Below are 72,089 nucleotides of genomic sequence, written 5' to 3'. Positions count from 1 at the left end.
AAAAAAAATCTTAATTAGTAATAATCTTTCTTTAAAAAATAAATGCAAATGTAAAAATATTTTTTATTTAAAATATGTAGGAAAAAATATATACGCCCACCCCCCTACCTCTCGAATATAAACATCATGTATTTTAATGGGTAGGGCTGACCATTTCCATCATCTTTTGCAATAAAACAAAATATAATCTAAAAATAGATATATTAGGCTACAAAAATAACCCTTAAGATATCTTTAAAATATTTGTAAGTGACCCTGCCCCCCTTATTATTTACAAAAATTATAAATTTTCTAATTTTCAGACTGCCGGGACCAACCATAGGGGTACTCATAAAAAAAAAAAATTACATTTTTTTAATACACGTATTAAAAGGAACCAGAAAAATTATGGTACTTTTTTTAATGACTTTGGTGTTTTATGCCCCACCCTAATATATATATTATATTAAAATTTATAACAGTATATATATTATATCAAAATTTACGATAATATATATATTATATTAAAATTTACAATAAGTACGTACGCAGTAAAACCACCCTTGTGGTATTACTGCGTACGTACTTTATGGATGTCCCCTAATATGAGTACTTTAAATTAATTACTTTAAATTTAATTTAATTTTAAGCCAGTTTTTGTTGAAAACATTCTACTTTATTTTACGCAGAAAAAAAAAATATTAACTTGTTATTTTTTCAATTTTTTCATCTCAAACCTTTTAATAATAAAAATACAAATTTTTTGAGTTTAAATTACAAAAAGATATTTAGTAATGTAAAAATGTTAAAAAACCTGCAAACTGCTTGCTCAAATCCGTGGCTCAACGGCACCTCTGGGCAAGTTTAAAAACATAGATAAGGAATGAGGCGTGCGCTTATTTTCAAATATTCTTCCGCGGTGCTCTTGGATAAGATCGTAAGGACTTCTTGGGGTACCTTAAATAAATTAAAAAAAAAATTTAAGATTTTTGAGTAATATGAGCAGGCTCATGCTCATAATACATAAAAATGAAATGTTTTTAAGCTCGTCATTCATAGTAGAAAAAGTCTACAAATATCTTATTAGAATGTAATGAGAAACATCATTACGAGAAACATAGTTTTCTTATGGTTTGATAAATAACTTTCAAACAACTTTATTAATTTATTACTTCTTTCATAGTATTTTAAGTTCATAAAGTTAGATGGTATGATCTACTTTATCAATATACTTTATACTAAATGTGTTTTGGGAATTTTCATAAGAGTTTGAGAATTCACGTACGAATTGAATGATTGCATATTCCGTAGAATTGTGTTTTTTGAAGCCAATTGGTCAATATAATATGATATTATAACGTAAATAGATATTCACTCTATTATACATTATTTCTACCAAAATTTTCAAAAATATTGGAATTTAATTTTTATTATTCATCTTTCTTAAAAAAAATTTTAAACAAATCAAAAGCAAGCAAGTCGATTAGTTTCGGGCGCAGATAGGTACGAATGTTCTGAGTTGTTACTCAAGAAAATAAACGCTCTAAACGTATTTGAACTGAATATCTACCATAACTTGTTATTTATGTTTAAACTTCAAAATGAAATAATTCTAAAATAATTTTATAAAAATTTTGCTCTAATCTTAATATAATTGCTAGAGTCAACGTTAAACGTTCAACGTCGTTTCGCTTTCGTTTTTAAAGTAGTTTTAATTAGTTACTAGGTTTTTCTGAATTTGAAAAAGAAGGTCAGGGCCGTGCACAGGATTTGGGGGCCCCGAGCATCCTTCAGTTTAAAGGTCCACCCCCTTTACTCCAAAAAAAAAAAAGGCCTGCTTAAATTTTTTTATTATATTACTGGAATATAAGTATAATTAAATAGTCCAGCTGTTGTTTCTTACAATATTATTTTTCTTGTCTTTTGTTTAGCAAACTTTTCAATCACATCATGGAAATCAATATTTTTTGCTAATAGACACTCGATACTCAAAATGGCGAGGTCACTTGTTCGTTCTTGTCCCATAGTTAAGCGCAAAAAATTCTTGATGAGCTTCAATTTACTGAATGAACGCTCACTTGAAGCCACTGTCACTGGAATTGAAGCAAAAATACGCAATGCAATTACTATATTTCTAAAGAGTTCTCCAAGCTTCATTTCAGAAATTTTGTTTAATAAGTCAAATGGGGCAAGAGGTTCCTTTCCAAAATTTGCAGTATGAATTTGTTTTATGTGAAGCAATTCTTCAGTCAGTTCATTTTCGGTCACATCACAAGAATATTTTTGCGGAAAATGTGAGCAAGCACTCTTGATTTCTGCTTCAGACAGTTTTTGATACTTCCACAAAAAAGAGAATATAGAAAGGATTTCTTGAATTGCTGTGAAACGTGCAGTAAGTCCACCAATTACAGAATCAAAAATGTGATAAAAAATCGTTCTCCGAAATGTTGCCTCCTCTCCTGATTCTGCTTCTGTTAATTCCGTAATTTGTTCATCACCTTTAATTTGCTCCCCAAAAAAACTTTTGCGTTTCACTTTTCTGTGGATTGGAAATTCAGAACTGATTTTTGCAACATCTGCAACTAACTTGGCTTCTTCTAAAATTGTAGGCCATTCCTCCCGAACAGATTTGAGTTGACTAATCAATGCTTCAATATTTTCCACCTCAATATCAATAGTTGCTTTTCTTGCCTGAATGACCTGGTTGCGGCGGTCAATCAATGTGAGAACTTTCAGCCAAATTCCAGACATGAGGACGCATTTGAAGGAGCTCATATATTTTAGGGCGCCTCTGATCTAAGTTTTTGCTTTAGGCGTGAGATTCAAGCTCTTAACTTCTTTCAAAGATTCAATGATTTGGCTCAAGTGATTATAGAAAGGGCGAATGCTGTCAAGTCTCTCAGTCCATCGTGTTCCTGATTGTCCATGCAAAGACACACCGTGAAGTCTCTTTTGCAATATTTCCCAGCGTTGCGGACTAGCAGAAAAGATCGTATATACGGTTTGAACAGTTCCAAAGAAAGTCTCAGCATCTGTACAGCTTGAGGCAGCATTCTGTCCACACAAATTCAATGAATGACAACCACAGGGTGAGAATACAGACAATGGGTTCTTCTTTTGTAGGATTGCTTGAACACCCTTATATTTTCCTGACATGTTGACTCCATTGTCATAGCCTTGGCCACGGCAGTCTTCAAAACAAATTTTTAATGTTTCCAAAGTTTCCAGAATTAATTCCGCAATATCAGATCCAGTCTTCTTGGCACAATCTGCAAAGATCAAAAACCGCTCTTCAATTTAAAATTTTCCAGGTTCTTTTTCATGTACATATCGAATGACAAACGAACTTTGTTCAGTATGGCTCACATCAGGAGTGGCATCAACCATAATTGAAAAATACTTTGCAGACTTGCACTCTTCTATAATTTGCCTGCGAACCTCAGCTGCACAAAGGCCAATGAATTCATTTTGAGAACGATTTGACAAGTAATGCGCCTGAAGACGTTGACCCTTGTCCTGTGATTGTTTAACTTTTATCACATGTTCCTTAAGAATTGGGTCATAATGTGAAATCAGTTCCAGCAATCCTAAGAAATTTCCATTATGAGAATCTCCAATTAGGTCAGATTTTCCACGAATAGCCAATCCACGTTCACCAAGAAACAGAATCACATCCAAGATTCGTTCCAAGATTTTTCTCCAGGTGTCAGCTTCATTGAGAATTTGGCGATTCATCAAATGTTCAATTGACTGATCAGTTTTCATTCGAGCTTTCAATTCACGCCACTGAATGTAGCATTGTTTATGGATTTTCGAATGCTCATGTTCAGGAATTCGACTGAGGAGATTCTTCCACTTCTTTTCATATCCCCATCCTCCAATCATTGCAAGGGATGAAGTCATGTGTGGAAGTTGATTTCTAGGTAAAAATAATCGGCATGGAAAACAAAACAATGCTGTCTTTGCTGGGCTAAATACAAGCCAATCCCGCGAGAAGGATTCCCCATTCGGCATTCTGCTTTTCAAAACTGACATTGGAAATATGTGATTTCCATTATCTTTTGGCATATCCAGTGGGAAAGGAATGTGACCAGCCATGACAAACTTTTCCAGCTGAGAAGGGGAGAAATTTTCTGTTTCAAATTCATCAATGTCAAATGGCTGCAACAAAGCTGGGTTATCACTGCTAGTGGTCCTTGTAGAAGTATTATCACTACCACTAATTTGACAGTCTTCAAAAGTGGCTAATTTCTCTATACTGCCAGCACTATTACCAGAAACAGAAGATTGGATACTACCGTCATATTTTTGCTTCGTTGAGTTAGTGTAAAGGGCATCTGATGTTTTAGGAGTAGTTGTAATTCCAACATCAAATAATATTTGCCTTCCTTTTTGTAGAGCCGCTTTTTTTACTTTACTGATTTTTAACTTTGATGCACCAGATGGATACGTGCGTTTCATTTTTATTTTTTTAAATACTTTCGTCTAATAGATATATATACATATATACATATATATATATATATATATATATATATATATATATATATATATATATATATATATATATATATATATATATATATATATATATGTATATATATTTATATATATATAAGAACATATATTTGTATATACAAACATATGTATATATATACATAATATATTATGTATATATATACATTATATATAAATGTATATATATACATATGTTTGTATATATATATATATATATATATATATATATATATATATATATATATATATATATATATATATATATATATATATATATATATATATATATACACGATTAGATAATTAATACAAAATTTATATATATAATTAATCACAAAAATGAAAAAATTAAATTTATTTTTATTAATCTATAAATTAAATTGTACAATCAAGCAAATCGCCTGTAAAAAAACTAATCCAAATACGCCATTTTTAAAATAAGATTTAAACACATTATAACTTTTCCCGCTAAATTCAAGATAAGCATGTAGATAAGATTTAAACAAAAGCTCTTCCGCAGGGATCTTCTATAAATTACGCAACGCTAAATTTATTTTTAAAAAAATTATTTGATCTCAAGCTCATTTTTGAGGCAATTTTCATTAAACTTAATGAGCTATTTTTATTTTTTATGTAAGTTAAAGCTCTTGATGGGGAAAAAGAGAAGGAAAAAAAAACCTGGAATGTTATTGCCGCTGTTGAGGGCCCCATAGGATCCGGGGCCCGAAGCAATTTGCTCGGGTGACTCACGCTCTGCACGCCCCTGAAGAAGGTACTCAAAATGCACGCGTTCATTGGAGAAAGTTCTATCAAGCAAGTTAAAACTTTTAACCATTTGGAATTTAATTATTATTTATTAGTTTAGAAATACTTAATGAAGAATCATATTAAGATAAATAATTTTCGTTAAGATTTTGTTATAATTAAAGTAAGTATAGAAAATAGTTTAGCAATTTATTTATAATTTTATTATTATTATTATTATAATCATATTAGCAGTTTTGTTTTTATTGAGCTTATATTTTATTTTTTAGAAGGAAAATAGGGGTATGGATAAGGCCTAATGAGTTTTAATGCAACAAAAAAAATATACTAATGCTTATTTCATATAACTGGTTATTACTACTTTGAAATTTCTGCAATGTTAATAACTATTTTTGTTCTTTTTTATAAAATTCAGAAAAATAAACTAAAACTTTGTGCCAACAGACATGAAATGTCACATGTTATTGTATGTGAAGGTTAAATTTTGTTATGAGGATTACAGTTCTTATGAAAAAAAAAAAAAATTAAGGTTAAGAGTATTGTTTGTATATATATATATATATATATATATATATATATATATATATATATATATATATATATATATATATATATATATATATATATATATATATATATATATATATATATATATATATATATATATATATATATATATATATATATATATATATATGTATATATATTGTTTACTTTAAATCTTTTTAAATTTTTGTTTGCACATGTTTATTGTTTAAATATATGCTTTTTTGATAAGTATGTGTGTGTGGTAATATGTGCTTTATAGCTGTTTTATCGATGTGTTTCTATATTAATGTGTTTTTTTATTGTTTATATTATTTTGTTTCCATGTTTTCAAAGTGCTGTGACTTAATAAACGTGTAGAGCAAGGTTTGTCAACCTTGCCATCCAAGTGATGTACTTATAGCAGAGGGTTACACGGCAGTGTTTAGTGTCAAACTGTTACTGCTTTAGGTCTTGGTGTTTTCGAGCCTTTATTATTAATTTTTCTGAAAATACATAATAATGTGTTTTAATTACATTTTGCGTAATATTGTTACATATGTTCTGTTATATATGAATGTTATGTTACTTATGTTATGTTATATGCATATTATATTTTAACTTATGGTGTGCGATATTGTTGTGTATTGTTGTTATGATGTTGGTTTTTTGTTATCTTTTGTGTTGATAGACATTTAGCTTACCCTCACGTTGGTGCCTATTATTAAAAATAATAAATAGGTAATTTCATTATTAAATCTCACTGTTTTTAATCATTCACTAAACAAATTATTTTGCCATATATACAATTTGTTTTATCTCAATTTGATTTTTTGTCTTTAGCGCTGTTTATTACATGATTTTGCTGAAAATATTTTGGAACCATGATATACCAGCATAAATTATTTTCTAAAAGCTAACATGAAATAATAATATTTAAAAACTACTACTCTGGTAAATCACAACAGCTTTTATCTATACCCAGTGGACACAGGGCGTAAAAAAGATGTCTTTTAAACGTTTTTTAAACGTTTCGGACGTCTTTTGAACGTTCAAAAGACGTCTTATTTAGGTCCTGTGCCCACTGGGTAAGGTTCTTTTATTTTTATTTTTTGCATGTAATGTTATTATGTTACTGATTCGTATCATGTTACGTAGTTATTTTTTAAGTATATGTTTATTTTTAGTCGCTGAATTACTAAGAAGTAAGTTTTGTTCCATTTTGTAAATTTTTGTAAACTAATTCAATCCAGAAAGATTAAATATTTATTTTATTACTGAAGTAATTAAAGTAGATTTAAGTAAGAATCGACTTAAACATTCGTTTGCTTTTTTGTTTAAATGACAACAACATTATTAGAGAAAGTAAGTTAAAAAGCAATTTTACTTTTTAAAAAGGTAAAAAAATACTTTTTAATATATCTGTTTTCTTTGAAATAGGTTTAAAATTTCAGGTTTTTAAAATCTTTTAAAATATTATAATCTTAAATATTTTTTAATTACTTAAAAAATATATCTAAGTTAAATTACTCTGAGTTGTAGAAAATAATTATAGTTTATTGATACGGTTGTAGACTGTTAGAACAGATTAAATAGATCAAAGATCTATTTAATCTACTTAATAACCTACTACCAAAGTGAAAACTTACTATCAATTGTTTGTTTGATTTTCTGTTTAGTTGACAACAATGAAGAGAGAGGTAGTAAGTTGAAAAGGGTTTTTATTTTTTATAAAGTAACTAAAATGTTTTTTAAAATATTGTTGTTGACTTAAAATAAAACAGTAGGTTTTTATAATTTTATAAAATAAGCCTAAGAACTTAGGTCCTACTTAAAATTATATTGTCAATAATAAAGAGAAAAATTTTAAATTCTCAGTAAGACAGATTTTTATCGTTTTATATCAAGTAAGTTTAATTAAGATTTATTTTCTTTAGTTGATCAAGAGAGAGCTAATAAAGGTGTTAGTTACATTAGTTAAGTGAATTTATTTTTAAAAAATTAAGTAGATATTTTAACGTCCATACATTTAAGTGCTTTTATTGTTTAGACACAGAATTGAAGAGTGAAATAAGTCAGTGTTTTTGCAATTAGATATTTGTTAATAGGAATTTGTTTATTTGTACGGTAACTGTAATTTTAAAACATTTTCAAGTACTTTAGATTTATTTTCGACATTGTCGACAGTGTCATGATAATTCAATTAAAATCTTAATTGATTTATAGAAATAAAAAGAATTGGCTGCATTTTTAAACATTTCTTGTAAAACATTTTCGTGCAATAGGAATTAGTCTTTTTATTTTAAAAAAGAGATTAAAAAGCAAGGTCCTGGAATGTCACCATTTGAAATTAATTATAGATCTGTTGTTGCCATAAGAGAGATAAGAAGTCATTTTGGTTTAGAAAAATTTTGTGGTCCAATGAACATACCTGCTACAATGAACATAAATGCATTTAATGGTATTCAAGATAAAATTTATCATATATCAAAGAGTAGCTGATGTGATGTAGCAAATGAATTTTGATAATTTAAAATCAATATACAATAAAATGATTTTGATATTAATGCAGTAGCTGATGTTGTTGTTTCCTGTGATAGAACTTGGCAAAAAAGGGGTCCTTCCGTACTTAATTGTGTTGTCTCTTTTTTTACTAGGGACTAAAGAAATGGTATTGACTATCGAGTTCTTTTAAAAAATGCAATGTGTATGCATCATTAGAATCAAGAAAAAATAGCAATGTAGATCTTGATATAAATATAAAGCGTTGTCCTAAAAAAATATTTGTTGGTGGTACCACTTTAGAAATAAGTATTGCATCAGCAGTAATTTCAAACAATTATGGTATTTCTGCTATATTAGACAAATTTTAGTTGTTACACCAGGTGCATTTGCTACTCAGTACTGTACTAAGACATACCAAGAAAGAATAAAGTTGATGTAAAAGAAGTCGCTCGACTCCATTAAACAAAGGCAAAAGTAGTTTCGTGCAATATGGTTTTACTGATATAGTAAATGAGTGATATATGTATTTTTACATATGTAATTTAAAAGTATATTTTACTTTTATATATGTATTAAGATCTTATGAAGCAGGAGTGTTTTAGATTTTTGTTTTTTGTTATTTTTTAATTAAGTTTATGTTATCATAATTATTGTATTTTGTAACGTAGTTATTGTATATTGTATTTTAAAATTATTCTTTTATTATTAATCAAATAATTTTATTTTGGTTAAATTTTTTTCAACTATAAAGTTTTCACACTATCCTTTTTTTCTATATTTTCAATAATGCTCAAGACATTGTTTTGCAATAATTTTCTGACTTTTCTCAATAATTTTCTCAAAATATAAGTTTTTGCACGCTGCGATAAATATTTTGTGATTGGATTGTCTGTTTATGTTGAAATTTTCAGGAGTTGTTTATGATATATTTGTACATTCACCTTACCAAAATAATTCATGTTAGTTAACTGGTTTCGAAAAAAAAGTCTAGGTTCTTTTCGGGGCTATTTTTTAGAACATAAACCGGTTTTCTTACCAAAGCTTGAATAATTTGTTAAATTATTTGATTTTGGCAGGATAAGCGTAATCACCTGATATTAAAAAGCTGTGAAAATTTCATGTTCATACCACTTTTAGTTAACAGGCTGTTTATCGCAGTGCGTAGTCCATATTTAGGGTCCACGGACCCAAAATCTAGACCCCAAAAAAAAAATTATTTTCTTTACTGTATTTAAATATGAAATACTATACTTTATAATATAATTTTCTTTACTGTATTTTAAATATGAAATACTATATAAAAATCATAAAAATTGAATGCATTTTAAAAAATTTGATTTTATTAGTATAGGACCACCTTAATAGTTTACGCATTCTGAATGAAATAAATTATTTTTTCAAGACGGCCGAGTAAGTCCCGAGTATTTCAAAAAATGATACTAAATACCGAAAGCAGTTTTTTGAATAGGGCTAAAAGTTATGATTATTTTTGCAAAAACGACTTTGGTAGAAAAACTAACACCACCATAGTTTATCTGAATCTAACGTGACATTATTGTTAAACATACTCATTTAGGTGTGGTTTTGAAAATAATAACTTTAATTTTCATTAAAAAAATGGTTTATCATGGATAATTTTCTCAAATAATGTCTGATTATAAATTTCAAGTTACATTCATTGAAAACAAACTCCAATACATGGTTTTATGAAAAAATCAAATCCACAGACTTATCTATAACCGAGCCCTAAGGTACTTTATGTTGAAAACTACATCTTTTCTAAATAAAACTACGCTTAACGATTTGATATAGTTGCATAACTTTTACCAGATTATTATAGTGGTTAAAATAATCTTTCCATACATACCAAATACGTCATACTTTTTGATGAAAAAACTTACGTATTACATATTACATATAAAACTTTTTTTTCATACTTTGATTATTTATTTTTTTATTTCTTTTTAAACTTTTTAGATTCAATCTTTTGTATAAAATTAGAACTGGTAAATTTATATTTTTCTCTATTTCACGAAGGGGCTTGATGATAAGACACTTTGTCTTCTACTTGCCCCAGTCAGATTGTATTTATATATATTTATTAGATCTTAAGGATAACATTGTAAAATATGTGCAAATTGACGAAAAAAACTAACTAATGACGCTTTGAGAACTTTAATAAGAAAATATTTTAGTTTTTAATGTAAGGTTTATATGAGTTATTTGGGTTGTTTATTTTTTCAATAAATGGAAACTTGGCATCGTAGATAGTGCTGAAATGTGCTGAAAAAATTGTTGTAAATAGATTAATTGTTTTTATTAAAGTTTGTCTGCTTCCATCAAAGCAGTAATAATTACCGCCAAAAGTGGCTAGCCAATGATTAGTAACTTTTAACATGTCGGAGATATATCAACTTGCCATTTATAGCGGCTAACACTAATGGTTCAATAAATAACCGACAAGCAAAACTCCAATCAGCCGCTATAAATGCCTATATATGTCCACTGCAAATCCACTAAAACAATGTTTACTAGGTATTGATAAGAATAGCTGTTTAATTTTTACTCTTGTTGGATTATTTATTAAAGGAGCAGCTTCTAATTTAAATATTCATAGTCATGAATTTTTAAATTAGAAGAAATTTTTGACTTTATAACTATCATTATAGGACAAAGCTCAAATATTCAAATTTCTTAATTAGATGTATAACTTCGCAAAAATTCCGTTAAAAATAGTGAAGCAATTTTTTAAGCTTGTAAGTTGGTAATCGTCATTAATAAGAAAAAAACAATGATAGAATACAATTGAATGTATATCACTGGAAAAAACAAATTAAAATAATAACGATCATTTTTTACATTAACAAGCAAATTTATTAATTTATTTAAATGATTTTGAAAGAATTTTATGCAGCCGTGGCGCCGTGGTTAGAGTTCTGGTTCAGAACCAAGAGGTCAGAGGTTCGACGCCGGTTCTAGCCCAATAAGCGACATTGCTAAGGAAGGAGGCGTGAATAATTATGTAATAGTTAAAAAACATGCTTAAAAACAACATGCGTATAAAAACATTCAAAATAAAACTCTTTAGTTTTTCTTTATGTACTAATGCCATTTTTTTATTATTATTATACTTTTTCCTAGTTAAATACTCTTCCGTGGGGTTTTGTCATAAAACCTTAAGGACTTCTGGGAGCACTTTAACAACCAAAAAATAATAATAATAATAAAAATAGCATTAGCACATAAAGAAAAACTAAAGAGTTTTATTTTGAATGTTTTTATACGCATGTTGTTTTTACACATGTTTTATTACTTTTACAACTATAACTTCTAAAAGTATTCTGGAGAAATTTTTAGTTATTGTTATAAAAATTATATATTTAATTATGGAAAAAGGCAAATGGTATAAAATGATGAAGTATTATTTTTATCATCAATGTTTATTATAAAAATTTCTTAACTATTTATTTTTATATTATTTAAATAATTATTTTTAGTTAATTTATTTATAATTTCTCAATTATCTAAAAACAAAAAATAATTTCAGAAGACTATTTGGAACTTTCATTTATGTAAAAAAAAATGTTATAAAGAAGACATTTTAAAAAAATTTCATTTTTCTGACACATAAATAGTATAAAAATAGTATTGCATATTATTTCTAAACATTTAAATAAAACAAGTTTATTGAACTGTTCAGAGGCGGCGGAGCCGTATTTGTTATACAGCTGACCATTTCTAGTGTACAGCTGACCATATGATTAAAGACGCGATGTTAAATAGTTTTCTAAAAAAAAAATTTTAAAAGCTATGAAGAATGCATATTTTCAGTTAAGGTCTCATGTTCTAAATTGTGCATATTCAATTTAGTAAACATCATTTGTGAGTTGTTGATTTTAAAGTGCACCATTAACATTTTAAGATTATTTTGCAAAGATATTTTTAGATTGTATGGATCTGCAGCCGTATTCACGTCTCTCCGTTAAGCTTAGCGGAGCTTTTGTCTAAAATTTCATTACAATATTTCTAAGTAAAGAAACGACAAAAATTTCTATAAATTCGTTTAAATAAAACTAATACCAAAATAAAACATTTATGTTTAAAAAATTATACATTTAAAGAATTTTTTTATTAATGTAGTTAATAATAAGTTTTTGACTAACGCTCCGTTAAGTTTAATGGAGAGATGAGAATACGGCCCCTGTCCGCAACATTAAAACTTTAAAAATGTGCTCACATTTTTCAACAATTTATAAAATATTATAGAATGGAATTATCAAACCACCACTATTTTTAAGTTATAAACTTTTCCGCTGTGAATTGCAAAATATAGAGTACAGGTAATCTATGGACAAAGCCTAAAATAAAAACTATTTGCATAGACATGTCAGACATGTAATTTTACTATAAAGTCTTCTAAATATAAACCCTGTTATATACCCAAGTATAGCTTTCTTATAAGCAAAAGAAGAGACTGATGAGAGGCAACCATCAAAGTTTTTATTATAGTTCGAATCATTACTAGATATTTTATTTTATTCAATAAGAAGAGATATTCTTTTACTGAATTTTAGATACTGATATATAAAAATATATTTTATTAAAAAGATTAACCCAGAAGATCTTTGATCAAAAGTAAGAAAGTTGCTATTTTGATCCTATTTTGACCCTTATTTTAAGAGTTTCTTATTAAAATTCTTTTTAAAGCAAATTTTAACTGAGGTGCAACTGGATTGTTATTGAAACTATTTTTTCCACGAATACTAGCAAATAAAAATTCAATGTGATCTTGTGACATTACTATAAAGACAAAATCAAGTATACTACTACATGTAAAAATCATTATATTTAATAGAGGAAACTAATTAAACTTAATCGTTTTTTAAAAAACCACAAAAGTGCAAATTAATTGACCGGAATGTTTTTAAAAACATTCAAAATGAAATCACAAAATTTGATTTCTATTTTAATACATAAATAGAATTCCATTTATGTATTATAATAGAAATCAAATTTTGTGATTTCATTCTAAATGTTTTTAAAAACATTCCAGTCTATTAATTTGCGCTTTTGTGGTTTTTTAATAATCAGATTATCTGGCCCAGATTTACTATCCGACTAATCGGTTCTGAATCTGGATGTACATCTAATAATAATTATTCAGAAAATATTATTTGCTAATTTTATTATTATTTGGATATAATGATATGTAATGGTTATAATGGATGAAAACTGAAAAACAAGACTGAATTTCAAGAAACACATCCCTTTTAAGGTAAAAACTAAAACAAAAAGGGAAAATGTTTTAGAGAGTATTTTTATTCTAATTTTTTTTTTTTTTTTTACATATATTATTTGTTTAATTTTTATATTTCCAATGAAACCATCGCAGATTTCGAATTTTTCGTTGATTTAGTTAAATAAAAAAAAGCCTCTCATGTTAAAACTTGTTTACAATGTATCGGTAAAAAATATTTTTTATTTTCCCCCTGGCAATGCTTTGTTTATTCCATTGTTATGCGCTTCAGAAACAAGTTAAACCATAAAAAAGCTAACTTTTTTAAGAGCAAAGTTGTAGTCTGCAACGACTTCTTGTTAATTAGTTTAGTATGATGATTTTATTGATGTAGGGGAGAGGATGGGGGGGGGGGTGGGGGTGGGAGTTGATATGGGGGCAAATTGATAAAAAAGCTAATAAAACAGCTATTTCATTAAGTGCGCGAATAAGATTTGGTACGGGAAATAGCTTTTTAGTTCCCTAACGTCTAAAGATTTCCGTTCATTTCAAAATTGATCATGCTGGGAAGCATTTTGTAAATCGAGCAACTACGTTTCGTAAGAGATTTTACAAAAAAGGTAAGTACATTTAGCTCATCAACCCTTCCATAAGTGTAAGAAAACATTGCTAAATGATTTTGTATATGTCATTTGTTTGTTTGTTGCTTCTGTTAAAATTTAACTCGAATTTAATGCAACGCGGTCTAACGGGGTACGTTGATACAGACCACTTGGGGCAAATTGATACACTGTATTATCTTACCCTTTTGGTAAAGCATTCGAATATGGCCAAAAATATTTTTATTTATGTATTTGCATTAATACAATTAAATTGCTTGGTGTTTACTAATGTTTTTTTTCTCTCGCAGAGATAGTAAATAGGTAAATAGGCCTAATAAAACATTGCTAGGCCTACGGCCTAATTATTATTAATACCACTATTTAAAACTTTTGCAATCCAATCTTTTGGATATCAATCCAACTAAGTTTTTCCATTCTTATATTTCACGTTTCTAAAAAAACGCGCCCAAATTTCAAAATCAACCAATGAAAATTATAACAGATATTAAGTTGCCGTACACGTTTGTGAACACTTTAAAAGTTCGTAGTGTGATTATATTGGTATTAAAACAAGAAAGCTTGCATATCATTATGCTAAGAGTCTACCAAAAATAATACCTTGTTCCTGGCATGCTATTCAATCTGCAGGAGTAGACTGGTTTAAAGGGCTCATGAAAAGACATGAAAATGTCCAGTCTATCAGAACGCGCGAGGCCACTTCTTTAAGTAGAATGACAAGTTTTAACAGGACAAATGTTTATTTGTTTTACAACAATTTAGAGAGTCTGTACACTCGTTTCCATTTCGAACCACACAACACTTGGAATGTGGATAAGACTGGAATAACCACAGTTCAGAAACCATCAAAAACAGTAGCTCCAAAAGGCGTCAAACAAATGGGAGCTGTAACAAGTGCAGAAAGGGGTAAATTAGTAACCTTGTGCTGTGGAGTCAATGCCTTGGGACACGCATGTCTTCCAATGTTCATATTTCCTTGGGTCAGGTATAGTGAACGAATGGTAGATGGAGGTCCCCCCCGGCTCTGTTGGAGCATGTCATATTTCTGGCTGGATGACAAGGGAGAATTTTTTTCTATTTTTGAAATATTTTGTAAAACATTGTAAACCAACAGTTAAACAAGCTGTCCTGCTGCTGTTGGACAATCATGAATCTCATGTATCTCTTGAATCTATTCAATATGCCAAGGAAATTGCACAGACTGCAGCCTTTGAATCGTTCAGTGTTTTTTTCACTAAAGAGACATTATAATGTTTAGTTCGATGCATGGCTAAATAGCCATCCCGGGCGGCCAATGCAGCCTCTTGACATTCCCGCTATATGCTGTAATGCATTCAAGCTTGCCATGTCACTTGCCAACATACAGTCAGGCTTCGAATCTACAAGGATTTTTCCTTTCAATTGTTTTTGGATTGACGCTGTCGTGTTTCTTCCCTCGCCTGTTAGTGATAACCCAGATCCTACAGTTTCTGGAGGTGTCGATTCTGCTTTGAACGTGGAGGAAATTGCTACTGCTGAAAACAATGGTCATCTTCAAGTAGACGTCACTATGAACTTAGCTTCATTTGAATTTCGACCGTCGACGTCAGCTCTTTCAGAAACGTTAGCGATATGTAAGGAAAGTCCAATAGCTTCCACATCTGCTGGAACTATTTTTGTGCGCATAGTCAAGCTATAGCCTCGCCCTATGTGGTACGGCCACTTCCTAAAGCCGGACCATGCAGCCAGAGTAAACGCGGGAGAAAACAGGGCAAAACACATATTTTGACCGATACACCAGAAAAACTAGCTATTGACCTGGCAGAACAAAAGAAAAAGAAAAAAGGAGAACCAAAGTCTAAATCGGTTGCAGCCATATCAAAAAATAAACTGTAAGGACTTCATTTTCGAATTCAAATGAAAACATTGATGATACTTTCTGTCTTGTGTGTGGCCCTATTCAAATAGTAGATCAAGGGAAACTTGGGTTCAGTGTGTAGACTGTAAATTGTGGGCCAATGAAGAATGTACAGATGGTACTCCTGCTTTTATTTGTGAAAATTGTTTAGAGTGATTAAAAACACATATTCTTTTAGTTTGTTTACTTAATCTTTTGTTTTTTTACCTGTTTACCTAATCTTTTGTGTTTGTTTACCTAATCTTTTGAGTTTGATTATTTAATTAGTTTTTTAAAGCTTCATTTTCAAGTCTTATTAAATGTATCAACTTGCCCCATGGTGTGTATCAACTTGCCCCAGCATGGGGTAGGTTGCATTTATTTTAATTATGTTCTAATCAATAAAACTAAAATATGTAACATATACAAGTTATTATTTCCACTCTAAATATAATATTTAGTTTTTAATGTCAGAAAATGTAAAAAGTGTATTAACGTGTCCCCTAATTTGCTTCTTGTTTCAAGCTGCTTTCAAAATTAATTTTTTATGCTATAGCAGCTCTTTTATCTTTTTAAAATAAAAATAATATGGGTGAATCAAAGAGAAAACAATTATCAAACAGAAGATACTATAATAAAAAATCAAATATTCGTGGAAACAGATATACAAAATTTCCTTCTTCAGAAATGAAAACTTTATCCTTTATTGAATTTGTGTGAAGATATTTTAAGTATTGGTTTAAAAATATGTTGTATCAGTGGCGATTAGAAAACTAAGTTTTTTTCATCTGTTACATTTGGTAAAAAAAATTTAATCGAACAACAAGAGCTTAGTAAAAGCAAATGTAGTGGACAAAAACCATTTGGTATTTACACACGTGTCATTGTGGCTTTTCGTGAAATGAGTAAAGGGTTACCATCATTAGAAAAATGTTGTGAAATAATATGAAACCACAACATTTTTCTAATGATTGGAGATAGTAGTTCTAATACCAGTGTTGTTTGTTGCTAATGTAAAAATTAAATAAGCAGAGTCATGGCCTACTGTTATTATACGGCCTGATTTGTTGCATTTTCCGTAAAAAATTAAGAGGCCAGTTTTTTTACGGCGAATGTTTATTTTATCAAGATAGTCAAAGAATACTTGAGATTATCATCATGTAATTACATTATGCTATACAATATTTTTCGCTAACTGATTCCCTGTTTCAGTATATTCCAATAACATATGAAATACTGAAATAGGCTTTCAAATAGCTATGTATCAAAATGTTACTAAAACAAACTTACATATTGCAAAGACTACTTACAACTCTTATGAGGAAATAAAAACAGAGGTTTGTAATTTTATATGTATTAAGGATTTAAGAAAAAATCTTTTATTAGCATTTGCTATCAGTTCTTTGTCTTTTTTCAAACTCTTTTACCTGATCTTTTCTTATAAAGAATAACTGCAATGTTTGATTAGAATAGGAGAAATAATATCTAGAATACTAAAAAGATGACAAATAAAATCAGACAAGGATTGACTTGGACATATAAGTCCACCTCTGGATAATATTTTCAGATATTCATTATTAAAAACATCTTGGTCTGTAGAAACCATTTTTTGACCACAAGATAGACATTTAAATATTTTTTTCAATTTTTTAGCAATGTAGCTTGCTATAGTAACAGCAACTTCCATGCTATCTTCAAAAAGCTGACACTCTAATATCTCTGAAGACAACAATGCAATATCTTGCATAATGTTTTCTAATGTAGAGTATTCAAATGTTTGATAAATATTTTCATCCCAGAAATTAATATCTTCCTTTAGAAGACTTCTTACTGCTAAAATCTTTTCACTGTTGCAGACTTCTAAAAGACTTACAAGAAATCGACCACCGCTCATTTGTCTATACTTACTAAAGTGTAGCTCCAAAGGATCACTTTGTAACCTGGAAGTAAGAACAAATGTATAGCTTTCTTCAAGCAAATCATCAATAAGAGATGCAGTTGCACATAATGTTGTGATAAGAGCATGAGAAGTTTATTTGGTTAAAGTAAAATATTCACATGTTGATCAAATTTCATTCCAATTTGCTATTTCTCTTTGCTATTTATAAAATGTAGGTTTTTTATCTCCTTTTACAGCAGCATTGCCGAGCTGATTGGATGTATTAAACATCCGCTTTGAATTAAGTGTGATAAATATCTTATGAAACAATGATAAAAATTGTGCTGCATCATTTCTTTCAGAAAAATAACTTGGTATCGCAGCTGTAGTTGTTTCATCAAAAATTGCTAATGCAAGGTTAACATCTTGTTTATTGTTTCCAAAATGAGTGACCTGATAATTAATTTTCCTCGCCTTTTTCAAGTTTCCATTTAATAAATGGTCTTTTTCATAAACTTTATGAAATAAATCCCAAGTAATAAAACCAGCTGGAACTTCAACTTTGTCTCTGAAGAAATTAAACGAAAAAGAAGGAAAAACAAATTTTTTTCCATTATACAAGTTATTCCTAACATTTTTTATTAAATGGATTATATCATATAATAGATATGTTTTTAAAACTCCATTATAAGCTGGATGATAAATAAATAGTTTTCCATCTCCAGTATATGATTTATGTAACTCTGAAAATGCATTAACATTGGTAGAATGATTATCTGTAACAATAGCTCTTACTTTAAAACCTGATTGGTGCAATGAGGTAATGCAATCATCAATTTCTTTTTTCAACCATGATCCTGTTGTGCAAACTTCAGGTGATGATCTCACAACATAAGGAATAGCTTTTTGAAGCCCTACAATCATAAAAACAACAACACCTTTATAAAGATTACTTTCTGAATCTTCACCAATATATTTCCCACTTTGATATTGGGCTGATTTCTGCAGATATATTTCATCCACAAGAAGCACACAATCACTTGATACACAATATTTTTGTAACAAAACTGTTATAGCTTTATACGCATTTATATCACCACTTTGGATTTTTTCTAAGTAAACTAAAAGATGGTAAAGGTAGTTGTTCTAACAATAACTTATAAGAATGTGTTGAAGTGTGATGTAAAATTAGCGCATAACGTATAATGGATGCAGAATATGGAGGTCTGCCTTGAGGAGAATAGTATCTAATGTCAAAATTGATTCATATCATTGGCTTTATTTCTAATATAGACAGGAAAACATACTACAGTTTGTTAATTTGCAATTATGACCACTACGAAACCATTTAGGTAAAGAAATATGATAGCCTTTATATGATAACGAAACATGAAGATCTTTATTTACAGTTATTGACTCAAAAACAGCAGGTATGTCTGATTTTTCATCAAAACATAGTTTATAATAAACAACACTATCATGAATTTTTTTAAATGTAAAGCCTGGCGGAGAATGTTGTTCTGTCAAAGAATCAAGATTAATTATTTTATCAACACTTTGAAAATCTTCAAACTCATCTTTTCCTAAATATCTCTAAGTTGGTTCTTTTCGGGGCAACTTTGGAACCCTTAGAGTTGACGATCCACTTATTTCATTGGTTTGAATAGTTGGAACTGGAAGAAGATATAAAGTTCACTTACATTTATTATTGGAATTATCTCCACTAAAATAACATCGCATAAAAAAGCAATTCGACTATATACAGTAATAATAATAGACTGTCTGTGTGTCTATTTCATTATTCCACTCCCTAATGGAATATAATGAAACAGGCAATCAGTCAGAATACATTCACATAATAATCAGTTCAGAATATATTACATATTAAATGACTATAAAACCATAAATCAATGCATGCAAGCAAATATTTATATAGTAATTGTTACAATATTATAATTCAATATTTTATTCAACACCTTTGTATAATATTCACTGGTAAATATATTGTTATCGTTGTTGTTGTTAATAAACCCTTTCATACATAATTTAAAATTTAGAAATAAGCCGTAAAAAAACTGGCCTCTTAATTTTTTACGGAAAATGCAACAAATCAGGCCGTATAATAACAGTAGGCCATGGCAGAGTGCATTTATATTTAAAAACGAGTCATATTCAAATTCAGTCAAATTCAAAAACGAGTCATATTCATATTCAGTCATATTCATATACGAGAAACTTAAAAAAAAAAAGCAGCAAAGAAATTTTAGGTTATGGTAAAAAGTTAGGAGGAGCAGGTCGTTTGACAGAAGTTGTTATCAACACATTGCAAAATTACAAATTAAAATGGTAAAGCAATCAAACAGAACATCGGTAGTTTATATGCAATGAAAAAAAGTGTAGCAGCTGTTCTTTTTCACTATTCTGAAAGTTATGACAATGAAACACGCCTTCAATTTTGTTTGCGCACCAAGGATTCTTGGTACAAATCCCAGGCTGATAAAGTAAATGAAAAAAAAAGCATACAAAGAAAATATTTGTATTGCTGCTGCTGTTCGAGATTTTATAAAACCAATATTTATAGACCTTGGATGTGATATTATTTTAGAAGTGTTTGAACGGTAAAACACAAAACCCTAACGAATCCTTGAATCAATTGATTTGAAAGCACTGTCCCAAAGACATATTTGTTGAAAGAACTGCTCTATGCGTTGGAGTAGCATTAGCTGTCCTATACTTAAATAATGGACTACAATATTGAAGTGACTGGTGCTTACAACAGCTAATCACCAAGGCGCACCTTTGTCGGAGAATTAAAAATTTTTTTTACAAATATTTAACTATAGTACTCGTTGGAGTAGATTGCGCCCAATACTCAAATATTTCGCGAGACTGAAAACCTGCATTCTCAAGTCGTTGTTTGACATCGAGCACGAAACGGAGAAATTGTGTCAAACTCTTTTAACACAATTTCAGTTGTTGTGGCATGTTTTGCGCTAGTGAAATTGTCTGAAGCCAAAATAATGCATCACTGTTGTAAGCCAATACAGCACTATTGTTCATGATAAATAACCTTGGAGACATTTAGCTGGTAAATTGAAAGCTATATTGGTACGACATTTTCTAGCTTGTTTCACTATTCGCAGCAACACTATCAATGATACTAGAATTTGGATTCAGCAGTTTTTTGAGCGCCTTAAAAAACCAGCCATTGTAAATACGATTGAAAGAGCGGTTCAATCACCGAGGAAAAAAAACCATCTCTTGAACCAGTGTTTCATCTGATAGCTATTCTGAAGACTCATTTGTAATTCTCATCAATTCAAACTCATCTGAAGCCCATTTGTAATTGAAAGAAAATCTTTTAATAATAAGATTTAAAATAAAGGAAGATTGAACATTTCGATAAATTTTACAAAATCCATACAAATAGAACTTGTGAAATATATTTGCAAAACTCCTACGAATACTTGAGCCAACAAGTTTTGAATTGAAGCGTGGATTCTTGGCAAACGGCACTATTTTCACGAAATTACAGTCACTTTTTAAAGATGATTCTTAATGCTGATCGGCATATTTTACAAAGGAGAAAAAAGCGAAAAAATTTAAGTCTGCAACTTTTATATAAAATAAGATTATTGAATTATCTTTTTTTAGTTTTACTACTGTATACTACCAGTATTGAAGTTTTTCACTACCACAATGCCGGTATTGGATGCACTACAGGTGATAGTATATAGATATTTCAAAGAAATTTCTAAAGAAACTAAAAACTTTGGAGCGATTAAAAACGACTTATCGTTACATAAAAACTATAAAAATATAATTTGAAGTTACAAAAATTGTTTAAGAAAAATTATAAAGATATAAATTTTCAATTAAGAAAGTCAAATTTTAAGCTCAGGAGGGCAGTCTGGCTGATTGGACCAATGGGCGACTTTAAAAGCAGGATGTTGACTTAGTTCTTCATTTACTCTAGATATGATTGGAAACTGACTCATATCCACTTTAAATCTAAATACAAGAAACAAGATATTTAAAAAACATAATTATCTGATCAAAAAGCCATTCGGAATAAGTCTTATGCTTCTATATTAAAATTACATAAATTTTGTTTTCACTTCATTCCTTGTAATTTTTACTTGCGTAAAAAGCATCATGTATGTCATATATTTTCACGTAAAAAGCATCATATATGTAGAATTAAACAGTTACAGTTATGATTAGGGTATGCAAACCATTTCTAAGACCGCAAGACTTTTTTTCAATATTGATAATACCGATATTATTACCTTTATTTATACAAATATAAATCAATTTTATTTTGTTTTATTCAGCTAATGTCAAATTATTGTGTTAAATTAAAAATATAGGAGCCTAAAATGGATTTAGTATCTATTGAATTAACATCCAAACAATTCTTGATTCAACACTTGCTGATTTCATTATAGATAAAGTTTGATAAAATGTGACCAGTACAACTGATGGACACTTCATCAAGGTGACTTACCACTTGTTCATTTGTGATACAAGTCTACTTGTATCACCAGCTGCTTTAATTTGTCACATCTAACTATGTTACATATGTTTAACACATCATGTCATATTTGAAACATTAAGCATGTATGACACTTGACAGTGTTTTAGTTCAAATAGTTAGAGAATTTAAAATAAATCTAAAAATTAAACAAACTAGTAGTGAAAACGACAAGGTAACCAAAAGATATCAAATAAAACTTCCATTAAAGAATTTTATAAGTCAGTATTCCAGCAAATACTTGTACTATTAATAGTATTGAAATCAATACCATATGTTCTAGGTGTTTAGCTAGTCTATTGATTTAGTTTGTTAAAAACTATTTTGAAAATTTTCTGATAAATTAAACTGCAGCTGATTAAAAAGTGAATTTGAAAAAAAAACAATATATTAAATAAAATAATATAATATATTAAAACAATATATTAAATAAAATATACTAAATAAAATAATATAATAGGTTTATTTCCCTTTTTTTTATTTTGTGGATTTTGATTTTGATAATCCAGTAATTAAATTAAATTAAAAAAAGCCATTACTTCCATCCTTATGATAAAAAGGATGGAAAAAATGGCTTTTTTAAATTTAATTTTATCAGTCCGCGCAATGGGCCCAAAGTTCATTTTAAGGCCGTTTATGACTCTTTTTTCAGTCAAATTGCGGGAATCCTTCCCATGGATCAATTTTGATAAGTTAAATTTTTTTAGGCAATTTTACGCATAAAAATTAAAATCTAATGTTAAGCTTTATTTGTTTGATAATGGGTCAATTGTTCGAATAATGGGTCAATTAAACAACTACATTTTTCGAAAATGCTGGTTCTTTGCATTTTTTGCTCTTCGATAAGGTCTTTTTCAGTGCCTTCGGTGTCAGCACAGTCGGAATGTAATGTTTAAAGCAGCTACAGAATCGTTCAAAAAAAAGTCGTTGTTAAGGTTGTCCCTTTTGAATGTGTCCGTATAAGGTTGTCTTTCTTTAATACTTGATGTTTAGCAATGTTATTATAACTATATTTTCAGTAAATATCTATATCTATATATATGTATATTTTCGAATAGTAAAAAAAAAAAAAAAAACTCCAAAGAAAAGATAAAAAGTACTAGAAACATGTCAGAAATATTTCTTGTAAAGAAAACTAGCGAGACTCGCCCAAGCAATAAGCTTCCAAATGGCAAAGATGTTCTGCAGTATTACTTAAGTTTTAGAAAACTATATCCAAATGCTAAGTAAATAGATTTTATCAGGTGCCAATTCAAGATGAAATCTTTTGAGCTCCAATGCCCTGCAGAGAACACCCACTGCTGTGTAATGTCTAGTTTTGGTTTGGTTCAGCTAGATTCCATGGTTTAATTGGTCGGGCCATGGAATCTAGCTGGACTTCCTCCAATAACAATAATGGACAATATAAGACAAACCTTTCAAAAAAAAGTACTGTATTTTTAACCTTTAATTCAATTTACCATTTGTATTTACTCAATAGAAACATTTATGTTATTTTATTACGTTCTTTACATTGTATATAAAGTATTTATTTAAAATTAAATGTTTAAGGTACTTTATGTTTAAGGTATTTTATTAAAATGGGAATTCACTTAAATTTTCTATTTGCCATGTATAGGGCGAAGATTCAGAGCACAGTGGATTATTACAACATGTTAAAGAAGAGTCGTCACAGGAATGGTCCATCAAATACTAAATTGAGAAAAAATTTTCTTTATGATCTTCTGAACTGCTTTTGAATTAGTAGAAATCCTGAAAAACTGATTGATAAGATCAGGAAAGATAAGAAGAGGACTTAAGGAGCTAAAGAGGAAGATATTGCTTTCACCTTGGATCAGCTGGGAGAACGGAAAGGAATAATCCAAACAAAAGATAAAAGGTTTTCATATGCTGTTGAAAGATCAACAGAAGAAGCATTTGACTACCAGGAAAAGTGCAGGAGACACTGCAAATGATTTTAACATTTTACACAGCTCTGCAAGTAGTCATGATAGTAATTCTGACTCAGATTTTGAAGCATATATATACAAAGAAGAATCTGGCTCATCAATTCTTCTTCCAAAAGATATTCTAAAGAAAACAGCACTTATTACTATAGGAGAAGGACTGTCTGCTAGACAGCACACTGCAACTTTGTCCAGTATCATTGCAAACTCTGAAGGTTCTGTGTCAAATTTTGTTGTGACTAGCGCAACATCAATTAGAGCTGTAGAAGAGGTGTTGACCAAAGAAGGAGAAAAGATTAGAAAACAAAGTTCTACTCTTGTGCAGTCATGAGTATCCCCTATAATTCTACATTTTGATAACAAGATTGTTAAAGAATTCACAGATGGGAAAGAATTGCAATATCACAGACTTGCTGTATTAATTAGGATAAATGGACAGACAGAGCTACTTGGTCTAACTTCAAGTACAGGAGAGGAGCAGAAAACAGCGATCATGAAACTTCATTGAACATCTTTGAACCATGATTCTACTGTACTAAACAGAATGAAGATTGAGGATATTACTGACAACTGGTTGCAGGATCAATTCAAAAAAGCTTTGGAGTTCTCTGAAAACATTATAAAGATGGAAAAGATAAAGAAGGTAAGTACTTTAAATTATAAATTAATTTTAATGTTGTTTAAAATAGTTTAAACAGCTGTCAAATAAATAAAAGTCCATTATCCGATAAATCACAGCTTAGACTTATTTATTTTTATTATTAATTAATTATATTATTAATTATTTATATTATTAATAACTTATTTAAGTGCATAACTCCTGGCGCTTTGCACAATAAACAAATGATTAGTATCAAAAATCAAACTGAAAATGTAAAGAATGAACTTAACTTTTTATGGCTTTTTTAAATATTGCAAAAAGTGAAAACGCAATGTAAACATTCAATTTGATTAATTGCTTATTATAAAAATAAGTATTTATATTTAGAACGGATGCAAGTGTGATTATTTTGAGTTAGCCGATCTCACAGTAATGGTGCTATCTGGAGATATGCAGTACAGACTCCGAAAACCTGGACCTGTAAGTCATGCTCGGTTTTTGATGAAAGGAATATACTTTATGAAGATGTTCCTTCTATTGGATAACATTCCCCAACTCAAGGCCCATGAGAAGAAAGAAATCAAAGATTTGGCCTTCTTCACTGCAGTGTTTTGAATGAATGGTTTCTAAGGGCGGAAATTCCAGCAGTTGCTCCCTCTCAGGTTTTTTTACTGTAATTTTTATTTCCTTATTATTCAAAACGTAACAAAGTTTAAATAAAAATTATTCTTTTTAGTATTTTGCTATCTAAAGATTATTTCTTAGGATACGAAAGCTCTGTGGCAGATGATAAGGTACTCTGATGTCAAACTTGAGCTGCCAAAACCTGTTATTAACTCACTGAAGAGACACATCTGGTAAATTGATCCTACCGTTGTTGTAAAGGCTTTGGCTGATGAAGAGGTCCATGACCGCTGCGAGATTGCCAAGAAGCTAGGACTGAGAATTATATTGTACACAGACAGCAGGTGGATTTTGAATTGCTGTAAAATCTGGATTTTTGTCAGGATAATCCTCTTAGCTTGGTTTGACTGATAAATGAACCATGGGAAGGCAGAGTTACAGTGGTTAAAGACCACAGTTGAGACATGGAGCCTGAATGATTATTATCTGGAGTTTAAACATTTTATCAAAAATCTGGAAGTAGTTAATGATTGCAGCAAGAGAGCTGTGAAACTCGTTCAGGTACAATTTTAAAAAATTATCAAATTTAAACCCATTGTAGAAATTATAAAGGTAATTTCAACAAATATATTTTATTTTTAACTAGGAGCTGATCAACAAATCCCATGAGGAGAAGAAACGACAGGACACTTTCCTTGAACTAAGTCCAATATTTTTATAGTAATATCAATGGTGGTTGAAATTTTAATAAGACTTTTTTTGAAACACCTTAATATATATATATATATATATATATATATATATATATATATATATATATATATATATATATATATATATATATATATATATATATATATATATATTTGCAATAAAGAACACAAACAAACAATTATGAAAAATAAAAGAATCTATTATAAAAAGCATAAAAAAGATAGATAAAAATAAAATAAACCTGGTTGCATTATAAACTTGAGGTACCAAACACAAGTCAACCATGGTTATCTAAAAAAGAAAGTTTATGTTATTTAAAGCTTTAATAATGCACAACATTCTTGCAAGAAACTCTCTAGAAAAAAAACCTTTAAAAAATGATTTTAACGTTTTTTCAAAAATAAAAAACATTCTTATTTAATGAACTAATAAGTATTTTATAACATATTGTATGAAGACTTTTTGCCAATGTGAATCTGAATAGTTAATAGCACTTGATAAATAAGTTATTTTATACTAATTTATTATTGCTCTGTTTTTTTAAGAACATCGAGCAATTTGTAAAACTCATTTTAATTATTCAAATATATATATATATTTATACATCTTCGTTTCCAACAAGGCTGCAAGCAATCACTAATTAAAGTTGGAAGTTACAGGAAGAGAAAAGATATATATATATATATATATATATATATATATATATATATATATATATATATACATATATATATATACATATATATATATATATATATATATATATATACATATATATATATATATATATACATATATATATATATATATATATATATATATATATATAATATATATATATATATATATATATATATATATATATATATATATATATATATCCGTGTGTGTCTATATATAGACACACACACATAAATATATGCAACATAATTTATAACTTTTTTATTTATCATAAAGCTTACATCTAAGCTAGAGCATCAAAATATTCGACTTTTCTACTACTAAGTTTTCAAATAGAGAAATTATGAATTACTTGGTTATTTGAATATATTCGACATAAAAATATAGAAATGTACTAGTTGTTTAAATTTCATTTAAAAATTCATATTTTAGGAAAAGTATAGAATTAAATGTGTTAAAATTCAAACTTGTTCATTTTAATTGCCTTAATTGATCCAGCGACAGAAAACGCATGTCCTTTGGATGTTGATGTTAGTTTGATTGTTAGAAGCGCTTTAAAAAGAATGTCCAATGAAAATGCCTTAATTTCACCATTACCGCTGTATAGCTGTTGCTTAAATCCAAAGTGAATGTAAGCAACAATGTCCTTTTGGATATCCAAATGAAAATCTGCGAATTTTCTTTGCACTAATAAATTAATTTGTTCCAGCATTACATTGGCCGTTAATTTCAGTCAATCCAACAACATAATTAGTAGTTGTATTTGAATCTGACTTTGACAATTTAAATATTTTGTGATAACACAGTTTGTTCACTCATCAACTGTAATAGAAAAGTTTACAATTTCAATTTCAAATTTTTCAAAGTTCTGTATTTTGATTTTGAAAAAGTTGTTGATGTAATTTGTTATTGCTGTTGAACTTTTCAGCATTTCATACTCCTTTAATTAAACATAACAAATTAAGGCTTTTGATTTATATGCAGCTGTAATCGCCATGCCATCTATTGCAACTTCTGTTGATAAAATCTATTCTAAGGAATCTTTTTACATTTTAATGTAACTTTGCATGTTTTTTTGCATCAATTTTAATTTTTTTTTTTTTTTTTTTGACACTAGTACTTTATCATTTGTTATTGCATATTTATTATACAAAACTAGTTAAAGAAATATTATTATAACAAATCCATTTATTTTATCTAGCTAGAGCTTCCTATCACAGTATACTTTTACAGTAAAAAAAAAAAATTTTGAAAGTGCACAGACGAAGTAATAGAAGCAAAACACTTTAATTAGTTTAACATAATAAAAAACTAATTTATTATAAATACCACTAGTCAAAACTCAACATTTTGATGTTTTTTCTTAAATAAAAATACCAAATAGTTTAGTTTTTTTTACTAAGTATGTTTTATAATAACATTATAATTATAACTTTCTAAATAACTGGTTATTTGAGAAAAAATATCTGGACGTGAATAGCAAAATTTTAGTCAAATATAACCGGATAATCTAATCTAAACTCTTGCGACATTTAAAAACAATAAATGCAGTTTACCTCATCACCATAACAATACTTCCCAGAATGCTTTTCTAACAACTTTTCTAAATCTGAAATATCAAACAAATAATAATTTTATTAAAATGCTATTAATATTTAACACTATACCATATACTACGCATACAATAGGGTAAAAAAGTAATTAGTTTTATCTACTGGTTTAATTATTATATAAATTTTATATAAAAAAACTCACAAAAAAAAAAGGTTTCTTTCTAGATAAAATTCATAATTTTATTCAATATGAAAACATTTTTTTAACAAACAAAGCATATGTTTTTATTCTATGTTTTTCTATTTTATATTTTACCATTATAAGACTTAATAAGCCATTATAAAACTAAATAATTTAATGCCTTTTTTATTCTGAAACTTTTAAGATTATATTATCTGACTTTGACAATTTAAATATTTTGTGATAACAGTTTGTTCACTCATCAACTGTAATAGAAAAATTTACAATTTTAATTTCAAATTTTTCAAATTTACTTCCAAGTTCTGTATTTTGATTTTGAAAAAGTTGTTGATGTAATTTGTTATGGTTGTTGAACTTTTCAGCATTTTATACTCCTTTAATTAAACATAACAAATTAAGGCTTTTGATTTATATGTAGCTGTAATCGCCATGCCATCTATTGCAACTTCTGTTATAAAATCTATTCTGAGGAATCTTTTATGTATGATTATTTTACTAATATATCTTTTAGATTTGATAAGCTAACCAATCACAATGAGGAGATTTGAAAAGCTTATAATAACTAATCACTACTAAGCAGAAAAGTCTTTTTTTTGGTGAAACAAGTTTTCAACATTACCATATAAGGATACATTACCATTTGTAAATTTTGACATATTAGTGGATTTTGTTGTACTTTAGGCATAATGACGTTATATAGATAAATAAAATAATTTATAAATTCATTTAATTTTTCATATGACTAAAAAAATAAAAATAAAGAGTTAAACAAGTTTTTTATTTATTTAAAATAACATTTATAGAATGATAGGTACTTTTTTATAGGTTTTGTATTGGGAACAAGTATCATTAATAAAATTTATTAAAATTTTATTAAATCATTAAAACATTAAAAAAAAACTAGTACCTATACTAGATTTTCAAATATTTTAATTCTTAACTTCATTTAACTTTCATTGTAATAACTAGTTCATAATGTATTGCAGATGATATGCCACAAACACATCCACATATTATTTCATTTTCCGCCATAAAGTAAATAATAAAAAAAAGGACTGTGGTTTGATTAGTCATACCACATTATCTATAAGGTAATGTGGTATTACCTATAAGGTAATGTGGAATGACTGTTGTTCTATTTGAATTTAAACTTTGACAAGTTTTCCAATAAAGATATCAACTGCAACCACATGCTTTTGTCATTGATTGAAAGTAAGTACTTGAATTTTGTGCATTTAAAAAAAAGTAGTAAATTTTCTTTTTTTGGTGTATTGTTACATAAAAGTCATCAAAACTGCAGCATGCAGTTTTTGCTTCTCAATTTGTCAGATCACATACAACTAACATCAAACGATCTCTATAGTCTGAGACATCTAGTTTTTTTAATGCAAAAATTTTTGCATTCTGGTGACACTTGCAAACACATACTGAATAAAGACCTGAAGCAATGGGATATAACACTTTGATTTAAGTTTACTAAATTTAACAAAAACTAAACAAGATTTTTTTAAAGACCTCTGAATAAAGTTCTTTTGTATTACCTAATGCATTACCTATTATAAAATGCATTATCATCATAAAAATCCCAGGTGATACATCAAACCAATAGCTTAATCGAGATTATTCCATCAAGATTAATCAAGATTATTCTGTCTTTGCATGATTTTTGAGACTATTTTTATTTTTTTCATTAATATACTTTACTCTTTCGATCTTAGTTCTGTCTTATCATTTTCCAGATTATAAATTTTTTATTTTAGTCAGATAAAATTTTAAATCAATTCATTTTTCGAATAGTTTTTTTGAGGTATGTTTCCTTTCTGGGTTTTACACAATGCTAAAACACAAATTTAAAGAATAATACAAATGATAATACAAATGTCAAGTAAATCCATGGACACACCTAAAGCAAACAATAGACATAACAAAAGCAAATCATGGACACACCAATAAATGATTTTTTGGAGAAACAAATTAGAGACAAAATTTCCTTTTTTTATTATGCTATATTTTACTCAAACATCTAAATGTTTATGTTTAAGTTAGTTTTTTTAAGTCTGAAATTAAAACTGAACTCAAAGTTAAAAGTTTTAAAATTTATTTATGAAATCAGACTTTGAAATTATAGTATCTTTCTTGCAGCCAATGTACTTTCTCCACATTGATTTTCTTGTAGCAAATATACTCTCCATATTTTTTTTTTTTTGATTAAAGTAGCAGAAGAAAGATATCTACTACATACACAATGACTGTTCCAGGAAAATAAATTGTGCAATACTCTTACACCCTTAAACTTTATAACTCCTTTAATTTAATTAAAACAACAAGAACAAGAAGAACAACAAAAAAAAAAACATAATAACTATATATATATATATATATATATATATATATATATATATATATATATATATATATATATATATATATATATATATATATATATATATATATATATATATATATATATATATATTCACCTCCCCAAGGCTGAGAAGGCCACTACAGACAAGGAGGCTAATTAATTGTGGTTATAACCCTCTCTCAACTCTATAAATCTAAGCAGAGAAACAAGTTGAGCGATGTATTACCAGGGACAGAGTGGGGAACCTCTGGCTTATGAAGTGAGGGCTCTACCACTACAACATTATATAGTAAAGGAAATTCAAATGTCATAATAATTTTTACAGTATATTTTATGTAACTTCGACACTAATGCGAATCTTAAGATAAAATTGCTAGTGGGACATTTTTTTTGTCATCATGGATGCTTTAATTCTTTTTACAAAAACTAGTTTTTGTAAAATAAATTAAAGCATCCATGATGACAAAAAGCACACAAAAATTAGTTTTATGTTATAATAGACCAATTTAAACATTCAAGGTATATATACAATATAATATATAATATAGCATGCGCAATATCAACTGAGTTTTAGACATTTTGTTCAGAACACAGTTAAGAAAACTACTCAGCTAAAACAGTTAAAATCATCTAAACGACAAGGAACACTGATCCGGCATGATGTGGTATGAAGTGATCACATAACTAAATTAACCTATCAACTGCCATTTTAATGAAGACAAGATGTTTAAAAGTAAGATGTGATTTTTTTTTTTCTACACTTTTTACTTTCAACCTCTTGTTATTGTTGGAGACTGGGTAAACGCAGTTTTAACTAAACTTAGATAAAGCAAAAGAAGTGTAACTTTTAATATTCATTGTTCCAATCAATCAGACATTATTTCTATCTGTATTAAAAACGTTTAGATTTTTTTTTTTAGTTTTGAAATTTTTCTACTAATACAGGATAGATGAAATGTTAATACAAAACCTTGATAGAAAGATAAAAATATAAAATATCTTTAAACTAGAAACACTTTAGCTTTAAATTTTAATTTAAGATTTTTCTATTTGCTGAATTTTATCCAACATTATTGTTGCTGTTATTATTAATACTACTATTATTATTATTATTATTAAATATATAGGAATTAGAAATTATAAAAAGAAATATATTTTAATAACCATTTATATATTATTAAAAACTGCCACCAGAAATTAAAAAAACAACACAAAAAAAAACACTAGAACAGTTTCAATTGATGTTTTACATTTGTTATTTTTGCTTTGCTTTAATGTTTTTAATAAAATATCAAATTCTGCAGTACTGGAAAAAAAAATTTATAACAGAAAATGTTTTTTATAGTATTTAAAACAATCTCTACCTTTATGGAAATATTCTCTGAACTTTATAAAAGAGTATAACACTATTAAAAGCATAAATAAATTATATATATATATATATATATATATATATATATATATATATATATATATATATATATATATATATATATATATATATATATATATATATATATATATAAGCTAGCATAAAATCACTAATCTAATTTTTTTCATTTTACTGTGTTCCTTCTATAAAGAGTCATCAGAATTGAATAATCAAATTCATAAAACTAAAACTTGAACTACTTAATAAACCTTGTTGATGAATGAAACTTCGTAAACCTTGTCGATGAATGAAACTTCGTAAACCTTGTTGATGAATGAAACTTCGTAAATTATATTACTAGAATTCATAAATAACTACTGTAAATTTTCGCACATTTGTGGAATATGTTGATACTATTAGAAAAAGAATTCTTAAGAAATGTTTACATCTGCTTTTTTTTAAATATATATTTTTAAAGGGGGATTTATTATAATTATTATTTGAGCTCAGTTATTTTTAAAGTTTTTTAGGAGAAACTTATTTTCATGCCTGCATTTAGAAATCAATTCAATTTTTTTGTTTAATAAATTGTCTTGGTTTGCATGTTTTTATTGCATGTAATTAGTTCAAATTTTTTTTTTTTGGCTTAATATGCATTTTTTGAAATATGATTATATACTGGTGCTTTTTTAAAGATGGACCAATTCAATATAAAATCATAAACATTTTCATTTTTCAATTCCTATATGTATTTTGACAGCATGGTGTCTTTTGAATACTTTTCATTTTTATAGGATTTTGATAGCTACTTTGAGCAGTGACCATAATAGTATTTATAGAAACTAGAAAGAGATGCAACTACAAAAAGAAGAGAGACTCAAGCTGCATACAGCAAAAATGTTTCCGCACAAAACATTCTGGAAGTCAGTTATTGGTAGTCCATCATAGGAAATATATATAGGACATAGGAAAAGATTTTTTTTAAATTAGTGGATAAGCACTTCCTGCCTTCTGAAAAATTACATAAAATTTTCAATTTAAATTCAAATAAAGTTAGCTACAGTTACACAAAAAATATTTAAAAAATTATCCAAGGTCACAATAATGCTTTGCTAAACAAAAAAGAAATTGTAACTATAAACAAAAAAACCTGTCCATTGAGTGAAAAATGTATTTAAAAAAACGTGGTATATAAATGTGAAAAAGACACCATGATGATACATAGGGGAATTAAAAGATACATAGGGGAATTAAAAGATAAAAAATATTGATGATTTTATACTAAATTGATCCATCCTCAAAACAGCACCTGTATATAATAATATTTCCGAAAAATTCATGTATATAAATTACTCATATATATATCAAGCCTTGCCAGGAAGCGCATGCAGCAGCACATCTTGCTCACCCATGCTTAAAGTAATTTTTTTTGACACACAAACCAAGGTTTGTGTGTCAAAAAAAATTTCAGTTTGCATCTTTTAACTTTGAAAGCATTTCATTAATTCATGGCAAAAAGCTTAACTTATCTACTGAGAGAAAAAATAAATATCCTAAATAAATGAAAACAAAACTGTAACCAAATATCAAGTTTTAATTTAATAAACTAAAAAAATTTAAAAATTAAGTAAAAAAAAATTTTATAAAATCTTCATACAACTTTTGTATTCTTTTTATTTTTGTATTTTTTTTTGTATTTTTGTAGTGGTTGTTATTTTTAGCTACCATATTCGATACAACTTGAGGAAATCAACATTATTTTTTATAACAAATTAACATTTATGATATGCAATCCATTCATGTTTTATCAGTCTGTTTAATTAAGAAACTAATTTGCTTTGTAAGCTAGGACAAACAAACGGAACAAAAAAAAATTAAAATATCAAAAGTGACACCAATATAAAATAAAATTTAACACTATCTTTTTAGCAAAGAATTTTTTGTTTAGTATTTTAATTTTTTTTTTTAAATTCGGTAGTTATTTTTTTTATTGTTTGTTATGAGAAATTGTATAAATAAAAATACTCGTGCTATTGCAAGATGATAAATAAAACTTTTTTTTTATAATGTTTCTTTTATGATTTATTTTTTTAGACGTGGTATAACTTTTTTTTTACTTCTTTCGCTAAACATTTTTAATGGAAAAGTCAGAATATTAAAAATAATTTTTTTTTCAAAAAATTAATAAATTTGTAAACAGTGCAAATAGCAAACATTTATGCAAACTTTTTATAACGTTAATTACTTTTTTTATCTTACCGCTTAAACATTATCTTTAAATATTTACAACACTTGTAAATATTAAAATATTAAAAAATTATAAAAAATGGCTTAGCGTGTACATAAATGGCACGCCAGTTTGCACTTTAAAACAACATTCATATATATATATATATATATATATATATATATATATGTATATATATATATATATATATATATATATATATATATATATATATATGTATATATATATATATATATATTATATATATATATATATTTTATATATATATATTTTATATATATATATATATATATATATATATATATATATAATATATATATATATATATATATATATATTTTATATATATATATTTTATATATATATATATATATATATATATATATATATATATATATATATATATATATATATATTCATATATATATATATATGAAATAGGAAAACGATATTTTTAAAATGAGAAATGTTTTCATCATATATTGTCATATAGTTTTATTTATTTAACTTAAATAAACATTAAAAAAAAACAAATTAATTTAATATTAAATAAATTTATTTCCATTTAAAAGAAAAACATAAAATTTTAAAAAATTAATCAGAGACATTAAATCAACTTTTATCAACATAACATCAAAATACTTTATATAATTAGAAAATAATAAAATCAACAAAAAATTGTTTGAATTATTAATAAAATAATGAAGATTCACTCATGTAATTTTAGACATTAGTTGAAGTATTAATAATGCATTCTTTAATAACAACATTTACATTTTTTCTACAAAATTAATTTGTTAAAATACTTAGTACAAACCCTTGAATCCTTTCTCAATTACCCAATGAGCTAATTCCATTTTCTTTTCATCTCCCACAAAGTTCAAAACAGACAAGTTCTAAAAGCATAATGAATATTTGTAAAATTTTAAAATTAATGTTTTTTTTTATTTCCAGCTATTCAACAAATAATCCAGCCATTGTTATTGGTCTCAATGTATGTGACATGCCAAGTAACTATTAATTATAAAAATAATTTCAAAATTACTATTACAACACAATTTCATCTAAAAATCTTCAGCAACAACAAGCCTAAACTTAAACCTGGTCAGTACAAGTCTACCTGGTTTTGTTTATAATGGGAAAACAAAAAAAGAATTTTACAAAAAAGCATTAGGCAAATAGATACTGCAACTGAACATTGCAAAAAATGTTATGGTGTACTCCACTTGATGAAAAACATTTTAAGTAATAAAACAAACTCCTTTACTTTTAAACAGGCATAATTATATAAGAATTGTGTCTAATAGTTTTCTAAAAGGGAGCTAAGTCCAATTTATCCAAAATTAAGTTTTTCAACATTAAAACTTTTTATTAAAAAAGGTATATTTCTAACTAGAATAAATAAATTTTTTTTTTAATCTATATATAAGATCACATATAGATTATATTATATTAGATTACATATAGATTAGGTTACATAAGATAACATATAGATTATTGATATTCAAAAAATAATAGAGAATAGAACTAGTTTTTCTTTTCCTCAAAACAATAAAAACAACTTCTTTTAAAAAAAACGCTCTTCAAATAAATACTGCTATCTATGAAAATTAAAAAATGACTTAATCATGTAATTTTTTTCTAAATATGAAAATCAACAATGGGGAAATTTGAAAAATTGACTTCACAACCAATTTATATAATGTGATTTTTTAGCGATTGAAAACATCAAAAACTTAAAGAAAAATTTTAATTTTTTTCCTGTTTCATTTTACAAATATGACTTTATTATTTTGATGTTTTGCCATCTATTAAAATATTTATTATTAAGATAAGTTTAACCCCTGCAAAACAATAAAATGGCAACAATTAAACCATGTTAATCAAAGTTAATATTAAAAAAATATTTCTTTTTCAAAAAAACACTTTTATGAAGCATTACTTGTAGTAAGAAGTATTTGCAGTTGTTTAAAATATTTCAACTAATAATCAAATGCTTATTAAATATTCACGAAACAAATAAAAATGCCGGAATAAAGATAAGTTAAAATACACTAGACAACAAACATTTTTGAAAGTTTGGATTTATTTTGATGTTTCTAGATCAATGTTTACATGCTAATTCTGAAAATCACTTTTGTTTTTATCTAGCTATAATAGTTGCCTCCACAACTATTATAGCTAGATAAAAACAAAATTTTTTGGAATTAGAGAAAACAAAAATATTTTATATTAACTATTTTCTGTTTTAACGAACAGCAACTAGATTAGGGTGAGCGAAGTCAAATTGCCAAAAAAGCCCAATTTTATGTGGAATGGAGGCAGAAGAAATATGGCTATAGTTACTTAAGCAACATTATTCACATTGTAAACCCTTGGCTGCAAATCTTTTTATTCATTCTATTTTCTTTGGAGATTTCAAGTTTCTCCGCTGTTCGACAAAAACAAGTAACAAGAATACTTAAAGAACTCCCTTGCAATTCAAAAAGAAAACCAAGAATTTTGAATTCTTCCCAACATCACGCAATCCAAAAAGAAAACCAAGAATGTTAAATTCTCCAAAACATCTCAATTGTAGAAACCATAGTTGATCTTTTGCTGCAAAATCTTAACATTATTTTAGTTTTCATTTAAGTTTACACTGCATCTGGTATAAAAAAATTTGATTTTTGTGGTGAAATATTTAACCTTTGAACTCTTTGTAGAGTTATCAATAAAAAGTGGTCATTGGCTAGGATGATGTGAGATACCAATTGGCAAAATTACCAAAAAGCAAAGAGGTTTGTCATATTTGGTGATTTTCTCATTTTTTTGTTCTTCCATATAACCATCATATTTCTATATTGACTTGATCTTTAGTTGATAGAACTGGAATTGGCATATGTAAATATAACGACAAATATCCACTATGCAAAAATAACAGTCATTCAAGCGATTTCCTGATTTTGTAAATTATGGGTAATGCAACTAGCATCCTTAATTTGGTGCATCTTAACTATTTTTCCATATTAATTTACAACAGCCACAGATAACATGAGGAGCCTAGCATTGATATCCTTGCAAACATCTCAAAACACTTCTGGAAAGCTTGGTAATACTCTTTATCCCTTTTTAAATTTTAACTGAGCAAGTCTCATATTAGTGATACGAACAAGTCTGATATAACATCCAAAAACATAACAGAAACAGTTCACTGATAATCTAAAGTGTTTAGAAGCCATTATAAAAATCTTTACAATTTTTCCAAAATATTAAGAAATAAATTGTAATAACTATATAATTACAATATAAAAATAATTCATTTGAACAAACTAAATACCTAAAGCAACATGTCACCATTAAAATTGTCATGGTCAAATTATAAGAAAACAAAATAAAATAAGCTAATTATACTAAAACAAAAGTTTGTTGCCTAGTGTTATTATTAAAATTAATAATAAATTATTATATAAGATTTTTTTTATCTGCCCCAATAATGAGATTAGTATTAGTAATGGAAGATATAATATAATATATATAGAATATTGCATTGTTAACTATTTTGTATATTAACTTTATATTTTTAAGCTTGTTTGAACTGTTTCATAATAGTAAATACAAATTGAAATAAGTTTACCTGCACAGGTTGTATATCAGCTGCAATCAATAATGCCATAGCTCGAACTTCAGAGCGCTTAACAGGATCTTTGCGAGGTAAAAGAGGGTGAATTTCTGGATAAACTTCATCTAAGTACTCCATTATAGCAAGAGACTGACATAACTTTTGACCGTCAATTACTAGTAGGGGAACAAACCCTTGAGAATTAATACTTCGATAATCATCAATTTTCTGAAAAGTTAATAAAGCCAACCATTTTACATAACATTGCATGATGACAAAATATCTTTTTTGTCTTTTTAAAAAAAAATATATTGTGATAAAATTGAAACAAACAAAAATTAAACTACTTTTTATATTAAATAATTAAATAACTAATACTTTTTATATTAAATAATTGTCCTTACAATTTAAAAGTTATACTCAAGTTTAACAGTACCTGTTCTCCCTTTAACAAATTGATTGCTTTGTATTCATATTCCACACCTTTTAGTGCTAATGCTAAACAAATGATGCAATTGCTTAACATCAAAATTTAATTCAAAATTTTTCAGAAAATCAGTTATTTCAGAAATCCTAAAAGCCACTGAAGACAAACTGTAGAAACATCAAATACAATTTTCCTCCATATATATATATATATATATATATATATATATATATATATATATATATATATATATATATATATATATATATATATATATATATATATATATATATAAACTTAGATTGGAAAATGAAAACCTAAAAACGAACAATATAAAGAAATTGTAAATAAAACTGATGCAATTAAAAATGTATCACCAGAAAGCTCTCGGACTTTAGTGACTGACAAAAACGTTAAGAAAACTCAAAACCAATTGAATGTAATAAATACAGTTGTTTAAACTAATGGGAGAATAAGAAAAAAAAATAATGTTGTCAATTTTAATATAAAGCCATCCAATAAACAAGTTGGTACAGATATGTTGTCTGATGACAAACAAGCAAATAGAAAGCTCTTTGTAGGAATATTGGGGAATATGCGCTAGGGATTATTGAATATTGGGGATTATGAATTGGGGAATATGTGCTGAAAAACTTGTAAAAATAAAAAACATTTAAAACTTTTTTTTGAAAATGTGAAAAACAAAAATTTACTACAATTAAAAATTTACATGGGAAAAAGCAGTTTTTTTTATTTTCCCGAAATTTACATAGTTGGACTTCTGCCCTTTTAACATTCACCGATCATTAACTCATTAACCGATCATTAACTCATTAATCACTTTTTTGTTAGAGACTAACTACAACTATTTGCTCCAAATTATTTATAAATATGCTTGAAATTATTTTAACAACTGATAATAAAAAAGATATTTTGTATTTTAAAACAAATTATTGAATTTATTAAAAAATTTAAAATCCCAATTTCTTTTATTAAAAATGTTTCATGATTGTTTAATTTTATCGAAACTGTAGTGTGTTTATCTTTAATTTTTGTTTTGTATAAAAAATAAAAAGTTCAAAAAATAAAGTTTGTATTCAATACTGAATTTATTAATAATTTTGTAACAACTAAAACAATTGGAAAATAAATGCACATAAAATATGGGTCAGACAAAATAACCAATAGATGTCGCTTTTTAACAGACAAGTGCTGGACAATGTTAGATTTCCGGCGCTTATTTCGAGCTCTGTATGTGTACATATATATATATATATATATATACATATATATATATATATATATATATATATATATATATATATATATATATATATATATATATATATATATATATATATATATTACAATATATATGTATATATATGTATATATTACAAGGGCTCTTTCAGAACATTTGTATTTGCATTCCCTTAATCCAATCCTTAATAAATCTCTAAAAAATCCATTTATGCTAAAATACCTATTTCGAAACTATGAAATTGTATTTCAAAAATGTAATTATGAGGATTCTGAAATAACTGATTTAAATATAAGAAATACTTTCAAAATATCCAAACCGATTCTTACTCTCCATGAGCAACTACTTCTAAAATATGAATACAATACTGGAATCTAAATACAAATATTTATCCAATAAAAAACATATGCACATTGAAACAAATTAATTTTGTGTATGTGTGTGTAGGTATATATATAAATATATAGAGAAATGTAGGTCTTGAGACTTTATCCTTGGTTTCGAGACTCATATTTGTCTGTTTTGGTCTTGAAGCTTAGAATCTTGGTCTTGAAAGCCTGGAATAAAGGTCTTGATTACCTTTACTGTTTTGTGCTTTCTTGATCCTTACAAAAAATATCAACACAATGAATAGCTTAGTATTTATTAATAAATTGTTATAAATAAGATTAATGTGTTACATAAGTTATGAAGTCAAGTAATACAAAGTTGTCTGATTTACTTCGTACATACAGTACTTATATAGAATATGTAAACTTCACCTTAAGTTTTTTTTGTAACTATAATATGTGGTTATTATAGTTATCACAGTAAAAAAAAAACCATGTCTGCTATATCCTCGCTATTTTTAGTTTCACAATATGATGATCTTGCCTCATTTCTTCATGGTATGTTTTGTTTTTAACAATACAGGAAACCTGTTAGCTTTCTGTTATTATTAAAGACTTTTATAGACTGCAACAGTGCCCTGCACAATTCGTGATAACATAATTATATTATACATGTATAATTATGTTTAATTGTATAAATGGTATATGTATAAATGTATGTTATGTTAAATGTATAAATGGTAAAACGATACATCAACTAAAGGACTGATAGTGTACATACATGTGCGACCATGAGTCTTATTGTGTTGAACTTCTAAAAATCTAAGTCTTGATCTTAGTCTTGTGAAACACTTTCAAGTCTTGGTCTCATTCTTGGGCTGTCTTGACAGCGCCAAAATAAAAAATAAAAAATTGTCTGTAACATTTATTAAAGATGAAATCAACACAAAATTAAATTGGCTTCACAATGGCACGGCAAATTAAACTCCAATTTTCATAGATATTTAGAGAATTATATATTTTTATATTATTTTAATCAGTGTATATTAGTTAATTTTTATTAAGAATTGTATATTTGATTTACTCTTAATCTTAATATATCATTGCCGCTTTTGTTTTTAGAGTATTCTTTTGAATATATATTTTTTTTTTCACTGGTGCTACCAGTGAAAAAGAAATATATATTCAAAAGATGTGCAATTGTGTAGTTATACCACTAACAGGGATTTTATTTCAAGTTTTACACAATTAATAAATTAAAATTCCTCATATTATGTTCTTATATTAGTATTTATTAATTAATTTTCAATAATTTTCAGAGTTATTAAATTTTAATTTACGGTTTAGCTAACTTCATTTGGAGAATGGGATTTTTTAAATTAGGAATTTTAATTTTATGAGCATATGGAAATACCACATTTTTACAGGACTCCACAGGGCTAATTGTAATTAAGCTACAAAGTTATAGTTCATAGAAAATGTTTCACTTAAAAATATACAAAGTTTAAAGTTACTCAAAATTACCTGGGTATTTTGTGTGTGTGTGTATATATATATATATATATATATATATATATATATATATATATATATATATATATATATATATATATATATATATATATAGTATATACCTAGTAATATGTACCATATTACTATATATGTACCATATATAGTAATATGGTACATAGGTACTAGGTATTATTAGGCAGGTGTCAGCGCTTACCGTAAGAAAATTTGAAGGAAATATAGCCATATGTAGGCATTTTTTTAAAAAATAAAATTTTTTTTTTTAATATTTCAAATATTGCTTTCTTTGCGAAAAAATGGCTAGGACAGGAATGGTGTGCAATTGAAGACTTTTGCTGACCATGCGAATGGTTTTTTTTAACCAGGGGTTGCCAAACCAGGGTTGCCAAAAAAAACCCGGGTTTTTGAGCAAAAACTTAACCCAACTGGGTTTTTGCAAAAGTTTGGTATAAATCTTCAGTAACAAAGTTAAATTTATAGCTATTTAAAAGCTATTTTTTATTTTTTGCAGGTATATTGTCTTATACGATGGCTTAATAACCAGATTGCATTTTTTTCTAATATAAAGATATTTTTAAACAGAGTTATCTTTTTAGTTAAATTAAAAATATAAGTTGATTATACATCTTCAACATGCCAAAGTACCATTCAGGAGGAAGAAATAAGGCTAGTGAGTGGAATGAAGTGACCATATTAAGTGATCAACCAAATAGAGTAATATGTAATTATTATAAAGTGAGCATAATTTAAAAAAATAGAGAGAGTTAAGATCCATTTGGATAAATGCAAAAGAAAGAAAAAAAGAAGTATTAATAACTCCGCTAAAGTATTTAGCTATATATCAATTTTACAGTCAAAGCTATCTACATCTGCAGCATCAAATAAGTCTAACCAGTCAGATGATGAGCAAGATTGTTTAAGCTTTATTAGTGGTTCTTCTTATTCAACAATTATTAAGTCAACTGCAATGATGATGCAACCACAAATATCTATTTCTAAATTTGTTACAACAACAAGTAATCAGAAGGATGAACTGGATTTGCAAGATGCAAGATTTTTCTTTTTAGCAAATATACCATTCAACGTAGTAAAAAATCTTGAATTTACCAAGCTGCTTACAAAACATAATACTGGAAATGACCTAGATACAAACCACCAAATAAAAAACAGATATCTACAGAACTCTTAGTAAAGATAAATGAAGAAGTAATTAATTTAGTGAAAAATGATCTTGCTGATAATTGTGTTGTTACCCTAATTCAAGATGGTTGAGAACCATCTTGAATTAGAAACAAAAGAATATTGTGCTCATACTGCTAAGGATGCAATCAAGATTGCTAAAGAAACATTCGATAAAGATGTAAGTGCTAGCTGTTTTATTTAATGCATATATATATATTTAAGCATACACAAAAATATATATATACATATATACATATACATATATATATATATATATATATATATATATATATATATATATATATATATATATATATATATATATATATATATATATATATATATAAATATATATAAAATAAGGTCAGCAATAATTTGCATCAGATCGGCAGAAAAAAGGTAAAACAAAGGTTTAACCATAAAATATAGAATCAAGGTCGGTGATATTTTGCTGACCTTAAACACTTATGACCACGGCAGTTAAGTAGACATTGCCAACCCTAAATCTGAAGGTTGATATATATATATATATATATATATATATATATATATATATATATATATATATATATATATAATATTCTTTATATAAGTAATTGCAGTATGCACTGACAACGAAAATAAAATATCTAAAATCAGAAAACCTTTGCAGGCTGAAGCCCCTAAATTGGTAACATATGGTTGCTCTGCTCATTTTTTAAATTTGGTTGAAAAGGTTGTCTCTCCAAAGTCTACAATAAACCATATTATAGCAATTCATAAATATTTTCGTAATCATCGCCAACCACACGTATGTACTAAATTTTAGATTGTTATTAACTTATTGATCATATTCTGTATACAATACTATGAAATAAAACAACTGTAAATGATATAGGTCTAAATAATAATTCTGGCAAAAGAGATCCTAGCTTTATTTTAACAAAAAATTTTTAAATATTTTTTTGTTAAATTTACTTAATTAACTGTATTATAGGGTTGGTTATTGGAAAGAGGTGAACTGATGCCACAGCTACCCAATGATACTCACTGGAACTCGCAATTAGATTGTTTTTAATTAAATGTTAATTAGACATACATTTCTAATCATTTTCTGTACATTGAAATTGGAGGTGAGCATATGGAGTCAATTAATCCTTCGAAAGGAAGCCTAATTGACAATCTGTCAATACAGAAAAAAGCAATAAATTTACATATACAACTGAAAATTGTTGGTGTTGCGTTAGATAAGGTTAATAAAAGTAGTTATTAACTAAATGTATTAAATTTAATTATAATAAGTATACTAAAACTACTTATTTCTGGCACCATGCCATCATTAACTTTACATAATTATTAATTAAATTATTGTGTTTGCTGTAGTTGCAGATAGACGATACAACTTTGTCTGAGGCAGTTGAGGTTTGACAAAACCTCATACATAATGAAAAATTGGCTTTGTACAAAAATGATATTTTAAAGAGATTTAAGAAAGCAATTGTTCCATGTCATTTTCTGGTCAATTTAACAGATCCAAAATATGAAGGTAACTAAACAATTATAAAAAATCTGCATCTGATCAAATTCAAATTAAAACAGATGTAAAATTTTCATTTAAGTTTACTACTCTTATAACTTTACTTATTGGGAAGAACATCGGATAGAAATCAAGTAGAAGAAGCTGAGGAATGGTTGAATAAAGTCAATCCTGAATTTATATCAGGCTACTATACATTTAAACTAAAAGATACTAATTGCTTCCCAACATTTTTATTCAACGATAGTGTAAAAAGCACAACATTAGCAACAAATTGGTTGAGAATTATAGAAATGCAGGAATCTAAGATTTTTCTCAACTTTTTGCATTATTTGGAGCAAAATTAGGAAACATTATTTGCTAGTGTGAATTTACAGACATTTAGGATCAAGATGCACAATTACTGATGAATAAGTTGTTAGATAACTTTGTTTTAAATGTTTAAGTTTGAATATTACTACTCCAAGTAAAATAAAATTCTCATTCATGACTTTATAAACATCTTGTTTTGTTGTTATTAGAATAATTGTTGAGCAGCATCAAATCTTTTGTGTTAATGGAAATTGATTAATGAATAAAATAATAATTAATAATAAATAAAAAATAAAAAACCAAAAACCCATTAAGATGGATTTTTGGTGCGTTTTTGCTATTGGGTTTGGGTACCAACTCTGCATGTAACACTTTTTTTAATTTTACACAAAAATCGTTTGTTTTAAACAATCATTATAATAAATTTCTTTTTCATTTGAAGCTTTTATAAATAAAAATTCTGTAAAATAAAAACGTTAGAAAAGATCGATTAAATATTTTATTGCATTTAAATTAAAACATCAAAACAGCTGTGGTAAATAGTAAAGAAAAAAAATTATTAGCATGGTCAGTTACAACATGCGATCACATGCTATTCCTGTCCAAGCCCTATATGCCATATTAAAAATAAATAAAAATTAAAAAAGGTAATCAATTTCTAAATTTGGAAATTCCAAATATGTTAAATGCTGTCAAAAAGGGTATATATATATATATATATATATATATTTATATATATATATATATATATATATATATATATATATATACATATATATATATATGTATATATATATATATATATATATATATATATATATATATATATATATATATATATTCAAAGTATTGTTAAAAAATTTGAAATGACTGGTTTTGTTAATACGTTATTAAGAAGTGGCCGACCAAAAATTTTAAATTCACGAGACAGAAGGAGTATAATTAAAAAAGTCAATTCAAATCCACGTATTAGTGCATTAAAATTAGCTGTAGGTGTTGAACTTGAAATTGAAACATGGAGGTGGAAGTGTGATAGTTTGGGGATCGATAGCTGCAGCTGGAGTGGGGAGTTTGGTATTTATTCATTTTTTGGACATTATAAAAATTAATTTGAAATCAGATGCTGCTAAATTAAAGTTAGGAAATAATTGGATATTTCAACAGGTTTGAAATCCAAAATACACTGCTTATGTTGTAAAATCATGGTTGCTCTACAATGTTCCAAAACAACTGCACTCTCCTCCCCAATCACCAGACTTTAACCCAATAGAGAATATGTGGGATTATTTAGACAAACAAGTCGGGAAACATAGAATAATAAATGTTAATATGCTAAAAAATATCTTACTAGAAGAATGGAATAAATTTCCGTCTACTTATACCGAAAAATTAGTGTCATCAATGAAGAGCAGATTAAAAGCTTGTGTAATATATATATATACATATATATATATATATATATATATATATATATATATATATATATATATATATATATATATATATATATATATATATATATATATATATATATATATATACACACACACATACATATATAGAGAGAGAGTGTCGGCCATCACATTAGGACCCACATTATTTTTACAATTTATTTCAAATAGATTGCTTTAACCCACATGATAAAATAAATATGATATTATTTTTTGTAATATTTAATAAAAATTTTATCAATTGGCAATTCTGGCTGTCAGCAATCACCTGTCATAGTCAAATTGGTGCATATTGGGCAATTTAAGATTTTTTTTAGTTGTTAGTTTGATTGAAGTTTTAATGTGATTTATTTTAATTTAAAGCATCTGTGTTTTATTTAATTAATTTTTTTTTAACTTAATAATAATCAAGTCATTATCTTTAAATAAAGGATTTTATGTTTTTTTTTTCTGTTTATGTAAAGACACCAGAGTTTAGTCATTTTTTTAAGTTCTTTATTCAATTTTTCAGCTATGGGGAAAAATGTGATACAACACCAACAAAAATTAGTCAAATCAGATGTATTTTACAAAATACAAAATATTCTCAGGGAAAAATTGAACAAAGTGTAAAGGTTTTTCACCAAACTGTAATGTGAGTGAGAAAAAAAAATTGATACAGGGAAAGAGTTTGGTTCAAAGAGACCACGTTCTAAACGCAAGACAACACCAAGAGGGGACCGTATAACCCAAAATATTTGCCTGGAAAACAGAAAAATAGCCACAAAACTTATCGAATAAGCTTACCCATGAAGCTGGTGTTGTGTCAGACCAAACCATTCGCAAAAGGCTGAAAGAAGAGTGATTGATGTGTCATTGTCCAACCAAGAAACCAAAACTTACTTCACTCATGAAAAAAAAAAAGACTGGAGTGGGCTAGAAACTATTGTCACTGGTCTGTTGAGGATTGGGAAAAAGTTTCAAAAAAAACGAAAAGTTTCATCCTGACTGCATTATGAAAACAGTCAAGCATACAGCTTCAGTAATGATCTGGTCTGTCATTTGTGGGCAACGAGCAGGACATCTCTACAGAGTGGTTAAGACAATGAAGCAGGACCAATATAAAGAAGTTCTGGAGAATCAGTTGTTTCCCCAAATGGCAGATTGGTCTAAAAATGTCAAAAAAATTCAAGAAAAGTCACAAAATGTCAAAAATCTTATATTTATGCAAAATGGTGCAACTTCCCACACAGTAAAAAGTGTTAAGGCTTATTTAAATCAGAAAAAAGTTGATGTATTGCCATGGCCAGGCAACTCACCTGATCTTAACCCCATAGAAATGTTTAATTTTATTTGTTTAATTTTTATCAAGTATAACTTTATAAATAAAAAAACAAGCTTTAAATTGCACCATTATTTTTCTTTTTGCCTAAAAATTCATTTTTATCCAATATTTACAAAAATTTACTGCTGGTCCTAATGTGATGGCCGACCAATATAAAATAGCAATAAGATGATATTATTGGTTATTGTATAATGCAATATCGCAATACTCAGATCTGCGAAGCAGTTTAGTACTAAGATGGACATCTGATTGTAAAAATTGTTTTAACTCTCCCATAACGCCATATTTTAAGTTGACTTACTAGCACACTGAAGGATATAGCATGTAAACAGTTCAAGATTTAAAAAAAAAATGTAAACTCTGTTCTTTAAAAAATTTATTCTTAAAAAATATTTGAATAATTCAGAATATATATTTTTTAAGTTTTATGGCCATATTTTTACATTGGTGTGGCTTGGACCAATTTTCATGATGCCATTTTTCTTATTTAATTAATGGGAGAGGGGTGGCAACTTTTTACTAAAAGATGTACTTACTACCATAATTCTTTTTTGCAGATCAGATCTGAGTTTTTTTTATTCTGATATTTGATTATAATTTATGCAATAATATACTATGTTATAATATCTAATTTCCGATTCTCCTAGTTATTATTTTTTTACTTTGTTTTTTAATTTTCTATTTAATTTCACCTGTATATGTGTTAATGATTTTTTTTTCTTCTATAAATTTGAATGAGTAATATAGGATAAAACAAACAACACATGTGTGTGTATATGTGTGTGTGTATTTATATTATCTACTATAGCATATTTATGTAAACATTTGCTCACTTTTTTTGCTTATCTAAATCGATACTTTTTTAGAAAAAGAAGAAAAAAACGAAGAATAATGAATGAAAAGATTGCTGCCTTATGCCAAACCCTCAGTCAATGTAGCAGCAGTCCGCTGTGAGTCAGGTTGTTTGTCAGTCGATGTATATGTCAGGCTATTTCAGTATGACATCACACAGCTTACCTAAATCAACAGTATAAGATATACACAAACACACACATGCATTGTTTTATCCTATATTATTCATTCAAATTTACAGGTGCAAAAAATATGTGTGTATATATGTGTGTGTGTGTGTATATATATGTGTGTGTGTATATATATATGTGTGTGTATATATATATATATATATGTATATATATATATATATATATATATATATATATATATATATATATATATATATATATATGTATATATATATATATATATATATATATATATATATATATATATATATATATATATATATATATATATATATATATATATATATATATATATATATATATATATATATATATGTATATATATATATATATATTAGGGGTGTTCAGAAAAAAAATTTTAAAACTTAAAAAACCAAACCATCTATATTTAAAGCAAATTTGTTTAAACTTATTCACAAAAACTTTCAGCACTCTTTCAAAAACTTTCAGCACTCTTTCACAAAAACTTTCAGCACTCTTTCACAAAAACTTTCAGCACCATTGAACCACTCTTTCCTCGTCCTCAAAGCACATGTTTGGAAAAAAAGGACCCAAAAATGACCAAAAACAGATTACTTTAGGTGTCTTGAGGGCAAGGCTAGCATAAATATTTATAATAAAAATTTTTTTCAGGTTTTAGATAAATATCTGTATTTTTGATTAAAAAGGTATGTTTTTTTTCTTTCTTCTCAAAAAACAAAGTATAATTAACATTTTAAATCGGCTAAAAAAAGTTTATTACGTGGTGTGGTGTTGTTTATATAATCTTTTCAACAATTATATTAAAACTTTGTTATTTAGATTCATAATATAGTTTGCAAATGTATATATTCAAAATAAGAATAGAATTACTCATTTTATGTAGGTTTATTATTTGTAATATTTTAATTAAAATAAAATAAATTAAAATATTACTACTTAAGTTACGACTACAATTTGTTAATTTGTCTTCAAAAACCACACTTCGCATTTTTGTTACTTTTTTGCAAAATTTTGAGATTTTTTTGAGAAAAATGTTCCTTATGTGCATTATCAATGATATTCTGAAAAAACAAAAATTTGTCAAAGTACCTTACATCATTAGTAAATGCGCGGTTTTCAAGTGGTCTTTCAAAAAAAATCATTAACAATTAAAAAATAAAAAGGTTTTTTCAAATTTACTGAAAAAGTTGACTTTGTAACATATGTAGTTTTTGCATATCACGATTCAATATTACTTATCAAATCAAAAAAAAAAAAAAAAAAATATTTAAAAAGATTTTGTAGAAGCTTCTTCTACAGTTTATTTAATTATTCCTTTTTTTTTGTTCGTGCTTTGTTTCTTCGCTAAGGAGGAAAGACTATGAGATAATCTTCTTTTGGTAAGACTAGTGGAGCTTTTCCCAGAAATCCTGAAAGCAGAGCTAACTTTGTCAACTAATATCAATCTGTTCTGTTTTTTCTATTTGTTGTTGTAACAATGAATATATTGCTGCATCATGCCGACGGCTCATTCCGAATGGTCATTGACAACAATAAGGCTATTGGCATAATTTTCAAAATTTTTAAATAAAGACTGTATTGCGGTGGAAGTGAAAGCCAGTCTTTTATTCTTTTTTCAGTTAAACCACTATAACTAAACATAAGGTAAGAAAATTTATCTAAGCTTGTTAATCTTTTTTAGTACTAGCATTTTTTTCTATCTTTCTTCTGATGTCTTTCTTAATTTTTAGGCATTTTAAATTAAAGAATTGCAGTTGCAATTTTTTGTTTTTCATGCAAAGGCAAATCCTCATCCAATAGAGTTAGTGGAATCATAGTTGAGTCCACAAGCGAATCAAACACAGCTTTAACTGCTTTTTCTAAATTGATCTTAGATATTAAAGCTATCCATTATCTGAAGGATTGGTTTAATTTCTAAGTTGGGGGCCTTTTACATATTACTCGATTCTAAATACCACTTGACATATAAACAGACCACAAATTCCAAGATTATTAGCCATACTTTTTTAATCAAAATACAGATGATTATCTAAACCCCGAAAAAAAAATTTACTATAAATATTTATGCTAGCCTTGCCCTCAAGACACTTAAAATGATCCGTTTTCGGTCATTTTTGGGTCCTTTTTTTTTCCAAACATGTGCTTTGAGGGCAAGGAAAAAGTGGTTCAATGGTGCTGTTATTTTTTATGGGTAAGTTTAAACATATTGCTTCAAATCTAGACGGTTTGGTTTTTCAAATTCTAAATTTTTTTTTTCTGAACACCCCTTTTATATATATATATATATATATATATATATATATATATATATATATATATATATATATATATATATATATATATATATTTATATATACATATATCAGTGATGTGCCATCGCAAAGGCCGATTAAGGCTAACTATAGAGTTTAATGTATGTATATAAAGGTAATATCTTAATATTAGGTATGCAACTTGCATATATAAGGTGTGCCTATGCACCTGTTTAGTTTGGCTTAATAGTCAATACCAATGCATCGGCCAATGCCGATTAATCAACCGATACCATCGGCCGATTAATCGGCCAATGGTTTAGCCGATTAATCGGTTGCTGGTTACCAATAGCAATAGGCTAGTAGGTCGAATCACTTCTGATGAATAGGAACTTGTTAAATATGTAATTTAAATCCTTAATATTATTATAATACCCTTAAATAAATACATTAAACCTATTATTAGCCACAATCGGCATTAGCCAATGGCACATCACTAATATATATATATATATATATACATATATATATATTTTTTTTTAGATTATTCACCTCCCCAAGACCCGAAGGGGGCCACTACAGTCAAGGAGGCTACTCATTTTTTTGTGTTTTTTTTTTATTATATTATATATGAGGTATAATTAAATTTGAATGAATAATTTGGTTATAAGTTGAAAATTATTTCTCATAACCAAAAGCAGAAATAGAGTGGATGTCCTTAAAAGATAGCATGAGTTTTTAAAAGTTAGCTAAGCATGTTCCTACATATTTCCAAATAACATTTTAGCAAATTCTATATCTTTAGACATAATAGCATCTGTATGAGTAAGCTCTTTATCTCAATGATGCTATAAGGTATATACATAAAGCATGTTCATGTATATGCTCTATAGCATCATTGACTTCATCAACAAGCTGTATAGCACAGTCTAGTAAACTGTATTTTACATATATCAACTTCTTAGTCAACATAGAAATGACAAACTCTTTTTACATGACCTAAATTATCTGTCTTTTTTGTAGCATTAAGATCAATTTGGTTCACATCTAAGTTTTTTGAATTGCTAATTGATAGGCAGATAGAAATACTAGATCTAAAGCAAAATAATCTTAATACTGTAAAACAAAATAGACACTTTAAGTGTATCAATGAATTTAAGACTCGCTTTAACGCCAAAATTTGATGTTTTATATGAAGGGTTAAAACTAGAGTAGAGGTCGTTGCCTTTTTCCATAAAACTGTATATGATTATTTTACTTAAAGATTTGGCAACACTGAAGAACTATGTCTTTCATAAATAACTACTCTCATATCTTTAGCTTGTATAACTTTTATGAAGCTACTTTTCAAAATTTGTAGAGTGATATTTCCATAGTAATATGGTGATACTTTCAGTCTATGAAGTATTTACAAGTTTTCTGTAAGTATTACTAATAGTACAGTTAATTTAGCATAATTTATAGGTGTAACAACCAAGAAATAATACTCCCAGAAAGTGTTCTCTTTCAGTTTATTCTTTTATTTTTTTAGTTTTTCTAATTGCATTCTTGTTTTACCTTATTATCTTTTATTCCATTCATTGTGTAGGACTTCTCTTACATTAGCAACAAATCAAATGACTTTTATTTTTTTAAATAGAGTTTATATGTTTGCCAACAGCCTCATTTACCTCAATTCCAATAACAATAGTTTATATTAAAACAAGACCCTCAAGATTTTTAATAACTCACATTAATTATTTGGAAGAATATTTTATAGAAGATTTAGAAAAGAGATTCAGAAATGAGGTTAAATTAAGACCTGATACTCTGCCTCAGGTGGTTGCTCTCTCAATAGTTAGTGGTAATCAACTGCTGTTTAAGAGCGATAAAAAAGCAATTCACACTAACAAGTATTAAGATACACTTGCTTTCCAAGTTCTTAAACAAATAGAAAATATTATTCATATAAAATTTCATGGTTTAAAAAATATATATAATTTACCATAGTTATTTTAGAAGTAAAGGCAGGAGAACACAATTCACCAGCTAAACAAATATTATTGATAACATTAAAAAACCACACGTGTTCATTAAATTTATTATCCAGCGGATTATTTTATGCAGGGGGTGTCAACTTTTTTTTGATTCATTATGTTTTAATCGTTTTAATTCATTAAGCCTTAATTGTTTACTTAGTAAACAATTTTTGCGTTTTTAAATCATAAATATTTTTCGTAAGAATAATATTTTGAAAAATGACGATATTTTAGCAAAATATCGTCATTTTCAATTTTTTCTGCAAATTCTGAGCAATTATATTTTCTGAAATTAAATTTAAAAAGCTGCCAAAGTATACCTGCCGTATGCAGGTCTATCCGTTTCTTTCGATCCGTTGCTCAATTTCAATGTTCTACGGATGTAAACTTGCGGGTTAACATTTAGTGAAATGCAAACATAAATGTTTACAATATGAAACACCATATTTTGCTGACAATAAGCATTTTTCTGTTCCTTCCTTTCTTCACGTGTGTTGTATTCAAGATTTATCAATTTTTGACATATTGAAAAACGTGTAAATTACGGAACGGATTTCCCCATAGCGTTTTTTTTATAAAACAATTTATATCGTTCAGTGACAGATCCAGGAATTTTTGGTGGAAGGGGGGGGGGGGGAATATGAAATGTTTTTTTAATTCGTACCACACGACCACCTTGGCGTCTCCCTAAAAAAAAAAAAGGTCCTGAATTTCTAAGATATCTTAGGGCTTTTAGATTCTGGTGTGTGGGTGGTCTGGTCTGTGTGTAATAAAGTCTGTGTGGGGGGAGGGGAAAACGGGAGGGGGAAATTAGGGGATGCATCACCCCCTGGATCCGTCACTAGTGGCGTTATGCAAAATATTAAATTAAAAAAAGAAAGGCTAAGATTGTTAAAAACAAAAAAAGTAGCGAAGTGCAATATTTATTTGATTTTTTTAAAAGACGATGTAAGCACGACGTAAAAGCAAGACTGTAATAATAGGCACTTCAGTCACGTGACAAATTCCGTAGACAAAATTTGCGAAGTTTTTTATATATAAAGAAGACGTTTTCAGATTAAATTTAGACCGATTTTTTTAATTTATTATGCCATAATAAAACGTTTTACAAAAAGTAATATGATTAAAAAAACAATATAATAATTTGATTGTATAATACAGTATTTGTATATAATTAGCCTTATCATAATGAATGATAAAGAATTATATGATTGGTAACAATAAAAGAAGAGATATATATAAGCTGATGCTCTTTAAACCGCCTATTTCGGAAACTAGTTGTGAATAATGCATATGATATGCATAATTCATATGCCATATCAAGTGAAAAAAATAAAACGAAGGGTAAAAAAAGAAAATTAAAACAACAAACCTCAAAAAACTGTTTTAAAAAATTGAAACTTGCTTCATCTGGTTGTATAAATAAGTTCAAATCTGCTAATGTTCGTATTAGTAATATGAAATAAAAATTTACATCTAACGACCCTAGAAGGACATATAAACTATTATATGCAAGTAATAAAGCAAAGATTCATCAATTAAAAAAGAAACAAAATAAGGAAATAAAAGAATTAAAAGATTTTTTTATTAAAGTCATTTAAAATCTTAATAAAAGAGTTAAACTTTTGTTAGTTAAGCTTGAAAAAAGTGACAAAAAAGTTGCACTCCTTCATGAGAAAAAAAGAATTACATGCAAAAAATTGTATTATGTAAACAAGAAGTTTAGCATGGTAGTAAATAAACATGAAAATTTGTCTTCTAACAGTTTAAATAAACAGTTTAATTAAAGGATACCGACTCTCCTAACACTAGAGTATTAAGGAAAGAAAATAAAGATTTTAATTTAAGTTCTCTTCTCCATGATCGCAGAATAATAGCATTTCAATTTCGGAAGGTATTCTAATGATATAAGAGTAGTTATTATGAAGTTAGTTTCTTTGAATGTCAGCATAAACAAAGTTAATGAAGTTATCACAATTGATTTAAAAAAACTAGCAAAGATAGATATAGAGAAGCTTACCTCAATTGGTACAAAATCTTGATTTATGACTGAGGCTTCAGCACTTGCTCAACTTCAAGTTGCTGAAGAAATGATAAACACTGTAGAAATTATTTCGGGCAATTGTCTTCACTGTGACGGTATCACTAAACATCATAGATATTTTCAAAATTTTCAAGTTACTACCACAAATGGAAGTACTTTATCTTTAGGATTATGTGAAATGGCTGGCAGTGATGCAGGTTGTACTAATAATGCATTAACCAAAACATTAGATGATATATGTGATATTTTAGAAAGTAGCAGCAGGAAAATGATTTTACTAACCTTCTATGTTCTTTTAAAACTACCATGTCTGATCTTGGGCCAGCTAATCCACTGTTTAATTTAAAGCTTAAAGATATGAGGAAAAAGTTACTGCCTAAAGTTATAAAGAACTGGGAAGGTTCTTTATAACTTTAGGCAGATTTCATTGAAATGTCAATTTTTTTTGTAAATTGCATTTATTACCTAACTTTGCAACAGAAACTGATAAAACAATTAACTCATTCGAAAAGTTAGTTTTAAGTAGTAGTTATGAAAATATTTTTGCATTTGATACTGCTGAATCAGGTGCCACTAGATTAATAAGAACTGCATGTAAAGCTTTTCTTGTAAGGGGAAGCGATGAAGCTGGAGTTTCATGGTATTTTAATGCATTTCTTGCTGGTAAAGGACAAAGTAAGTGTATACTTGCACCCTTTGTTGGTAACAGATTTAATATATTATATTATAATGCTGCAGCTTTGTATTTTCATTCAAAAGATATTTTAGAGTTTCTTCAAAGTTGGCCAAATCAAAATAATTTTTTACTTGCAGTTAAAGAAGATATTAGCAACATTATATTTAGCAGAAGTGCGGGCTCTTGGAATAGTTGATAAAATAATCACAGGTCCACTTTGGCGGATAATTGAATCGCAAAAGAGTATTCTTGATATGAATCCATTTTTGTTAACCCTAAAAATGAAACTTTCAGATTTGTGTAAAAATGCATCATCGATTATGATCTCGAAAACACCTACATTCAGTCCAAGTGATATTAATATTCATAAAGATATTTTATATAATAAACTATTTGAAGAGACTAATGACACTGATTTAAATATTTTAACACAGCAGACATTAGAAGTAATTTGTCATTTGTTAGTTGTTCTGGAAAGACAATCTGCTGATCAACTTCCTGGAGGTAAATATTGGCATCCTTCTGATAATATAAGTAAGGCTGCAGAGAATGTTCCAACAACAAACAAAGCGTCAGAAAGTGACTTTGATGTATTGGATCTTTTAATTCTGTGGTATTGGATCTTTTAATTAACAAAGCCAAATGCCAAATTACAAACTATACAAGCTTATACTATGTGGTATAAAAACAAAACACTAGACTGGTTGGATAAAAAGACTTTAGATGAGCGTGACTCATTGCTAAAAAAAGCTTCAACAAACTTTAATAAAATGAAAGATAAATACAAACAACATCATTTAGAATTAAAGTTTGAAATGAGTGAAATGTTGTCTGAAAAGCATTAAGCTAAAAAAACAGCTGAAGATAAAGCCTTCTTAAAAAAAGCTAAATCAGTTAATGAGTTGTTAAAATTGAGGACAAAGGTGTGGTTGACCTCAAAAGAAGCAGATGATGAATATGTTTTGTTAGTTGACACATTTAAAAGCAAAAAAATATTAAGAGCACAGTTGGATTTTTATAGGTATGTTATGGAAGTTAAATGTGAACCTAAATATTTTTACAAAACTAAAATGCATGGTAGTAAGCGGATAGACTTAACAAACTATGAGTTGTTCAGTAACTTACAATCAGTTTTTAGAACTTTTCCAGAGCCCATTGAGAGAAGAGTTATTCTTATTGAAAGAAAAATTTTGATTGCAAAACAGAAAGAAGACTTAAGTGAAAAATTGAAGAATGCAAGACTGTCTCAATTAGCAAATCAACAAAAAACAAACATCTTGGCTGTCATTCTAAATGATGTTAATTATCTTGTTGGGAAATTTATTCAACATAAAATAATAAAAATCGACACTAAAAAATACTTTTGGTGTACAGGTGAAGTTCTTCAAATAAACAAATCAACTCCTAACTTAATAAAAAAACTTTGTTTGATGTGGTCTATTCGACTGAGGAAAATCAAGTATGGACTTTTCAATTGCATGTTGACCTTGAAAAAGGAAAGGTTATAGTTTTGTAAAAAGCCTATTTTACAATTTAATTGAAATAATTACTAGTTATATATATTATTAGTAATATTTTATTAGAAATATATTACACATATTATAAATTATATAATATTATTATAAATTAGTCGTATATATTAATCTATAATATTTATATCTATAACGTTTATAGTTGTTATAATGTATCGTATATAGTTATTATATATCATTAGTAATATATTATAAATATATTATAGATTATATAATATTATTATAAATTAGTCGTATATATTAATCTATATTATTTATATTGTTTAAATATATATATATATATATATATATATATATATATATATATATATATATATAGATAGATAGATAGATAGATAGATAGATATATATAGATATATATATATATATATATATATATATATATATATATCATATATGTATAGATATATATCGTTTATATTGATCTATAATATTTATAATATTGTATCTATAATTAGGTACGTGGACTGATTTTTTTAAATTATTCAAATACTAGAATGTTATATATCATTAGAAAGCTCTCAAATACAGTATTTCAAAGGTGAAAAAATTACGAAAATTGGATAATTCTATAAAAAGTTTTTAGTAGCAAATTTTCGATATATGGATTTCTTGATAAAACTGTGGTCAAAAAAAAATTTTTTTTTACATAAATTGTTTTAACGTTGTCAATTCTTATTCAAAAATCTATAACTTGGTATCAAAAGATAGGTGTAAAAATGGGCTTTAATTTTAAACTTTTTTCTAGGTAAATGGCGCATCAAGGGATCCAAAGGGGGTGCTAATCCACCACCGACACCTCACAAAAAACACTTTTTCTCCATTAAAGAGTGTTTTTTTTATGAAATTGATAATATTTATGAATAACATTTTGGTATTATTTTATTCTACATCACTAGCGAGTATTACAGATCTATCATAAAGTTGGGTGTTAGGTTGTGGTTTAACACACCCTATCGAAATTTCATTCTTTTAAATATTGTAATATTTACTAAAATGAGTAAATTATAAAAAATAAATATAACATTTTAATACTTTGAAAAATAGTAACTTGTGGTGTATAAAATTACCTTTTTGGAGGGGGCGTACGCCGCCCCTCCCCCTGCTGCCCTAAACCTGAAAAAAAAATTAATAACAATTTCACAAAAAATGTTAAAATGCTTTCTTAAACAGAGAGAAATTAGAATAAAAAACTAATTTACCACATTACAAGATGAGGTTGAATATCCATTATGTCCTTTAAAGGGACCGATTACCCACTCCAACCTTAACAAAAAACACAAAAAAACAATAAGTATTTTGAAATAAAAAATATAATTAAGTTTTGTCTTGGCTTTTAATGAATGATTTAATTCTTCAATTCCATTAATGAATAAAATTAAATCATTTTTAACAATAGACACCACGTGAAGGTAAGCCAGAGCCGTCTATCAAAAAAAATTTGCAAGCCATAAAACTTGCTGTACCATATTTGCAAGCAACAAAACTTGCGATACTCATTTTGCAAGCCATAAAACATTCCGCCTAGGTCGACCTTCTTATGCCACGACCACTTGCAGTACCTCTGCTGCTGTCCCCAGCACTCCTGTTTTGGGGATAATAGGGCCATCTAAAAAGAGGGTCATCTTTGTCCCCAAACCAGATCCAACGCAAATATGATCTGTTGCTGATGGGTCCAGGATGCTGGGTCCTGTAAACCCTGTAGGCTTCATATGTAAGCTCTAAAAGCAAATAAATAATAATTATATTAGTAACAAATGGCATTATCTAACACTTAATAAAAATTTTTTACTTGTTAAAGTTTATCTAAATATATAAAATTATTGACTAATAAATCACTGATAGGTAAACAAATTTTTAATAAAAGTAAAAATTTCAATACTGCTAGTGATTTTCCTTTTATGAGAATTCAAATGAAAACACAATATAAATGTATTAAACAGTGTATATTAATAGGAATAATAAAAATTTGATAACCATTCAGATACATTTTTAATACATAAATTTACCAGCAGAAGGTTGAGCAGGTGGAACTAAAGGTAGAAAAAGTTGTCATTTAAAGATATTTCAATTGCTACGAAATGCGCACACATATTAAAAAGTAATAGTTTTTAGACATACCAGTCGTTGCAGATGAACATGAAACTAAGGTTAAAAAGTTGTAATAAGAAAAATTGTATTTGATGAAAAATGCATACACAATTAGAAGGTAAAATTTTTAAAACTTACCAATCGTAGATGATGAAAACGGTCCTAAGGTTAAAAAGTTGTAATACAAAATTAATATAGCAAATGATGAATAATGGACACGCATATTAACAAGTAATATTATTTAGACATACCACTTGATGCAGAGGACGATGAAACAGAGGTAAAAAAAGTTTTAAAAAAGAAAAATATAGCAATTGATAAAAAAAGCCATACACAAATAGAAAGTAAAAATTTTAAAACTTACCAATCGTACCAGATGAAGATGGTCCTAAGGTTAAAAAGTTGTAATAAAAAATTAATATAGCAAATGATGAAAAATGGATACACATGAAAAAGTAATATTATTTAGACATACCACTTGATGCAGACGACAATAAAACTAAAGTAAAAAAGTTGTAATAAAAAACAAATATTGGAATTGATGAAAAACACATACATATATTAGAAAGTAAAGTATTTAAAATATACCAATTGTAGCAGATGAGGATGTTCCTGAGGTTAAAATGTTTTAATAGAAAATAAATATTGCATTTGTTGAGAAATGTATACACATTAAAAAGTAATAGTTTTTAAACTTACCACTTGCTGCAGGTAAAGTTGGAACTAAGGTTAAAAGATTGTTATAAAAAAAAAATGTTGCATTTGATAAGGAATGCATAACAGGTTTTTAGAACTTACCAACTGTACCAGATGAAGATGGTTCTAAAGTTAAAAAAGGAGTAAGACACCGCAAAAAAAAATAAGTTTAGCATTAAATATATTCACAGAATAAAAATTCCTGGTTTTCAAAATTACTAACTATAGCAAGTGATGAAAGGAGAGTTAAACAAAATATGAGTTAAACCTAGACACACATGTTAAAACTTTTGTTACTATGATTCATAACAAAAGTTATAATATACAAACTTACCAATGGTAGACCTTGTCGATTCAACTAAAGGTAACAAAAAAATTGTACGATAAAAAATAACACCTTGTAATTGCCAAAAGTAAGTTCAAAAAATAACAACTAAAAAATTAAAATATAAAGATTATATGTATATAAACAAGAAGCTAACATTAAGAATGAGTATATACTTATGTAAACAATAAACATATATAAATTAGTATACATCAAGAAAAAGGTATAGACAATAATAATTATATCTTATATTTAAAAAAACTTTAGAAACATTAAGTTAATGCAAAAATGTTATGGGAACTATACTTACGAAATCTCAAAAAATCTATAATGATAGTGCTAGGATCTAAACAAGAAGCAATATTAGACATGTTTGTATAATTATTTAAATAATATTTATAGGATGAAGTAGTATACAACAGGAAAATAATAAAAGAAGATGAGTGTAATTTTTATACCATTTTTAAACTAAACACCAAAAAATATGTCTGTTAAGAATAAATCAATATAAATTCGATTTGTAGACTTCTATAGAAATTAAAAGAAAAGAAGCAAGTTATACAAATCATATAATAATTTATGTTTTAATGAACCTGTGAAATGATACTTTTATCTATCAATAAAATGAAAACAGTTTTAAAAAACTGTATTATTAAAAATGTATTACTAAAAATGTATTAGTAATACATTAATCTTTTTATACTTAAGATTATCTTACTAAGATAAACAAAAAGAGTAAGGTTTTTACATTTATGTTTTTGTTTTTTTATGTTTTTGTTTTTTTAAAAATAGTTAGCAATAATATAATTATGAAAAAAAAAATTTGCTTACTATCTGTTAGAGAATCTATATATTTTTGTAAGTCTTTTTTTTCCATTTTATCTGTTTTTCTTTTATCTGTTATCTAATAATAAAAATAATGCAGAAAAAAGAAAGAACTGGCTCCCCCTATCCGCCCCCGTATTTTTATAGTTCGCTGTTGCCGAAAAAAAAATTCATTAAAACAGAAATTAGGTACCAAAAGTGCTGCACTTAGTTATATATCTGCTCCCATTTTTTTTTGGCTGAAATTTGGCAGGTAAAAAGAAAATACATGCAGAAAGTAGAATAAATAATACAAAAAGCGGGCTCAACATTTCTTTGATACGAAATTAATGTGAGAACATCGACTAAATTTTCATAGAAAATTGTCAGCAAAAAAATTCATAAAAAAGTTAGGCAACCATACTTAAAAATAATATAAGAATCAAGCTTGACCTTTCTTCTTTCAAAAAATATCCTATGTTTATATGTGTTTCTAAAATGAAATACCTCAAAAAAACGTTTGCCTAAGGCTACATAAAAAAAGTGGTATTTGTAGAACAACACATAGTAAACTATCTGCTCCCTTTTTTTTTCTTTGAAAATTGGCATGTGCTTAGAAAATGCATGTTAAATCAATAATAAAAATAGCGGGCTCAACATTTCTTCTACTATAAATTAATGTGAGAACATATACTTTATTTTCAGGACCATAACAAACCATGAAAAATTAGTAACCATACATTAAAAGCCACATAAAAATCAAGATTAACCCTTCTTCTTTCAGAAAAATATCAAGGTTTATATATGTTTTTAAAAAGAAACACCACAAAAAAATGTTTGTCTGACGCTACCTCAAAAAAAGTGAAAAAATCGTAGAACAAAATTTTAGCACAAAAATCGGCTCCGTAAAACGCGATTTCCGCGTACCTACTATAATATTTATGAAAATTTAAAATTGGCCAACCTTGTGTTTATTTTTTCTAAATCTAAGGTTGTAATAGAGTTATGACTATATTAATGTGTCTATGACTATATTAATGTATATATAATTTTCTGCTATATATATTTTTTCTGTATATATATATTTTTTCTAAAGATTAGTTGTGAATTAAAAGTTATTTAATTTGTATATTGTTTAATGATAACAGATAGATTATTGCCTAAAGTCGTTGCGTAAAATTTTTACGCAGTTATGATGGTAAAAAAAACTGTTAAAAAAAACTAAAATAAAAAAACGCATTTTTTTGTCTAAAAAAATGTCAAATTAGGTAGTATAAAAATGCAAACTTCTTGACAACCAGAAAATTTCTTGACAACCAGAAGTGCTACAAAATTGGTTAAACCCATTTTAAAACAAGATTAACATTTTGAATGCAATAAAATTAAAATTAACATTTTAGCTTAATTATATTACGAGATCATAAAATGGACTGAAGTGCCTAGTAACAAATATCACATTCGCCTAAAATTTCACATCCCCCATAGAAAAAATCAAAAACGAGAATGCGCTTTCAAGCTATTGCTCTTAGAAGTGTATCAAACATTCAATTATACAAACAATATCGTTGTATTCAAGATAAATGCTATAAGTCCAAAAAAATCATTTTGAGATAATGAACAAATAAACTTTTGCGTAATAGTTAAAATTATAAATTTTTGTGTAATAGCTGAAATGAAAAATCTTAATAACTCATTAATAATTGATTTATTAAATTTGTGTGGTTTATCAAACGATAGAGAATTTAAAATACTAAATAGAGGTATAAAAAATCCATACTGCCAAAAATGGACTTCGTGCATTTTCCTTGTACGTCGACGATATATTAAAAACGCAACGAGATTCATAAAAAGCGTTTTATTAATGATATACTATAAATGAAGTTTACATGAAATGGTAATATATTTTAAATTCATACTTATAAAATTTTGATCGTAATATATTGCGTGACAATAGTGAGAAAAAGATTACACACGAGGAATGTGATATTCTAGATACCAAATACTAATCGTTTGCAATATTTTAGAAGCCTGCATAGGTGTGTGTGTGTGTGGGAGGGGGGGGGGGAAGGGGGCTTATTATTTTAGTTAAATAAAACTAAGTTAAAAAATTGTAAAATAGAATTCGATTTGCGTACAATTAATTTTGAAAACGGGTATTTTTATAATCTCGACTAAAAAATTTGTTTATATTTTAAAATGGTGTATTTATCTTCGCTACGTAACTTTTTCACTTCCTGCCAAAGCTTCTTTCGATGTTCGATAGTTTCTTGGGCGAAATCTTCGTTTATGTAAACGCCAGTTCCTCCAAGATGTTTTACTGAGCTGAATATTCTGTTTTTGTCGTAGAAATTAAAAAGTTTTAGAACTATTGTTCTTCGTTTATTATCTTTGCGTTGACCGATACGATGAGCTCTTTCTATTACAATTTCGTTTTATATTTTCAATTGTTTATTAAAGATTTCTTTTACCATTTTTTCACCATAGTCCCTTTTGAAAAACCTGAGAGAATTGAGTTAAGTCTATTGTTTGATAATGTTGAAATATCAACATCTTTATGTATTGGAACCATTCTTGCTAATTTTAAATGGTCAAATTTTAAATGTTAGATTAAACAAAAAAAGTAGGGAGTATTCTTTTATTTAAAATAAAAAGATTTTTATTTTAAATAAAAGACTTTTATTTTAAATAAAAAACTCGGATAAACAACAGAATAACTTCTTAGTAAATTTTGTCTTTTACATAAAAGGTCATACTTTTTTAGAGTTATCACTCCTATCCCAGAAAATTTTGACCCGTGATGTCAAAATTTACTAAGACTTTAAGGTCCTAATTTCCTTGGCTTTTAACTTCCCGCTACACTCCTCTAAACCTGATTTATAATCCTCTTCTAAAAGATTTTATGGCTAAACCCTAGCATATTAAAAAATCTTGTAATAAAAAAATATTAATAAAAAAAAACCTTTTGTTGTGTTTCAGAAACTGAATTAAACGAACTCGCATTAATAACCAAGAAACTGCTTCTCTAGGGAGGCAAAACCAGTATGACATTTATTAGGTCACTACAGTTTAGTTTATAACTATATATATGTATCATATTTCTATGATATATATATATATATATATATATATATATATATATATATATATATATATATATATATATATATATATATATAATATTTACTTGATTAAAGATTAATTGCTAAAAATAATATTTTCTATCTTTCTAAAAATATTTTTTTATACAAAAACTACTTCATATAAACAGAAGTTTAAAAATTTTTAAATAAACATTTCTATAAAACTTTTATGAAAATTCAAAATTTAAATTTCCTATGGTAATTTTTTTTTGAAAACTCATTTTTGATTGCGTCTTCATATGGTTTTATCAATTTGTATTTTACAACAAAACGGAAGGCTATTTAAACACGCATAGCTTGCAACATTCAAAACACTTTTCAAATTTGGGTTGTTTAACACGATATGCAGACAGTATTCGAAGATAGTTCCAAAATCTGGGCAATGATCTCTTCTAAATATCAAGATTTAAACATTCAAATTCCCGATTTTTCTTTTATTTTTGTTGTCGTCAAATCTAATAATAAATTCGAATATTTCTCAAGAAGATAAAGTACAGTAGAAGATTCTTTATTCGACAATAGTTCGTTTTCAAGCTCTTGAAACAAATTTGATTTAATCAAGTCTTGTTGATGATCGATCAAATCAAGATGTTCGATTAACTTTTCTCTTTGTTCACTCATGCTATTCCCGAGAGCCAAATATGTTTTTGAAATAAGCAAAATAATTTGAGAATGAATTGGGGAACAAGGTTGTTCGATGACCTGTAATAAGAACAAACAACAAAGGCAATATTTTATATGTCTAATTATAATCCTACAGAAACTTTATAGCAAAATTAGGCCCAAAAGATACTAGAACTAACGTCCCCTTTGCGTATATAAATAAACGAGATCCTTTAAAAGTTAACCAACGTGATAACTATTATAATTATTAAGTCTGCTAAGAATCGAAAATTTCTTTCATTCTTTTAACATTAGTATTACAGCAAAACACGAAATTCACACACGCTAAAATTAACACACGTTTCATGTATCGAGTACATTAATGACATTAAAAATTTCAGTACAAGCATTTTGTTACTCTTGAAAAACAGTTCTTTGAAATTACAGATTTCTCTCAAAAATAAAAATTGCTGCATCAAAAGAATTTTGTTCAAAAAACAAAAAAATTAAACGAACTTAACGATTTTCTTGTTTGACGGCGTAAAAAGCTAAATACTCGAACATTTATTATTATTATTATTTAGTTATTTAGGTGCTCTTAGAAGTTCTTAGGTCTTATCAGAGCAAAATATTATTTAATTAGGAAGTTCACACCTCTGGTTCTGAAGCCAAAACTCTAACCACTACATCACAGCTGCTGTAAAATCTGCAAGGGATCGTTCATAAATTACGCAACGTTAAACTCAATTAAGAAATAAAAAAACAGGAGATCATTTGTTCGTTTGCGCGGCGTGTTTCAATGAACTTCAAGGCTATTTTACTTTTTAGTTTAATTAAAGACTCTGTAAGGGAAAGTTTTTAATCTTCTTTGTTTCTTAATTTATGGACGACCCCTAAAAGATATATTTAAAAATTTATTTTTCGATGGATTAAGTGCGCTAAAATAATACGCCGTACTTTTCTTGTTTTTATATGTGATAGATTTTATAATTTTCACGAATTTATGTATTAGTAAGGAGTATTTAGGTATAGCTAATTTATTCTCAACTCAAAGAACAGAATCTTAAATCATAAGTTGTCATAGTACTTAAGACTTTCCGTATTAAAAATATCCTTTTCTTTGTAAGATATCTATGTTGAAAATTCACTAATAAATCATTAAAAAACTTTAAATTTAATTCACCATTTTATGCACAAATTCCAGTCACACAAGTTTTAAACACTAATTTAAGCCTCTATCTCAAACACTAATTTTAGTATCAAACGATAATTTTAATCGTGATTTTGAATGAATGTGAATTAATAAAACCATTAAAATTAATTAAAGTTAAAAAAATGCAAAACTATACACAGCTCAGCTATAGCTATTTATAACTAAAGTATAAATCACCTTGCATTGCAATCGGCGAACATCATTGTACGATTTTACAAAAGTATGTAATATATTTTGGCAGCTTACTAACGATACTAAAGAAAGGTAAACGTAAATTAAAATACAATTTTAAGAAAATCATAAATTCCTTTTGTTTTCAAAAGGGTAAAAGTGACCACTCACCTGATTCTTGGTTATCGCTGGTTTTCTTTAAAAGTGATGTATCAGTCTAATAATAAACAGATAATAAACAGAAGAAAAATTTAGCCAATATAAAAATGTAATAAAAACTTTGTTTTTGAGAACTTAAGAAGAAAACTTGATTAAAAGTATTATTAGTTTAAAATAAAATAAAAAACTCACAAAAAAAGTGTCTCTTTGAGGTGGAGAACCTGATCTTATGGTCTCTGAACGCAGAGTAGGGCTTTTTAAAACCAAATCGACATCACAATTTTTAGCGTAGTCATCGTAATTTGATTTCAGGTTAAGTTTACAAATATTTTCGTTTATTTCCACTGCAATACGACCGAGGTTTTGGTCTTTAGAAAAATTGCTGTATAAGTCTTCAGACGTAACATTAGTTTCACATGCAGAATTTAGAAATTGATTATGTTTCCAATAAACTGTTTCTAATGATTCATGAGTTTCTGAGTGCTGCTTTTGAAAACTCTTTTTTTCGCAAAAAGAGGTTTCTAAGTCACGATTTAGAGATTGATTTAAGTTCAATCCATTCACTGATTGAAAATTTATATTATTTGGGAATATATTTTCTTGAACAACCTCGTTGTCATTTGTTTCAGTATCAGATAAACAATGCATTAGTGTTTTATTAGACATTTTTTGGCTCATAGACTCTACAAACATCGATCTTGGTCGATTTTGTCTTCGGTTATCTCCTTTCTTACGTAACACAACTGTTTTTTCATAATTTCCGTCAACAGATAAAGTATCGTCAAACCCTGGAGATTTTACTGACGATTTCCCAAAGGATGATCTACCCCAAACATTTTGCTTTAAATTAAGTTCTTTTGAGCTATGATCCTTGGAATCAAGCAAACGCCATGGTGTACTACTTTGAAGACTTGTTTTGCACACATCTTCGTTAAAACTAGGCGAAGATAAAAGTCTGTGAAATGTTTTTTCAGAGTTACTTTGAGAGATATTTTGACAACTTTTAAAATGCTTCGACTCCTGTATATTTGAACGACTTGTGGTTTCCTTATTAAAGATTTAAAGACTTACTACAAACTTTATTAGAAATAAACAAAAATCGATAAAAATATTATTTTATTTTGAGAAATAATGATAAAAAAATAATTGTAAAAAAAAAAAAATTCACGCCTAATATTATTTGAAAACAATCAGCATAATTAGTGTTACCAAGTTGAAGCAAGCATCTTGTTACCTTGGAGAAAATGTTCTCCATTAATGACTTAAAGTTTGTTGAAATGTTTGTGTTAATTTTATTCATATAACTTGTAATTTTATTAGTGTTACCTTGGAAAAAATGTTCTCCATTGATGACTTTAGGTTTGTTGAAATGTTAGTGTTAATTTTATTATTAAATCGAGCTTTCAGCTAAAAATATTGAAGTTAGCACAGAAAAGAAATTAGTAAATTAAACATTTAGATTAGCAAAGAAACCAAATAAATTTAAAAAGCCTAAAGCAAATTTTTATTAGTAGGTATTATATTTATATTTGGATTTATATTTGGACTAAAGTTTTACTGCTTGCATTTTTTTTTTAATAAACATTTATTACTTACAATTTCTAGTCGCTTTCTTTGATCATTAGTAGATGCGGTTTGAGTCCTATGAATAAACCAAATAAACCAATAAGAGAATTCAAAACAGTTTCATATAAATTTCATGAAAATATTTAAACGAAAATTTTCTATACAAATGTATAAAAATATTCTATTTTAAATAAATTCTTTAATGTTTTAATTGAACTTTGGATTTCAAACCTTGAGGCTTTCTGAGAACGAGACAAAAACTTTGCAGATATACTAGCACGATTAAAGAGAGCCACAGCATTTTTAGGATAGTTTGGTTTATTTAGCATCTTTGTCACAATTGGTGTACCTAGCTTTTCAAAATGTTCAGAGAGTGGAGAAAATGCATCATCTTCGTAATCACTCTCTAAAAAACTATCTTCAGCTGCTTCACTATTTACATGGTCATTAACGGATTCAGCACTTTCACTTTCACTGTCCAATTTATCTAAAGTAAAAAATTGCAAGGTCACTATTATGCAAAATTTAAAAAATATATATTTTATAAAAACAGAAAATTGCAAAACTTACGATCAGAAACATCAGTACCCTAAAAAAAATATATAAAAAAGAAATTAAAAAAAGAAAAAAGAAGAAAAGAACCCAAAAAAAAAACCCAACTGAATACCTCTTTCCAGCTTGAAGATCGTTGATTTCTTGTCACTTCAAATCTCCTAAGATTAGACACTTTTAAATTACATATAAAAATCATTATTTTTTACTTACAAAGTATTTAAACAATTTATTATCAAATTTAGCAGCATTAATTTTTTATAACCATTTTAAACAGTCTAATATATTTTGCAATATAAATAAAAATGTATATTTGCAATCACTGACTAAATTAAATCATTTTTTACAGTCTACTTTCTTTCTGTAGTCTGTAATCATATTCAATTTTCTAACTAAAATAATTTGGTCATTTTATAAAATATATACCTATAAAATATATATTTATAATATGGAACTTCTAATAATGATAATGATGATAATAATTATAACAATAATAACAACAATAATAATAACAATAATAATATAATACTTATAACAACCATTAAAGTAAATTAAATAAACCTTTCATTGTCGCCATTCAAACTATCATCACTAAGCTTTAACACTTTACTTTCATTGCCCTGTGTAACAAAGAACTTCAACTAAATACATAACCCTGGGTTAAAAAAAAAGAAGATGAATAAAGCTTACTGCTGTTTCATTAAAATCCAATGAACTAGTTGAATAAGTTACTAAACAAAATTATTATATAAAAGTTAGTAAAAAATAAAAAGAAACATAAAAATAAAAATGTGTATAAAAATAAGTAAAAAAATCACAAAAACATCTAGATATCTAAATTAAAATTAAAAAATATTATAGAGCCCCAAATAGTCCCCTTGACTAGTAAATAAATACCTTACCTGTTTTGTTTTCAATTTCAAGGACTGTATTTAATGGCTCCTCTGTTCTCTTTATATAAGCAAATAAAAGATATCATTTTGGAAAATTCAATAGTGGTATAAAATAAAACAGTACAAAAACCAACCTCTCCCCATCGACCCAAAGGTGCATTAGACCCTTTTGCATTTGCCAAATTGTTTTCTACTTCTATCTACAAAAAATAAAGAAAACTTCATAAATATTTTTTTATTTAGACCAGAAGTATACTACAAAAAATGCTAGACTGCTAAAAATAAAGTTGATTAATCCATAATCAATTAACTCTTTGAGATTCTTGGTTAATTCAATAATAATAAAAAAAATTTAAATTGAACTTTTGAATTAATTTTTAACTTATTTATTTAAATAATGTATGATCATTACTTTAATTGAATTTGTTAAAGTTTTATTTTGATTTATTTTTTTGATATGCTCAACTCCACAAGACCCAGGTGGGTTGCTATATTAGAGTTAGCAACATATCTTTTATCTTAACTTTTCGACTCTCAAACACAAATCCTGATAAACAAGGCTGTTGCCTCAAAAAACTTATTAATCATTATACTTGCTGAGTTTAAACTTTGTACCTCTTGCTTACAAAGCAAGTGCTTTACCATTACACCACTACAACATCTGAATAATTATAAGGGGTAGAAAAACAGTTCATAAAGTTTGAAAATATTCAAGTGAAAAAAAAAAAACATAAATAATTTTATATGCCAATAAATAAATAAATTAGAATACTAGCTAATATAAATCTAAAAAAAAGTTGATGGTAATAATGCATAATGTAAAGTGGAAATGTTTTTTACATAATCACTTCTTTATATAATGCAAACATTTCTAAATGTTCTCTTTTTGAATTAATAAGTAAAACATTTGTTATATTGAATCAAAAATTTTGACTATCAACTCTGCTATCTTTCAGAAAGATTTCATTGTCAGCTGTTAAATATAGGAATATTAATAACAGTGTAATATTGGGCAATAACTGTTCCTCTCAGTGCTTTTGGTGTGGATTATCAAGGCTTTATGAGGAATGCCTTGTTACAACATTGGGTACATTAACAAGAAGAGGCAACTGCATAACTTATTGCTTAGGGTGTCACGTACTAAGGAGTCGAATCCTCTATAATCTAAACTATGTACCAAAAAATTATCTATTGTACCAAAAAAATTCAGTATAAAAAAAAAATTGCCGTCAAACAACCGTCTCTTAAATGTATTTGAAGTTTTCAAAGTAATTTTTCAACTGTTAAATCTTTCCCAGACTTTAAAAAATTCATGAGACTGCAAATCAGAGGATAGTAGCCATAACATAATTGATAGATGTTGATGGTTATTATACTCTAACTTGCAGTCACATGATAGTCACATGCTTGGCCTGGGCATTTACTTATGTATTGGTTTACTTATTTGTTTAAATACACTGACTATTCTTGTATGTGTTAAGATACAACATTACTTTACTCAATCACATTACACTTTGCTCTATACTGCTCTCTTTCTTATTAAGACTTCTTTTTTTTTTAAATGTTGTCTTGTGACTCAAGTGATCATCATTAGCTTACAAAGTTAACATTTGGTATGGTTGCCCCTATTGTTTATAACTTTAAAACAAGGCCCAAATACACATTGTAAATGTAGTTGTATCTGCACCAGCTGCCAAGCTGATACTTTGTGATTAATACCTGTAATTTTTACATTACAGAAAATGACACAATCTTGTGCAAATCATCATTTATCAAAGTACTATATATACTCTCACTGTTAATGTTTATCAAAAAAAAATTTTTTCATTGCTTTGTAATTCTCTTTCATTTTTTCTTTCCTGAATTGTATGATTTAAAGTTTTTCTAGTAAAGTGTTTAGCTCCAAGTTTTTCTCAACATAAATCATGCTTGCCAGCAGCCTCGTTGAAAAAAAGAGGCTTTAATATGTAACTGATCTGGCCTTTACTCCTATGTATCCTATGTTTATATTGCAGTCATAATTCTATAAATATCCAATAAAAAAAAACATGTAAAATGCTATGATGCAATAGGATTTTCCTCAGATCTTATGACATGCTCCTAAAAATCAGAACCAAAAAGTATTACTTTTAACCTACCTGTTTTCTTGCCCATACAGGTAGTTGACCAACACTAAAGCGATAATGACTTGAGAGGTCTTTTGGAGGTGCTAAAAATGACAATACAATACATAAATGTTAATTACGTAAAAAATTATTACTATGTTACTTTTATTCAGGAAAATAATAACTTACAACAAGTTAGCAACTTTCAAAGTAAAAATTTGAAAGAATTTAACAAAGAAATTTGTCAGCCTTTCCATTAAAATCAGTAAGTTTAAGTTTCAGATTAAAACAATAAAGTATTATACATATATATATATATATATATATATATATATATATATATATATATATATATATATATATATATATATATATATATATATATATATATATATATATAAATATCAGTAGCAATTACTATTAAATAATAATAAATATGTTCAATATTTAAATTTTATTTGTTCTTAAACAAAATTAGTTCATTTTTATCGCAATTGCTTTTTTGGTTTTCCTTCCTAAACATTTTTTTTTTACTCAAAATTGAATTT

General features: G+C 27.0%; 3 protein-coding genes and 1 long non-coding RNA gene across 7 annotated transcripts in view; all 4 read right to left on the bottom strand.

The window, feature by feature from the left end:
* Positions 1-1,878: 1,878 nt before the first annotated feature.
* LOC136085311 (zinc finger MYM-type protein 1-like) lies at positions 1,879-2,730 on the bottom strand. Its single transcript, XM_065806606.1, has one exon. It carries the CDS (start codon positions 2,728-2,730, stop codon positions 1,879-1,881), a length of 852 nt encoding a protein of 283 aa, XP_065662678.1.
* An 18,971-nt stretch (positions 2,731-21,701) lies between these two features.
* LOC100212042 (maleylacetoacetate isomerase) lies at positions 21,702-53,078 on the bottom strand. Its single transcript, XM_065804925.1, has 8 exons — positions 52,938-53,078; positions 40,352-40,406; positions 38,781-38,842; positions 38,360-38,572; positions 35,561-35,639; positions 28,560-28,612; positions 26,564-26,613; positions 21,702-21,914 (listed from the first exon to the last, which is right to left on the bottom strand). Exons 1-8 carry the CDS (start codon positions 52,938-52,940, stop codon positions 21,788-21,790), a joined length of 642 nt encoding a protein of 213 aa, XP_065660997.1. The 5' UTR covers positions 52,941-53,078; the 3' UTR covers positions 21,702-21,787.
* Positions 53,079-60,011: 6,933 nt separating this feature from the next.
* Positions 60,012-60,682, bottom strand: LOC136084610 (uncharacterized). Its single transcript, XR_010640684.1, has 3 exons — positions 60,646-60,682; positions 60,345-60,368; positions 60,012-60,136 (listed from the first exon to the last, which is right to left on the bottom strand). It is a non-coding gene; the product is annotated as an uncharacterized LOC136084610 (long non-coding RNA).
* A 3,660-nt stretch (positions 60,683-64,342) lies between these two features.
* LOC100208491 (WD repeat-containing protein 62) overlaps positions 64,343-72,089 on the bottom strand; it is a 61,562-nt gene continuing 53,815 nt past the window's right edge. For 2 of the 4 annotated variants that reach the window (XM_065804921.1, XM_065804922.1), the window contains exons 28-41: positions 71,575-71,645; positions 69,571-69,636; positions 69,446-69,494; positions 69,234-69,274; positions 69,105-69,163; positions 68,659-68,704; positions 68,562-68,580; positions 68,223-68,478; positions 68,022-68,067; positions 67,752-67,832; positions 66,618-67,472; positions 66,438-66,483; positions 66,273-66,349; positions 64,343-64,981 (exon numbers count right to left, since the gene is read on the bottom strand). In XM_065804921.1, coding sequence (XP_065660993.1) covers positions 64,694-64,981; positions 66,273-66,349; positions 66,438-66,483; positions 66,618-67,472; positions 67,752-67,832; positions 68,022-68,067; positions 68,223-68,478; positions 68,562-68,580; positions 68,659-68,704; positions 69,105-69,163; positions 69,234-69,274; positions 69,446-69,494; positions 69,571-69,636; positions 71,575-71,645 — 2,000 coding nt within the window. In that variant the 3' untranslated portion in view covers positions 64,343-64,693. The remainder of the gene's footprint in view (positions 64,982-66,272; positions 66,350-66,437; positions 66,484-66,617; positions 67,473-67,751; positions 67,833-68,021; positions 68,068-68,222; positions 68,479-68,561; positions 68,581-68,658; positions 68,705-69,104; positions 69,164-69,233; positions 69,275-69,445; positions 69,495-69,570; positions 69,637-71,574; positions 71,646-72,089) is intronic. The other 2 variants (XM_065804923.1, XM_065804924.1) reach the window with 1 other exon arrangement.

This window comes from Hydra vulgaris, chromosome 09 (genome assembly GCF_038396675.1).
Source record: "Hydra vulgaris chromosome 09, alternate assembly HydraT2T_AEP".
In the NCBI taxonomy this organism is placed as follows: domain Eukaryota; kingdom Metazoa; phylum Cnidaria; class Hydrozoa; order Anthoathecata; family Hydridae; genus Hydra; species Hydra vulgaris.
Note: the sequence above shows the minus strand (reverse complement) of the source record. Positions and strands in the feature narration are given on the sequence as shown.

Coding starts and splice junctions, on each gene's coding strand:
- LOC136085311 (XM_065806606.1), bottom strand. CDS start 2,730: ATGTCTGGAATTTGGCTGAAAGTTCTCACATTGATTGACCGCCGCAAC.
- LOC100212042 (XM_065804925.1), bottom strand. Junction 28,613..35,560: donor AATTGAGAAAGGATTCAAGG/GTTTGTACTAAG, acceptor TTGATATTTCAG/ATTTAGAAAAGTTGTTAGAA. Junction 26,614..28,559: donor AGTATTGTTATGGTGATGAG/GTAAACTGCATT, acceptor TTTCTTTTTTAG/ATAACCATGGTTGACTTGTG.